This window comes from Apodemus sylvaticus, chromosome 11 (assembly GCF_947179515.1).
Source record: "Apodemus sylvaticus chromosome 11, mApoSyl1.1, whole genome shotgun sequence".
In the NCBI taxonomy this organism is placed as follows: domain Eukaryota; kingdom Metazoa; phylum Chordata; class Mammalia; order Rodentia; family Muridae; genus Apodemus; species Apodemus sylvaticus.
The window spans coordinates 79,499-151,587 of record NC_067482.1 but is presented as its reverse complement, the minus strand read 5'-3'; positions in this window follow the sequence as shown (position 1 = coordinate 151,587).

Genomic DNA, 72,089 nt, shown 5'->3' with positions numbered 1-72,089 from the left:
AAGATAATTTTGTATGATGCATTATTTCTTCTCGTAAAGTTTAAGTATTTCTAATATGTACACATTTGTCTTTACTCTGCAACACTGTATTATGTTATAACGTGGAATTCTTACATATTTTTTCGAGAGAAAACTCTCCTGTGTGTTCTCTTTTGAGGCTACACGCTTCGTCATACACTCAACACCAAATCTTTTCTAGTTACAACGTGTTGTTTTGGAAAAACAAGATAATTTTGCATGATGCGTTATTTCTTCTCGTAAAGTTTAAGTATTTCTAATACGTACACATTTGTCTTTACTCTGCAACACTGTATTACGTTATAATATGGAATTCTTACATATTCTTTCGATATAAAACTCTTCTGTGCGTTCTCTTTTGAGGCTGCATGCTTAGTCATACACGCAACACCAAATCTTTACGAATATCAACTTGTTGTTTAGGAAATACAAGATAATTTTGTACAGAGCGTTATTTCTTCTCATAAAGTTTAAGTATTTCTAATACGTACGTATTTGTCTTTACTCTGCAACACTGTATTTCCTTGTAACTTGGTTTTCTGACATATTCTTTCGAGAGAAAACTCTCGTGTGCATTCTCTTCTGAGGCTGCACACTTAGGCATACACACAACACCAAAGCTTTTCGAGTTACAACGTCTTTTTTAGGAAAAACAAGATAATTCCGCACGATGCGGGATTTCCTTAAAACGTGGTATTCTGACATATGTTTTCGAGAGAAAACTATCCAGTGCGTTCTCTTTTGAGGGTACATGTTTAGACATACACACAATACCAATTCTTTTCAAGTTACAACGTGTTTAGGAAATACAAGATAATTTTGCAAAATGCGTTATTTCTTCTCGTAAAGTTTAAGTATTTCTAATATGTACGTATTTGTCCTTACTCTCCAACATTGCATTTCCTTATAACGTGGTATTCTTACATATTCTTTCGAGAGAAAACTCTCCTGTGCGTTATCTTTTGAGGCTACACGCTTAGACATACACGCAACACCAAAGCTTTTCGAGTTACAACGTGTTGTTTAGGAAAAATAACATAATTTCGCACGATGAGGGATTTCCTTAAAACGTGGTATTCTGACGTATTTTTTTCTAGAGAGAATTCTCCTGTGGGTTCTCTTTTGAGGATCCACGTTTAGACATACACGCAAAAACAAATCTTTTCAAGTTACAACGTTTTGTTTAGGAAATAAAAGATAACTTTTTATGATGCAATATTTCTTCTCGTAAAGTTTAAGTATTTCTAATATGTACGTATTTGTCTTTACTCTGCAGCACTTTATTTACTCATAATGTGGTATTCTTACATATTCGTTCCAGTGAAAATTCTCCTGTGCGTTCTCTTTTGAGGCTACCTGCTTAGACATACACGGAACACCAAAGCTTTTCGAGTTACAACGTGTTGTTTAGGAAAAATAAGATAATTTCGCACGATGCGGGATTTCCTTAAAAAGTGGTATTCTGAAATATTTTTCGAGAAAAATTCTCCTGTGTATTCTCTTTTGAGACTACATGCTTTACCATACACGCAACATAAAATCTTTTCGAGTTACAACGTGTTGTTTAGGAAATACAAGATAATTTTGCACGATGCATTATTTCTTCTCGTAAATTTTAAGTATTTCTAATACGTACGTATTTGTCTATACTCTGCAACACTGTATTTCCTTGTAACATTGTATTCTTACATATTCTTTCGAGAGAATACTCTCCTTTACGTTCTCTTTTGAGACTAAATGCTTAGACATACAGGCCACACCAAAGCTTTTCAAGTTACAACGTGTTGTTTAGGAAAAACAAGATAATTTCGCACGATGCAGGATTTCCTTAAAACATGGTTTTCTGACATATTTTTTCCAGAGAAAATTCTCCTGTGCGTTCTCTTTTGAGGCTACACGCTTAGACATACACGCAACACCAAATATTTTCGAATTACAATGTGTTGTTTAGGAAAAATAAGATAATTTCACTGTATCCGGGATTTCTTAAAACGTGGTATTCTCACATATTTTTCGAGAGAAAACACTCCTGTGCGTTCTCTTTTTAGGCTACACACTTAGGCATACACGCAACACCAAATCTTTTCGAGTTACAATGTGTTGTTTAGGAAAAACAAGACAATTTTGCACGATGTGTTATTTCTTCTCGAAAAGTTTAAGTACTTCTAATATGTACGTATTTGTCTTTATTCTGCAACACTGTATTTCCTTATAACGTGGTATTTTTACATATTCTTTCTAGCGAAAATTCTCCTGTGCGTTCTCATTTGAGGCTACACGCTTAGACATACACGCAACACCAAAGCTTTTCATGTTACAAAGTGTTGTTTAGGAAACACAACATAATTTCGCACGATGTGCGATTTCCTTATAACGGGGTATTCTGACAGGTTTTTTTGAGAGAAAACTCTCCTGTGCGTTCTCTTTTGAGGCTAGAAGCTTAGACATACACGCAACACCAAATCCTTTCGAGTTTCAATGTGTTATTCAGGAAAAACAAGATAATTTTGCACGATGCGTTATTTCTTTATAGTTGTCTTTACTCTGCAACACTGTATTTCCTTATAATGTGGTATTCTTACATAATCTTTCGAGAGAAAACTCTCCTGTGCGTTCTCTTTTGAGGCTACACACTTAGACATAGACTTAACACCAAAGCTTTTCGAGTTAATACATGTTGTTTAGGAAAAACAAGATAATTTCGCACGTATTTGTCTTTACTCGGCAACACTATATTTCCTTATAACGTGGTATTCTTAAATGTTCTTTGGAGAGAAAACTCTCCTGTGCATTCTCTTCTGAGGCTGCATGCTTAGACATACACGCAACACCAAAGCTTTTCGAGTTACAACATGTTGTTTAGGAAAAACAAGATAATTTCCCACAATGCTGGATTTCCTTAAAACGTGGTATTCTGACATATTTTTTCAAGAGAAAACTCTCCTGTGCGTTCTCTTTTGAGGCTACACGCTTAGTCATACACGCAACACCAAAGCTTTTCGAGTTACAATGTGTTGTGTAGGAAAAACAAGATAAATTCGCACGATGCTGGATTTCTAATACCTACATATTTGTCATTACTCTGCAACACTGTATTACGTTATAACGTGGAATTCTTACATATTCTTTCGATATAAAACTCTCCTGTGCGTTCTCTTTTGAGGCTGCATGCTTAGTCATACACGCAACACAAAATCTTTATGAATATCAACTTGTTGTTTAGGAAATACAAGATAATTTTGTACGGAGCGTTATTTCATCTCATAAAGTTTAAGTATTTCTAATAGGTACGTATTTGTCTTTACTCTGCAAAACTGTATTTCCTTGTAACGTGGTATTATTACACATTCTTACAAGAGAAAACTCTCCTGTGCTTTTTCTTTTGAGGCTACACACTTAGACATACACGCAACACCAAAGCTTTTCGAGTTACAACGTGTTGTTTACGAAAAATAAGATAATTTCGCAAGATGCAGGTTTTCCTTAATACGTGGTATTCTGACATATTTTTTCAAGAGAACACTCTCCTGTGGGTTCTCTTTTGAGGCTACACATTTAGACATACACACAACAGCAAATCTTTTTGAGTTACAACGTGTTGTTTAGGAAATACAAGATAATTTTTTACGATGCATTATTTCTTCTCGTAAAGTTTAAGTATTTCTAATACGTACGTATTTGTCTTTACTCTGCAACACTGCATTTCCTTATAACGTGGTATTCTTACATACTCTTTAGCGAGAAAACTCTCCTGTGCGTTCTCTTTTGAGGCTATACGCTTAGACATACACGCAACACCAAAGTTTTCGAGTTACAACGTGTTGTTTATGAAAAACAAGGTAATTTCGCAAGATGCGGGATTTCCTTAAAACGTGGTATTCTGACACATTTTTCCAAGAGAAAACTCTCCTGGGCATTCTCTTTTGAGGCTACAAGCTTAGACATACGTGCATCACCAAAGCTTTTCGAGTTACAACCTGTTGTTTAGGAAAAAAAAATAATTTTCCACGATGCGGGATTTCCTTAATACGTGGTATTCTGACATATTTTTTGGAGAGAAAACTCTCCTTGGCATTCTCTTTTGAGGCTACAAGCTTAGACATACACGCAAAACAAAATCTTTTCTAGTTACAACGTGTTGTTTAGGAAAAACAAGATAATTTTGCACGATGTGTTGTTTCTTCTTGTAAAGTTTAAGAGTTTCCAATATGTACGTAATTGTCTTTACTCTGCAACACTGTGTTTCCTTATAACATGGTATTCTTTCATATTCTTTCGAGAGAAAACTGTCCTCTTCGTTCTCTTTTGAGGCTACCGCATAGACATACACGCAACACCAAATCTTTTCGAGTTATAACGTGTTGCTTAGGAAAAACAAGATAATTTCGCACTATGCAGGAGTTCCTTAAAACGTGGTATTCTGACATATTTTTTTCGAGAGAAAGCTCTCCTGTGTGTTCTCTTTTGAGGCTACACGCTTAGACATACACGCCGCACCAAATCTTGTCGAGTTACAACGTGTGGTTTAGGAAAAACAAGAAAATTTTGTACGATGCGCTATTTCTTCTCGTAAAGTTTAAGTATTTCTAATGTGTAGGTATTTGTCTATACTCTGCAAAACTGTATTTCCTTGTAAGGTGGTATTCTTACATATTCTTGCAAGAGGAAACTCTCCTGTGCTTTTTCTTTTGAGGCTACACACTTAGACATACACGCAACACCAAGGCTTTTCGAGTTAAAACATGTTGTTTATGAAAAACAAGATAATTTCACACGATGCAGGATTTCCATAAAACGTGGTATTCTGACATATTTTTTCGAGAGAAAATTCTCCTGTGGGTTCTCTTTTGAGGCTATACGTTTAGACATACATGCAACACCAAATCCTTTCGAGTTACAACGTGTTGTTTAGGAAATATAAGTTAATTTTGTATGATGCGTTATTTCTTCTCGTAAAGTTTAAGTATTTCTAATACATAAGTATTTGTCTTTACTCTGCAACACTGTATTTCCTCATAACGTGTTATTCTTACATATTCTTTCGTGAGAAAACTCTCCTGTGCGTTCTCTGTGGAGGCTACACTCTTAGACATACATGCAACACCAAAGCTTTTTGAGTTAAAACATGTTGTTTAGGAAAAAAAAAAGATAATTTCGCACGATGCAGGATTTCCTTAAAACGTGGTATTCTGACATGTTTTTTCGAGAGAAAACTCTCCTGTGTGTTTTCTTTTGAGGCTACACGCTGAGACATACAAGCTACACCAAAGTTTTACGAGTTACAAAGTGCTGTTTAGAAAAAACAGGATAATTTCGCACGATGCAGGATTTCCTTAAAACGTGGCATTCTGACTTATGTTTTCGAGGGAAAACTCTCCTGTGCGTTCTCTGTTGAGGCTACAAGCTTAGACATACACACAACACCAAATCTTTTCGAATTACAACGTGTTGTTTAGGAAAAACAAGATAATTTTTTTATGATGCTTTATTTTTTCTCTTAATGTTTAAGTATTTCTAATATGTACGTATTTGTCTTTACTCTGCTACACTGTATTTCCTTGTAACGTGGTATTCTTACATATTCTTTCGAGAGAAAACTCTCCTGTGTGTTCTCTTTTGAGGCTACACACTTATACATACACGCAACACCACATCCTTTTCGAGTTCTAACTTGTTTAAGAAAAACAAGATGCGGGATTTCATTAAAACGTGGTATTGTGACATATTTTTTTGAGAGAAAACTCTCCTGTGCGTTCTCTTTTGAGACTACAAGCTTAGACATACACACAACACAAAATCTTTCCGAGTTATAACGTGTTGTTTAGGAAATACAAGATAATTTTGTACAATGTGTTATTTCTTCTCATAAAGTTTAAGTACTTCTAGTAGGTACATATATGTCTTTACTCTGCAAAACTGTATTTCCTTGTAACGTGGTATTCTTACATATTCTTGCGAGAGAAAACTCTCCTGTGCATTCTCTTTTGAGGCTACACACTTAAACATACACGCAACACCAAAGCTTTTCGAGTTAAAACATGTTGTTTAGGAAAAACAACATAATTTCGGATGATGCAGGATTTCCTTAAAACGTGGTATTCTGATATATTTTTTCGAGAGAAAACTCTACTCTACTGTGCTGTCTCTTTTGAGGCTAATTGCTGAGACATCACGCCACAACAAATCTTTTCGAGTTGCAACGTGTTGTTTAGGAAATACAAGATAATTTTGCACGATGCTTTATTTCTTCTCATAAAGTTTAAGTATTTCCAATACGTACATATTTGTCTTTATTCTGCAACACTGTATTTCCTTATAACGTAGTATTTTTACATATTCGTTCCAGAGAAAACTCTCCTATGTGTTCTCTTTTGAGGCGACACACTTAGATATACACGCAACACCAAAGCTTTTCGAGTTATAACTTGTTGTTTAAGAAAAACAAGATAATTTTGCAAGATGCGGGATTTCATTAAAACGTGGTATTGTGACATATTTTTTTGAGAGAAAACTCTCCTGTGCGTTCTCTTTTGAGACTACAAGCTTAGACATACACACAACACAAAATCTTTCCGAGTTATAACGTGTTGTTTAGGAAATACAAGATAATTTTGTACAATGCGTTATTTCTTCTCATAAAGTTTAAGTACTTCTAGTAGGTACATATATGTCTTTACTCTGCAAAGCTGTATTTCCTTGTAACGTGGTATTCTTACATATTCTTGCGAGAGAAAACTCTCCTGTGCATTCTCTTTTGAGGCTACACACTTAAACATACACGCAACACCAAAGCTTTTCGAGTTAAAACATGTTGTTCAGGAAAAACAACATAATTTCGGACGATGCAGGATTTCCTTAAAACGTGGTATTCTGATATATTTTTCGAGAGAAAACTCTACTGTGCTGTCTCTTTTGAGGCTAATCGCTTAGACATTCACGCCACAACAAATCTTTGCGAGTTACAACGTGTTGTTTAGGAAATACAAGATAATTTTGCACCATGCTTTATTTCTTCTCATAAAGTTTAAGTATTTCCAATACGTACGTAGTTGTCTTTATTCTGCAACACTGTATTTCCTTATAACGTGGTATTTTTACATATTCGTTCCAGAGAAAACTCTCCTGTGTGTTCTCTTTTGAGGCTACACACTTAGATATACATGCAACACCAAAGCTTTTCGAGTTATAACGTGTTTTTTAAGAAAAACAAGATAATTTCGCAAGATGCGGGATTTCATTATAGAGTTGTATTCTGACATATTTTTTTGAGAGAAAACTCTCCTGTGCATTCTCTTTTGAGACTACAAGCTTAGACATACACACAACACAAAATCTTTTTGAGTTACAACGTGTTGTTTAGGAAATACAAGATAATTTTTCACGATGCATTATTTCTTCTCGTAAAGTTTAAGTATTTCCTATACGTACTTATTTGTCTTTACTCTGCAACACTGTATTTCCTTATAACGTCGTATTCTTACATATTCTTTCGAAAGAAAACTCTCCTGTGCATTCTTTTTGAGGCTACATGCTTAGACATACAAGCAACACCAAATATTTTCGAATTACAAAGTGTTGTTTAGGAAAAACAAGATAATATCGCACTATGCGGGATTTCCTTAAAACGTGGTATTCTGAGATATTTTTTCGAGAGAAAACTCTCCTGTGCGTTCTCTTTTGTGGCTACAAGCATAGACATACACGTAACACAAAATCTTTTCGAGTTACAACGTGTTGTTAAGGAATAACCAGATAATTTTGCACGATGCGTTATTTCTTCTCGTAAAGTTTAAGTATTTCCAATACGTACATATTTGTCTTTACTCTGCAACATTGTATTTCCTTATAATGTGGTATTCTTACATATTCTTTTGAGAGAAAACTCTCCTGTGCGTTCCTTTTGACGCTGCACGCTTAGACAAAAAGGCAACACCAAAGCTTTTCGAGTTAAAACATGTTGTTTAGGAAAAACAACATAATTTCGGATGATGCAGGATTTCCTTAAAACGTGGTATTCTGATATATTTTTTCGAGAGAAAACTCTACTGTGCTGTCTCTTTTGAGGCTAATTGCTTAGACATCACGCCACAACAAATCTTTTCGAGTTACAACGTGTTGTTTAGGAAATACAAGATAATTTTGCACGATGCTTTATTTCTTCTCATAAAGTTTAAGTATTTCCAATACGTACGTAGTTGTCTTTATTCTGCAACACTGTATTTCCTTATAACGTAGTATTTTTACATATTCGTTCCAGAGAAAACTCTCCTGTGTGTTCTCTTTTGAGGCAACACACTTAGATATACACGCAACACCAAAGCTTTTCGAGTTATAACTTGTTGTTTAAGAAAAACAAGATAATTTCGCAAGATACGGGATTTCATTAAAACGTGGTATTGTGACATATTTTTTTGAGAGAAAACTCTCCTGTGCGTTCTCTTTTGAGACTACAAGCTTAGACATACACACAACACAAAATCTTTCCGAGTTATAACGTGTTGTTTAGGAAATACAAGATAATTTTGTACAATGCGTTATTTCTTCTCATAAAGTTTAAGTACTTCTAATAGGTACATATTTGTCTTTACTCTGCAAAACTGTATTTCGTTGTAACGTGGTATTCTTACATATTCTTGTGAGAGAAAACTCTTCTGTGCATTCTCTTTTGAGGCTACACACTTAAACATACACGCAACACCAAAGCTTTTCGAGTTAAAACATGTTGTTCAGGAAAAACAACATAATTTCGGACGATGCAGGATTTCCTTAAAACGTGGTATTCTGATATATTTTTTCGAGAGAAAACTCTACTGTGCTGTCTCTTTTGAGGCTAATCGCTTAGACATTCACGCCACAACAAATCTTTGCGAGTTACAACGTGTTGTTTAGGAAATACAAGATAATTTTGCACCATGCTTTATTTCTTCTCATAAAGTTTAAGTATTTCCAATACGTATGTATTTGTCTTTATTCTGCAACACTGTATTTCCTCATAACGTGGTATTTTTACATATTCGTTCCAGAGAAAACTCTCCTGTGTGTTCTCTTTTGAGGCTACACACTTAGATAAACACGCAACACCAAAGCTTTTCGAGTTACAACGTGTTGTTTAAAAAAAAACAAGATAATTTCGCACAATGCGGGATTTCCTTAAAATGTGGTATTTTGACATATTTTTTCGAGACAAAACTCTCCTGTGCATGCTTTTTTGATGCTACACGGTTAGACATACACACAACACCAAAGCTTTTCGAGTTACAACATGTTGTTTAGGAAAAACAAGATAATTTCACACGATGCAGGATTTCCTTAAAACGTGGTATTCTGACATTTTTTCTAGGGAAAATTTTCCTGTGGGCTCTCTTTTGGGGCTACACTTTTAGACATACACACAACACCAAATCTTTTCGAGTTACAACGTGTTCTTTAGGAAATACAAGATAATTTTTTACGATGCATTATTTCTTCTCATAAAGTTTAAGTATTTCTAATACGTACGTATTTGTCTTTACTCTGCAACACTGTATTTCCTTATAACGTGGTATTCTTACATATTCTTTCAAGAGAAAACTCTCATGTGCATTCTCTTTTGAGACTACACGCTTAGACATACACGGAAGACCAAAGCTTTTCTAGTTACAACGTGTTGTTTAAGAAAAAAAGATAATTTCGCAAAATGCAGGATTTCCTTAAAACGTGGTATTCTGACATATTTTTTCGACAGAAAACTCTCCTGTACGTTCTCTTTTGAGGATAATCGCTTTGACATTCACGCCCCACCAAATCTTTTCGAGTTGCTACATGTTGTTTAGGAAATACAAGATAATTTTGCACGATGCGTTATTTCTTCTCCTAAAGTTTAAGTATTTCCAATATGTACGTATTTGTCTTTATTCTGCAACACTGTATTTCCATATAACATGGTATTTTTACATATTCGTTCGAGAGGAAACTCTCCTATGTGTTCTCTTTTGAGGCTACACACTTAGATATACACGCAACACCAAAGCTTTTCGAGTTATACCGTGTTTTTTAAGAAAAACAAGATAATTTCGCAAGATGCGGGATTTCATTATAGAGTGGTATTCTGACATATTTTTTTGAGAGAAAATTCTCCTGTGCATTCTCTTTTGAGACTACAAGCTTAGACATACACACAACACAAAATCTTTTCGAGTTACAACGTGTTGTTTAGGAAATACAAGATAATTTTGCACGATGCATTATTTCTTCTCGTAAAGTTTAAGTATTTCCTATACGTACTTATTTGTCTTTACTCTGCAACACTGTATTTCCATATAACGTTGTATTCTTACATATTCTTTCGAAAGAAAACTCTCCTGTACATTCTTTTTGAGGCTACACGCTTAGACATACAAGCAACACCAAATATTTTCGAATTACAAAGTGTTGTTTAGGAAAAACAAGATAATATCGCACTATGCGGGATTTCCTTAAAACGTGGTATTCTGAGATATTTTTTCGAGAGAAAACTCTCCTGTGCGTTCTCTTTTGTGGCTACAAGCTTAGACATACACGTAACACAAAATCTTTTCAAGTTACAACGTGTTGTTAAGGAATAACCAGATAATTTTGCACGATGCGTTATTTCTTCTCGTAAAGTTTAAGTATTTCCAATACGTACATATTTGTCTTTACTCTGCAACACTGTATTTCCTTATAATGTGGTATTCTTACATATTCTTTTGAGAGAAAACTCTCCTGTGCGTTCTCTTTTGACGCTGCACGCTTAGACAAAAAGGCAACACCAAAGCTTTTCAAGTTACAAAAAGTTGTTTAGGAAAAAAAAGATAATTTCGCTCAATGCAGGATTTCCTTAAAACGTTGTATCCTGACATATTTATTCGAGAGAAAACTCTCCTGTTCGTTCTCTTTTGAGGCTGCACGCTGAGACATACAAGCAACACCAAATCTTTTCGAGTTACAACGTGTTGTTTAGGAATAACAAGATAATTTCACACGATGCAGGATTTCCTTAAAACGTGGTATTCTGACATATTTTTTCGAGAGAAAATTCTCCTGTGGGTACTCTTTTGAGGCTACACGTTTAGACATACACGCAACACCAAATCTTTTCGAGTTACAACTTGTTGTTTAGGAAATACAAGATAATTTTGTATGATGCGTTATTTCTTCTCATAAAGTTTAAGTATTTCTAATATGAACGTATTTGTCTTTTCTCTGCAACACTGTATTTCCTTATAACATGGTTTCTTACATATTCTTTTGAATGAAAACTTTCCTGGGCGTTCTCTTTTGAGGCTACACGCTTAGACATACACGCAACACCAAAGCTTTTCGAGTTACAACATGTTGTTTAGGAAAAACAACATAATTTCGCACGATGCGGGATTTCCTGAAAACGAGGTATTCTGACATATTTTTCAAGAGAAAACTCTCCTGTGCATTCTCTTTTGAGGCTACACGCTTAGACATACACGCAACACCAAAGTTTTTCGACTTATAACATGTTGTATTTGTCTTTACTCTGCAAAACTGTATTTCCTAGTAACGTGGTATTGTTACATATTCTTCCGAGAGAAAACACTCCTGTGCGTTCTCCTTTGAGGCTACACACTTAGACATACACGCAACACCAAAGCTTTTCGAGTTACAACGTGTTGTTTAGGAAAAGCAAGATAATTTTGCACGACGCGTTATTTCTTCTCGTAAAGTTTAAGTATTTCCAATATGTAAGTATTTGTCTTTACTCTGCAACACTGTATTATCTTATAACGTGGTATTCTTACGTATTCTTTAGGAGATAAAACTCTCCTCTGCATTCTCTTTTGACGCTACACGCTTAGACATACATGCAACACCAAAGCTTTTCGAGTTACAACGTGTTGTTTAAGAAAAACAAGATAATTTCCACGATGCGGGATTTCCTTAAAACGTTGTATTCTGACATATTTTTTCGAGAGAAAATTCTCCTGTGGGTTCTCTTTTGAGGCTACATGTTTAGACATGCACGCAACACCAAATCTTTTCGAGTTACAACGAGTTGTTTATGAAATACAAGATAATTTTGTACGATGTGTTATTTCTTCTCACAAAGTTTAAGTATTTCTAATACGTATATATTTGTCTTTACTCTGCGACACTGTATTTCCTTATAACGTGGTATTCTTACATTTTCTTTCAAGAGAATACTCTCCTGTGCGTTCTCTTTTGAGGCTACACGCTTAGACATACACTCAACACCAAAGTTTTTCGAGTTACAGCGTGTTGTTTAGGAAAAACAAGGTAATTTGCACGATGCAGGATTTCCTTAAAACGTGATATTCTGACATATTTTTCGACAGGAAACTCTCCTGTGCGTTCAGTTTTGAAGCTAATCACTTAGACATTCATGCCACAACAAATCCTTTCGAGTTAAAACGTGTTGTTTAGGAAATACAAGACAATTTTGCATGATGTGTTATTTCTTCTCGTAAAGTTTAAGTATTTCCAATATGTACGTATTTGTCTTTACTCTGCAACACTGTATTTCCTTATAACGTGGTATTTTTACATATTCGTTCGAGAGAAAACTCTCCTGTGTGTTCTCTTTTGAGGCTACAAAATTAGACATACACGCAACACCAAAGCTTTTCGAGTTATAACATGTTGTTTAAGAAAAACATGATAATTATGCAAGATGCGGGATTTCATTAAAATGTGGTATTCTGACATATTTTTTTGAGAGAAAACTCTCCTGTGCATTCTCTTTTGAGGCTACAAGCGTAGAAATACATACAACACAAACTCTTTTCGAGTTACAACGTGTTGTTTAGGAAAAACAAGATAATTTTGCACGATGCGTTATTTCTTCTCTTAAAGTTTAAGCATTTCCAATAAGTACGTATTTGTCTTTACTCTGCAACACTGTATTTCCTTATAACGTCGTATTCTTACATATTCTTTCGAGAGAAAACTCTCCTATGCGTTCCCTTTTGAGGCTCCACGCTTAGACATACACGCAACACCATAGGTATTCAAGTTACAACATGTTGTTTAAGAAAAACAAGATAATTTCGCACGATGCGGGATTTCCTTAAAACATGGTATTCTGACATATTTTTTCGAGAGAAAACTCTCCTGTGCGTTCTCTTTTGAGGCTACATGCTTAGACATACACGCAACACCAAGACTTTTCGAGTTACCACGTGTTGTTTAGGAAAAACAAGATAATTTCAAAGAAGGAAGGATTTCCTTAAAACGTGGTATACTGACATTTTTTTTGAGAGAAAATTCTTCTGTGGGTTCTCTTTTGAGGCTACAACGTGTTGTTTAGGAAATACAAGATAATTTTTTGCGATGAGTTATTTCTTCTCGTAAAGTTTAAGTATTTCTAATACCTACGCATTTGTCTTTACTCTGCAACAGTGTATTTCCTTATAACGTGGTATTCTTACATATTCTTAAGAGAGAAAACTCTCCTGTGAATTCTCTTTTGAGGCTACACGCTTAGACATACACGCAACACCAAAGCTTTTCGAGTTACAATGTGTTGTTTAGGAAAAACAAGATAACTTCGCACGATGCTGGATTTCCTTAAAACGTGGTATTCTGACAAATTTTGACGAAAGAAAATTCTCCTGTGGGTTCTCTATTGATGCTACATGTTTAGACATACATGCCACAACAAATCTTTTTGAGTTACAACGTGTGTTTAGGAAATACAAGATAATATTGTACGATGCTTTATTTCTTCTCATAAAGTTTAAGTATTTCTAATATGTACGTATTTGTCTTTACTCTGCAAAAATGTATTTCCTTGTAACGTGGTATTGTTACATATTCTTGCAGGAGAAAACTCTCCTGTGCATTCTCTTTCGAGGCTACACACTTAGACATACACGCAACACCAAAGCTTTTCGAGTTAAAACATGTTGTTTAGGAAAAACAAGATAATTTCAGACGATGCAGGATTTCCTTAAAACGTGGTATTCTGACATATTTTTATGACACGAAACTCTCCTGTGCGTTCTCTTTTGAGGCTACACGCTTATGTATACACGCAACACCAAAGCTTTTCAAGTTAGAACGTGTTCTTTAAGAAAAATAAGATAATTTCGCACGATGCGGAATTTCAGTAAAATGTGGTATTCTGACTTATTTTTTCGAGAGAAAACTCTCCTGTGCGTCCTCTTTTGAGGCTACAAGCTTAGTAATACAGGTAACACAAAATCATTTCGAGTTACAACGTGTTGTTTAGGAAAAACAAGATAATTTTGCACGATGCATTATTTCTTCTCGTAAAGTTTAAGTATTTCCAATATGTACGTAATTGTCTTTACTCTGCAACACTGTATTTCCTTATAACGTAGTATTCTTACATATTCTTAAGAGAGAAAACTCTCCTGTACATTCTCTTTTGAGGCTACACGCTTAGACATACACGCAACACCAAAGCTTTTCGAGTTACAACGTGTTGTTTAGGAAAAACAAGATAATTTCGCACGATGCGGGATTTGCTTAAAACGTGGTATTCTGACAAATTTTGACGAAAGAAAATTCTCCTGTGGGTTCTCTATTGAGGCTACACGTTTATACGTACATGCCACAACAAATCTTTTCGAGTTACAACGTGTGTTTAGGAAATACAAGATAATATTGAACGATACGTTATTTCTTATAGTAAAGTTTAAGTGTTTCCAATAAGTACGTATTTGTCTTTACTCTGCAAAATTGTATTTCCTTGTAACGTGGTATTCTTGCATATTCTTGCAGGAGAAAACTCTCCTGTGCATTCTCTTTTGAGGCTACACACTTAGACATACACGCAACACCAAAGCTTTTCGAGTTATAACATGTTGTTTAGGAAAAACAAGATAATTTCGCACGATGCAGGATTTCCTTAAAACGTGGTATTCTGACATATTTTTACGACATTAAACTCTCCTGTGCGTTCTCTTTTGAGGCTACACCCTTATGTATACACGCAACACCAAAGCTTTTCAAGTTAGAACGCGTTCTTTAAGAAAAATAAGATAATTTCGCACGATGCGGGATTTCAGTAAAACGGGTTATTCTGGCTTATTTTTTCGAGAGAAAACTCTCCTGTGCGTTCTCTTTTGAGGCTACAAGCTTAGTCATACAGGTAACACAAAATCATTTCGAGTTACAACGTGTTGTTTAGGAAAAACAAGATAATTTTGCATGATGCGTTATTTCTTCTCGTAAAATTTAAGTATTTCCAATATGTACGTAATTGTCTTTACTCTGCAACACTGTATTTCCTTATAACGTAGTATTCTTACATATTCTTAAGAGAGAAAACTCTCCTGTGCATTCTCTTTTGAGGCTACACGCTTAGACATACACGCAACACCAAAGCTTTTCGAGTTACAACGTGTTGTTTAGGAAAAACAAGATAACTTCGCACGATGCGGGATTTGCTTAAAACGTGGTATTCTGACAAATTTTGACGAAAGAAAATTCTCCTGTGGGTTCTCTATTGAGGCACACGTTTATACGTACACGCCACAACAAATCTTTTAAAGTTACAACGTGTGTTTAGGAAATACAAGATAATATTGTACGATGCGTTATTTCTTCTCGTAAATTTTAAGTATTTCTAATATGTACGTATTTGTCTTTACTCTGCAAAACTGTATTTCCTTGTAATGTGGTATTCTTACATATTCTTGCAGGAGAAAACTCTCCTGTGCATTCTCTTTTGAGGCTACACACTTAGACATACACACAACACGAAAGCTTTTCGAGTTAAAACATGTTGTTTAGGAAAAACAAGATAATTTCGCACGATGCAGGATTTCCTTAAAACGTGGTATTCTGACATAATTTTTTCGACACGAAACTCTCTTGTTTGTTCTCTTTTGAGGCTACACGCTTATGTATACAGGCAACACCAAAGCTTTTCGAGTTAGAACGTGTTCTTTAAGAAAAATTGTATAATTTCGCAAGATGTGGGATTTCAGTAAAACGTGGTATTCTGACTTATTTTTTCGAGAGAAAACTCTCCTGTGCGTTCTCTTTTGAGGCTACAAGCTTAGTCATACAGGTAACACAAAATCGTTTTGAGTTACAACGTGTTGTTTAGGAAAAACAAGATAATTTTGCACGATGCGTTATTTCTTCTCCAAAAGTTTAAGTATTTCTAATACGTAAATATTTGTCTTTACTCTGCAACACTGTATTTCCTTATAACGTGGTATTCTTACATATTCTTTCGAAAGAAAACTCTCCTGTTCATTCTCTTTTGAGGCTACATACTTAGACATACACGGAAGATGAAAGCTTTTCGAGTTACAATGTGTTGTTTAAGAAAAACAAGATAATTTCGCACAATGCAGGATTTCCTTAAAACGTGGTATTCTGACATATTTTTCGACAGAAAACTCTCCTGTGCGTTCTTTTTTGAGGCTAATAGCTTAGACATTCACGCCACAACAAATCTTTCGAGTTACAACGGGTTGTTTAGGAAATACAAGATAATTTTCCACGATGCGTTATTTCTTCTCGTAAAGTTTAAGTATTTTCAATACGTATTTGTCCTTATTCTGCAACACTGTATTTCCTTATAACGTGGTATTTTTACATATTCGTTCCAGAGAAAACTCTCCTGTGTGTTCTCTTTTGAGGCTACACACTTAGATATACACGCAACACCAAAGCTTTTCGAGTTATAACTTGTTCTTTAAGAAAAACAAGATAATTTCGCAAGATGCTGGATTTCATTAAAACGTGGTATTGTGACATATTTTTTTGAGAGAAAACTCTCCTGTGCGTTCTCTTTTGAGACTACAAGCTTAGACATACACACAACACAAAATCTTTCCGAGTTATAACGTGTTGTTTAGGAAATACAAGATAATTTTGTACAATGCATTATTTCTTCTCATAAAGTTTAAGTACTTCTAATAGGTACATATTTGTCTTTACTCGGCAAAACTGTATTTCGTTGTAACGTGGTATTCTTACATATTCTTGCGAGAGAAAACTCTGCTGTGCATTCTCTTTTGAGGCTACACACTTAAACATACACGCAACACCAAAGCTTTTTGAGTTAAAACATGTTGTTTAGGAAAAACAACATAATTTCGGACGATGCAGGATTTCCTTAAAACGTGGTATTCTGATATATTTTTCGAGAGAAAACTCTACTGTGCTGTCTCTTTTGAGGCTAATCGCTTAGACATTCATGCCACAACAAATCTTTTCGAGTTACAATGTGTTGTTTAGGAAATGCAAGATAATTTTGCACGATGCTTTATTTCTTCTCATAAAGTTTAAGTATTTCCAATACGTAAGTATTTGTCTTTATTCTGCAACACTGTATTTCCTTATAACGTGGTACTTTTACATATTCGTTCCAGAGAAAACTCTCCTGTGCATTCTCTTTTGAAGCTGCACACTTAGAGAAAAACGCAACACCAAAGCTTTTCGAGTTACAACGTGGTGTTTAGGAAAAACAAGATAACTTCGCAAGATGCGGGATTTCCTTAAAACGTGGTATTCTTACATATTTTTTCGTGAGAAAACTCTCCTGTGCGTTCTCTTATGAGGCTACACGCTGAGACATACAAGCAACACCAAAGCTTGTTGAGTTACAACGTGTTGTATAGGAATAACAAGATAATTTCGCACGATGCATGATTTCCTCAAAACGTGGTATTCAGGCATATTTTTTCGAGAGAAAATTCTCTTGTGGTTCTCTTTTGAGGCTACACGTTTAGACATACATGCAACACCAATTCTTTTCGAGTTACAACGTGTTGTTTAGGAAATACAAGATAATTTTGTAAGATGTGTTATTTCTTCTCATAAAGTTTAAGTATTTCTAATAAGTACATATTTGTCTTTACTCTGCAACACAGTATTTCCTTATAACGTGGTATTCTTACATTTTCTTTTGAGAGAATACTCTCTGGGGCATTCTCCTTTGAGGCTACACGCTTAGACATTCATGCAACACCAAAGCTTTTCGAGTTAAATAAAGTTGTTTAGAAAAAACGAGATAATTTTGCACGATGCGTTATTTCTTCTTGTAAGTTTAAGTATTTCTAATATGTACGTATTTGTCTTTACTCTGCAAAACTGCTTTTCCTGGTAACGTGGTATTCTTACATATTCTTGGGAGAGAAAGCACTCCTGTGCATTCTCTTTTGAGTCTACACACTTAGACATACACGCAACACCAAAGCTTTTCGAGTTAAAACATGTTGTTTAGGAAAAACAAGATAATTTCGCACGATGCAGGATTTCCTTAAAACGTGGTATTCTGACATATTGTTTTGAGAGGAAACTCTCCTGTGCATTCTCTTTTGAGGCTATACGCTTAGACATACACGAAACACCAAATCCTTTCGTGTTACAACGTGTTGTTTAGGAAAAACATAATAATTTTGCATGATGCGTTATTTCTTCTCGTATTTAAGTATTTCTATTACATATGTATTTGTCTTTACTCTGCAACACTGTGTTTCCTTATAATGTGGTATTCTTACATATTCTTTTGATAGAAAACTGTCCTGTGCGTTCGCTTTTGAGGCTACACGTTTAGGCATACACGCAACACCAAAGATTTTCAAGTTACAACGTGTTCTTTAAGAAAAACAAGATAATTTCGCACGATGCGGGATTTCCTTAAAACGTGGTATTCTGACATATTTTTTCGAGAGAAAACTCTCCTGTGCATTCTCTTTTGAGTCTACAAGCTAAGACATACACGTAACACAAAATCTTTTCGAGTTACAACGTGTTGTTTAGCAAAAACTAGATAATTTTGCACGATGCGTTATTTCTTCGCGTAAAGTTTAAATATTTCCAATACGTAAGTGTTCGTCTTTACTCTGCAACACTGTATTTCCTTATAACGTGGTATTCTTGCATATTCTTGGGAGAGAAAATTCTCCTGTGCATTCTCTTTTGAGGCTACATGCTTAGACATACACGGAAGACCAAAGCATTTCGAGTTACAACATGTTGTTTAAGAAAAACAAGATAATTTTGCACGATGCAGGATTTCTTTCAAACGTGGTATTCTGACAAATGTATTCGACAGAAAACTCTCCGGTGCGTTCGCTTTTGAGCCTAAACGCTTAGACATACACGCCAAAACAAATCTTTTCGAGTTACAACGTGTTGTTTAGGAAATACAAGATAATTTTGTAAGATGCGTTATTTCTTCTCGTAATTTTTAAGTATTTCTAATATGTACGTATTTGTCTTTACTCTGCAAAACTGTATTTACTTATAACGTGGTATTCTTACATATTCTTGCGAGAGAACACTCTTCTGTGCGTTCTCTTTAGAGGCTACACGCTTAGAAATACACGCAACACCAAAGCTTGTCGTGTTACAACGTGTTGTTTAGGAAAAACAAGATAACTTCTCACGATGCGGGATTTCCTTAAAACGTGGTATTCTGACAAATTTTGACGAAAGAAAATTCTCCTGTGGGTTCTCTATTGAGGCTACACGTTTAGACGTACACGCCACAACAAATCTTTTCGAGTTACAACGTGTGGTTTAGGAAGTACAAGATAATATTGTACGATGCGTTATTTCTTTTCATAAATTTTAAGTATTTCTAATACGTACGTATTTGTCTTTACTCTGCAAAACTGTATTTCCTTGTAACGTGGTATTCTTACATATTCTTGCAGGAGAAAACTCTCCTGTGCATTCTCTTTTGGGGCTACACACTTAGACATACACGCAACACCAAAGCTTTTCGAGCTAAAACATATTGTTTAGGAAAAACAAGATAATTTCGCGCGATGCAGGATTTCCTAAAAACGTGGTATTCTGACATATTTTTTCGACAGGAAACTCTCCTGTGCATTCTCTTTTGAGGCTACACGCTTAGGTATACACGCAACACCAAAGCTAGAGAAGCTAGTCATACAGGTAACACAAAATCGTTTCGAGTTACAACATGTTGTTTAGGAAAAACAAGATAATTTTGCACGATGCCTTATTTCTTCTCCTAAAGTTTAAGTATTTCCAATATGTACGTAATTGTCTTTACTCTGTAACACTGTATTTCCTTATAACGTGGTATTCTTACATATTCTTTCGAGAGAAAACTCTCCTGTGCGTTCTCTTTTGAGGCTGCACGCTTAGAGAAAAACGCAACACCAAAGCTTTTCGAGTTACAACAAGTTGTTTAGGAAAAAATAGATAATTTCGCACGATGCAGGATTTCCTTAAAACGTTGTATTCTTACATATTTTTTCATGAGAAAATTCTCCTGTGCGTCCTCTTATTAGGCTACATGCTGAGACATACAAGCAACACCAAAGCTTTTTGAGTTACAACGTGTTGTTTAGGAATAACAAGATAATTGCGCACGATGCAAGATTTCCTTAAAACGTGGTATTCAGACATATTTTTTCGAGAGAAAATTCTCCTGTCGGTTCTCTTTTGAGGCTACATGTTTTGACATACACGCAACTCCAAATCTTTTCGAGTTACAACGTGTTGTTTAGGAAATACAAGATAATTTTGTAAGATGTGTTATTTCTTTAATAAAGTTTAAGTATTTCTATTAAGTACATATTTGTCTGTACTCTGCAACACTGTGTTTCCGTATAACGTGGTATTCTTATATTTTGTTTTGAGAGAATACTCTCTGGTGCATTCTCTTTTGAGGCTACACGCTTAGACATACAAGCAACACCAAAGCTTTTCGAGTTAAAACATGTTGTTTAGAATAAACAAGATAATTTTGCATGATGCGTAATTTCTTCTCGTAAAGTTTAAGTATTTCTAATATGTACGTATTTATCTTTACTCTGCAAAACTGTTTTTCCTTGTAACGTGGTATTCTTACATATTCTTGGGAGAGAAAACTCTCCTGTGCATTCTCTTTTGAGTCTACACACTTAGACATACACGCAACACCAAAGCTTTTCGAGTTAAAACATGTTGTTTAGGAAAAACAAGATAATTTTGCACGATGCAGGATTTCCTTAAAACGTGGTATTCTGACATATTTTTTCGAGAGTAAACTCTCCTGTGCGTTCTCTTTTGAGGCTACACGCTTAGACATACACGAAACACCAAATCCTTTCGAGTTACAACGTGTTGTTTAGGAAAAACAAGATAATTTTGCACGATGCGTTATTTCTTTTCATAAAGTTTAAGTATTTCCAATATGTACGTAATTGTGTTTACTCTGCAACACTGTATTTCCTTATAACGTGGTAATCTTACATATTCTTTTGATAGAAAACTGTCCTGTGCGTTCGCTTTTGAGGCTCCACGCTTAAGCATACACGCAACACCAAAGATTTTCAAGTTACAACGTGTTCTTTAAGAAAAACAAGATAATTTCGCACGATGCGAGATTTCCTTAAAACGTGGTATTCTGACATATTTTTTCGAGAGAAAACTCTCCTGTGTGTTCTCTTTTGAGTCTACAATCTAAGACATACACGTAAAACAAAATCTTTTGGAGTTACAACGTGTTGTTTAGGAAAAACAAGATAATTTTGCACGATGCCTTATTTCTTCTCCTAAAGTTTAAGTATTTCCAATATGTACGTAATTGTGTTTACTCTGCAACACTGTATTTCCTTATAACCTGGTATTCTTACATATTCTTTCGAGAGAAAAATCTCCTGTGCGTTCTCTTTTGAGGCTGCACGCTTAGAGAAAAACGCAACACCAAAGCTTTTCGTGTTACAACAAGTTGTTTAGGGAAAAATAGATAATTTCTCACGATGCAGGATTTCCTTAAAACGTTGTATTCTGACATATTTTTTCGTGAGAAAACTCTCCTGTGCGTTCTCTTATGAGGCTACACTCTGAGACATACAACCAACACCAAAGCTTTTTGAGTTACAACGTGTTGTTTAGGAATAACAAGATAATTTCGCACGATGCAGGATTTCCTTAAAACGTGGTATTCAGACATATTTTCTCGAGAGAAAATTCTCCAGTGGGTTCTCTATTGAGGCTACACGTTTAGACATACACGCAACACCAAATCCTTTCGAGTTACAACGTGTTGTTTAGGAAATACAAGATAATTTTGTACGATGCGTTATTTCTTCTCATGAAGTTTAAGTATTTCTAATAAGTATATATTTGTCTTTACTCTGCAACACTATATTTCATTATAACGTGGTATTCTTACATTTTCTTTTGAGAGAATACTCTCTGGTGCATTCTCTTTTGAGGCTACACGCTTAGATATACAAGCAACACCAAAGCTTTTCGAGTTAAAACATGTTGTTTAGAAAAAACAAGATAATTTTGCACGATGCGTTATTTCTTCTCCTAAATTTAAGTATTTCTAATATGTACATATTTGTCTTTACTCTGCAAAACTGCTTTTCCTTGTAACGTGGTATTCTTACATATTCTTGGGAGAGAAAACTCTCCTGTGCATTCTCTTTTGAGTCTACACACTTAGACATACACGCAACACCAAAGCTTTTCGAGTTAAAACATGTTATTTAGGAAAAAAAGATAATTTCGCACGATGCGGGATTTCCTTAAAACGTGGTATTCTGACATACTGTTTCGAGAGGAAACTCTCCTGTGCGTTCTCTTTTGAGGCTACACGCTTAGACATACACGAAACACCAAATCCTTTCGAGTTACAACGTGTTGTTTAGGAAAAACATGATAATTTTGCACGATGTTTTATTTCTTCTCGTAAAGTTTAAGTATTTCTATTACATATGTATTTGTCTTTACTCTGCAACACAGTATTTCCTTATAATGTGGTATTCTTACATATTCTTTTGATAGAAAACTGTCCTGTGCGTTCGCTTTTGAGGCTACACGCTTAGGCATACTCGCAACACCAAAGATTTTCAAGTTACAACGTGTTCTTTAAGGAAAACAAGATAATTTTGCACGATGCGAGATTTCCTTAAAACGTGGTATTCTGACATATTTTTTCGAGAGAAAACTGTCCTGTGCATTCTCTTTTGAGTCTACAAGCTAAGACATACACGAAACACCGAATCCTTTCGAGTTAAGTGTTGTTTAGGAAAAACAAGATAATTTTGCACAATGCGTTATTTCTTCTCACAAGTTTCAGTATTTCTAATAAGTACGCATTTGTCTTTACTCTGCAACACTGTATTTCCTTATAATGTGGTACTCTTACATATTCTTTCGAGAGAAAACTGTCCTGTGCATTCTCTTTTGAGGTTACACGCTTAGGCATACACGCAACACCACAGCTTTTCGCGTTACAACGTGTTCTTTAAGAAAAACAAGATAATTTCGCACGATGAGGGATTTCCTTAAAACGTGGTATTCTGACAAATTTATTCGACAGAAAACTTTCCTGTGGGTTCTCTTTTGAGGCTAAACGCTTAGACATACACGCCAAAACAAATCTTTTCTAGTTACAACGTGTTGTTTAGGAAATACAAGATAATTTTGTACGATGCGTTATTTCTTCTCGTAATGTTTAAGTATTTCTAATATGTACGTATTTGTCTTTACTCTGCAAAACATCTATTTCCTTATAACGTGGTATTCTTACGAATTCTTGCAAGAGAACACTCTCCTGTGCATTCTCTTTTGAGGCTACACACTTAGACATACAGGCAACACCAAAGCTTATCGAGTTAAAAGATGTTGTTTATGAAAAACTAGATAATATCGCACGATGCAGGATTTCCTTAAAACGTGGTATTCTGACATATTTTTTCGAGAGGACACTCTCCTGTGCGTTCTCTTTTGAGGCTACAAGCTTAGACATACACGTAACACAAAATCTTATCGAGTTAAAACGTGTTGTTTAGGAAAAACAACGTAATTTTGCAGGATGCGTTATTTCTTCTCGTAAAGTTTAAGTATTTCCAATATGTACATATTTGTTTTTACTTTGCAACACTGTATTTACTTATAACGTGGTACTCTTACATATTCTTTCGAGAGAAAACTCTCCTGTGCATTCTCTTTTGAGGCTGCACGCTTAGACAAAAATGCAACACCAAAGCTTTTCGAGTTACAACAAGTTGTTTAGGAAAAAAAAGATAAATTCGCACGATGCATGATTTTCCTAAAAAAATATGTTGTATTCTGACATATTTTTTGGTGAGAAAACTCTCCTGTGCATTCTCTTTTGAGGCTACACGCTGAGACATACAAGCAACACCAAAGCTTTTTTGTGATACAAGGTGTTGTTTAGGAATAACAAGATTATTTCACACGATGGAGGATTTCCTTAAAATGTGGAATGCTGACATATTTTGTAAAGAGAAAATTCTCCTGTGGATTTTCTTTTGAGTCTACACATTTAGACATACACACAACACCAAATCTTTTCGAGTTACAACATGTTGTTTAGGAAATACAAGATAATTTTGTACGATGCGTTATTTCTTCTCATAAAGTTTAAGTATTTCCAATACGAACGTATTTTTCTTTACTCTGCAACACTGTGTTTCTGTATAACGTGTTATTTTTACATATTCTTTCGAGAGAAAACCCTCCTGTGCATTCTCTTTTGAGGCAATACATTTATACATACACGCAACACCAAAGCTTTTCGAGTTGCAACATGTTGTTTAAGAAAAACAACATAATCGCACGATGTGGGATTTCCTTAAAACGTGGTATTCTAAAATATTTTTTTTAAGAGAAAACTCTCCTGTGCGTTCTCTTTTGACGCTACAAGCTGATACATACACACAACACAAAATCTTTTCGAGTTACAACGTTTTGTTTAGGAAAAACAGGATAATATTGCACGATGCATTATTTCTTTTCGTAAAGTTTAAGTATTTCCAATACGTAGGTATTTGTCTTTACTCTGCAACGCTGTATTTCCTTATAACGTTGTATTCTTACATATTCTTTCGAGAGAAAACTCTCCTGTGAATTCTTTTTGAGGCTACACGCTTAGAGACACACGCAAGACCAAAGCTTTTCGAGTTACAACGTGTTGTTTAAGAAAAAAAAGATAATTTCGCACGATGCGGGATTTCCATAAAACGTGGTATTCTGATATATTTTTTCGACAGAAAACTCTCCTGTGCGTTCTCTTTTGAGGCTAAACGCTTAGACATACACACAACACCAAATCTTTTAGAGTTACAACGTGTTGTTTATGAAATACAATATAATTTTGTACGATGCATTATTTCTTCTCGTAATGTTTAAGTATTTCTAATATGTACGTATATGTCTTTATCTGCAAGACTGTATTTCCTTATAACGTGGTATTTTTACATATTCATTCGAAAGAAAACTCTCCTGTGCGTTCTCTTTTGAGGCTACACACTTAGACATACACGCAACACTTTTCGAGTTACAACGTGTTGTTTAGGAAAAATAACACAATTTCGCACGATGCGGGATTTCCATAAAATGTGGTATTCTGACATATTTTTTCAAGAGAAAACTCTCCTGTGCGTTCTCTTTTGAGGCTACACGCTTAGCCATACATGCCACACCAAATCTTTTTGAGTTACAACGTGTTATTTAGGAAATACAAGATAATTTTGTACCATGTGTTATTTCTTCTCATAAATTTTAAGTATTCCTAATATATATGTATTTGTCTTTACTCTGCAAAACTGTATTTCCTTGTAACGTGGTATTCTTACATAATCTTGCGAGAGAAAACTCTCCTGTGCATTCTCTTTTGAGGCTACATGCTTAGACATAAAAGCAACACCAAAGCTTTTCGAGTTACAACGTGTTGTTTAGGAAAAACAAGATAATTTCGCACGACGCAGGATTTCCTTAAAACGTGGTATTCTGACATATTTTTTGAGAGAAAATTCTCCTGTGGGTTCACTTTGGACGCAACACTTTTAGACATACACACAACACCAAATCTTTTCGAGTTACAATGTGTTGTTTAGGAAAAACAAGATAATTTTGCACGATGTCTTATTTCTTCTCGTAAAGTTTAAATATTCCCAATATGTACGTATTTGTCTTTACTCTGCAACACTATATTTCCTCATAACGTGATATTCTTTTGAGAGAAAACTGCCCTGTGCGTTCTCTTTTGAGGCTGCACGCTTAGAAAAAAACGCAACACCATAGCTTTTCGAGTTACAACAAGTTGTTTAGGAAAAACAAGATAATTTCGCACGATACGGTATTTTCTTAAAACGTGGTATTCTGACATATTTTTTCGATTGAAAACTGTCCTGTGCATTCTCTTTTGAGGCTACACACTGAGACATACACGTAACCCCAAAGCTTTTCGAGTTACAACGTGTTGTTTAGGAAAAACAAGATAATTTTGCACGATGTGTTATTTCTTCTCGTATAGTTTAAATATTCCCAATATGTACGTATTTGCCTTTACTCTGCAACACTATATTTCCTCATAACGTGGTATTCTTTAGAGAGAAAACTGTCCTGTGCATTCTCTTTTGAGGCTGCATGCTTAGACAAAATCGCAACACCATAGCTTTTCGAGTTACAACAAGTTGTTAAGGAAAAACAAGATAATTTCGCACGATACGGGATTTTCTTAAAACGTGGTATTCTGACATATTTTTTCGATTGAAAAGTGTCCTGTGCATTCTCTTTTGAGGCTACACACTGACACATACACGCAACCCCAAAGCTTTTCGAGTTACAACGTGTTCTTTAGGAAAAACAAGATATTTTCGCATGATGCAGGATTTCCTTAAAACGTGGTATTCTGACATATTTTTTCGAGAGAAAATTCTCCTGTGGGTTCCCTTTTGAGGCTACACATTTAGACATACACACAACACCAAATCTTTTCGAGTTACATGTTCTTTAGGAAATACAAGATAATTTTTTACGATGCGTTATTTCTTCTCATAAAGTTTAATTATTTCTAATACGTAAGTATTTGTCTATACTCTGCAACACTGTATTTCCTTATAACGTGGTATTCTTACATATTCTGTCGAGAGAATACTCTCCTGTGCGTTCTCTTTTGAGGCTACACACTTAGACATATACACAACTCCAAATATTTTCGAATTACAACGTGTTGTTTAGGAAAAACAAGATAAATTCGCACTATGCGGGATTTCCTTAAAACGTGGTATTCTGATATATTTTTTCGAGAGAAAACTCTCCTGTGCATTCTCTTTTGATTCTACATGCTTAGACATACACGCCACACCAAATCTTACAGAGTAACAATGTGTTGTTTAGGAAATACAAGATAATTTTTCAGGATGCTTTATTTCTTCTCGTAAAGTTTAAGTATTTCTAATATGTACGTATTTGTCTTTACTCTGCAAAACTGTATTTCCTTATAACATGGTATTCTTACATATTCTTGTGAGAGAAAACTCTCCTGTGCATTCTCTTTTTAGGCTACACACTTAAACGTACATGCAACAGCAAAGCTTTTCGAGTTAAAACATGTGGTTTAGGAAACACAACATAATTTCGCACGATACAGGATTTCCTTAAAACGTGGTATTCTGAGATATTATTTCGAGAGAAAACTCTCCTGTCCATTCTCTTTTGAGGCTACACGCTGAGACATACAAGCAACACCAAAGCTTTTCGAATTACAACGTGTTGTTTAGAAAAAACAAGATAATTTCGCACGATGCAGGATTTCCTAGAAACGTGGTATTCTGACATATTTTTTCGAGAGAAAATTCTCCTGTGGGTTCTCTTTTGAGGCTACACATTTAGACATACATGCAACACCAAATCTTTTCGAGTTACAACGTGTTGTTTAGGAAATACAAGATAATTTTGTACGATGCATTATTTCTTCTCGTAAAGTTTAAGTATTTCTAATATATATGTATTTGTCTTTACTCTGCAACACTGTATTTTTTTGTAACGTGATATTCTTACACATTCTTTCGAGAGAAGACTCTCCTGTGCATTCTCTTTTGAGGCTACACGCTTAGACATATACACACGACCAAAGCTTTTCGAGTTAGAATATGTTGTTAAGGAAAAGCAAGATAATTTCGCACGATGCGGGATGTCCTTAAAACGTGGTATTCTGACATATTTTTTAGAGAGAAAATTCTCCTGTGCGTACTCTTTTGAGGCTACATGCTTAGACATACATGCAACAACAAATCTTTTTGAGTTAGAACGTGTTGTTTAGGAAAAACAAGATAATTTTACAAGATGCTTTATTTCTTCTCTTAAAGTTTAAGTATTTCTAATAAGTAAGTATTTGTCTTTACTCTTGCAACACTGTATTTCCTTATAACGTGGTATTCTTACATATTCTTTCGAGAGAAATCTCTCCTGTGCTTTCTCTTTTGAGGCTGCACGCTTAGACAAAATCGCAACACCAAAGCTTTTCGAGTTACAAGTTGTTTAGGAAAAAAAAAAGATAATTTTGCACGATGCAGGATATCCTTAAAACGTGGAATTCTGACATATTTTTTCGAGAGAAAACTCTCCTGTGCGATCTCTTTTGAGGCTACAGGCTGAGACATACAAGCAACACCAAAGCTTATCGAGTTACAACGTGTTATTTAGGAAAAACAAGATAATTTTGCACGATGCAGGATTTCTTAAAACGTGGTATTCTGACATATTTTTCGAGAGAAAATTCTCTGGTTGGTTCTATTTTGAGGCTACACGTTTAGACATAAACGCAACACCAAATCTTTTCGAGTTACAACGTGTTGTTTAGGAAATACAAGATAATTTTGTACGATGCAGTATTTCTTCTCATAAAGTTTAAGTATTTCTCATATGTACATATTTGTCTTTATTCTGCAACACTGTATTTCCTTGTAATGAGGTATTCTTACATATTCTTTCGAATGAAAACTCTCCTGTGCATTCTCTTTTGAGGCTACACGCTTAGACATACACGCAACACCAAAGCTTATTGAGTTACAACGTGTTGTTTAGCAAAAACAAGATAAATTGGCACGATGCAGGAATTCCTAAAAACATGGTATTCTGACATATTTTTTCGAGAGAAAATTCTCCTGTGGGTTCTCTTTTGACGCTACACGTTTAGACATACACGCGACACCAAATCTTTTCGAGTTGCAACGTGTTGTTTAGGAAATACAAGATAATTTTGTACGATGCCTTATTTCTTCTCGTAAAGTTTAAGTATTTCTAATATGTATGTATTTGTCTTTACTCTGTAACACTGTATTTCCTTGTAACGTGGTATTCTTACATATTCTTTCGAGAGAAAACTCTCCTGTGCATTCTCTTTTGAGGCTACATGCTTAGACATACACGCACCACCAAAGCTTTTCGAGTTAAAATATGTTGTTAAGGAAAAACAAGATAATTTCGCACGGTGCGGGATGTCCTTAAAACGTGGTATTCTGACATATTTTTTTGAGAGAAAACTCTCCTGTGCATTCCCTTTTGAGGCTACATGCTTAGACATACACGCAACACCAAATATTTCGAGTTACAACGTGTTGTTTAGGAAAAACAAGATAATTTTGCACGATGCTTTATTTCTTCTCATAAAGTTTAAGTATTTCTAATATGTAAGTATTTGTCTTTACTCTTGCAACACTGTATTTCCTTATAACGTGGTATTCTTACATATTCTTTGGAGAGAAAGCTCTCCTGGGCATTCTCTTTTGAGGCTACACGCTTAGACATACACTCAAGACCAAAGCTTTTCGAGTTACAACGTGTTGTTAGGAAAAACAAGATAATTTCGCACGATGCGGGTTTTCCTTAATATGTGGTATTCTGACATATTTTTTCGAGAGAAAACTCTCCTGTGCGTTCTCTTTGAGGCTACACGCTTAGACATACACGCAACACCAAAGCTTTTCGAGTTACAACATGTTGTTAAGGAAAAACAAGATAATTTCGCACGATGCAGGATTTCCTTAAAACATGGTATCCTGACATATTTTTTTCGAGAGAAAATTCTCCTGTGTGTTCTCTTTTGGGGCTACACGTTTAGACATACATACAAAACCAATCTTTTTGAGTTACAACGTGTTGTTTAGGAAATACTAGATAATTTTGTATGATGCATTATTTTTTCTCTTAAAGTTTAAGTATTTCTAATATGTACGTATTTGTCTTTAATCTGCAACATTGTATTTCCTTATAACGTGGTATTCTTACATATTCTTTCGAGAGAAAACTCTCCTGTGCATTCTCTTTTGAGGCTACACGCTGAGACATACACGCAACACCAAAGCTTTTCGAGTTTCAACATGTTGTTTAGGAAAAACAAGATAATTTCCACGATGCGGGATTTTCTTAAAACGTGGTCTTCTGACATATTTTTTCGAGAGAAAACTGTCCTGTGCGTTCTCTTTTGAGGCTACACCTTTCGACATACACGCAACACCAAAGCTTTACGAGTTACCATGTGTTGTTTAGGAAAAACAAGATATTTTCGCACGATGCAGGATTGCCTTAAAACGTGGTATTCTGACATATTTTTTCAAGAGAAAAGTCTCCTGTGGGTTCTCTTTTGAGGCTACACATTTATACATACACACAACACTAAATCTTTTCAAGTTACAACGTGTTCTTTAGGAAATACAAGATAATTTTTTAAGATGCGTTATTTCTTCTCGTAAAGCTTAAGTATTTCTAATATGTACGTATTTGTCTTTACTCTACAACACTGTATTTCCTTATAACGTGGTATTCTTACATATTCTTTAGAGAGAAAACTCTCCTCTGCATTCTCTTTTGAGGCTACACGCTTAGACATACACGCAACTCCAAATATTTTCGAATTACAACGTGTTGTTTAGGAAAAACAAGATAATTTCGCACTATGCGGGATTTCCTTAAAACGTGGTATTCTGACATATTTTTCAAGAGAAAATTATCCTGTGGGTTCTCTTTTGGGGCTACATGTTTAGACATACAGGCAACATCAAATCTTTTCAAGTTACAACGTGCTGTTTAGGAAATACAAGATAATTTAGTACGATGCATTATTTCTTCTCATAAAGTTTAAGTATTTCTAATACGAACGTATTTGTCTTTACTCTGCAACTCTGTATTTCCTTATAACCTGCTATTCTTACATATTCTTTCGAGAGAAAACTCTCCTGTGCGTTCTCTTTTGAGGCTACACGCTTAGACATACACACAACACCAAAGCTTTTCGAGTTAAAACATGTTGTTTAGGAAAAACAACATAATTTCGCACGATACAGGATTTCCTTAAAACGTGATATTCTGATATATTTTTTCGAGAGAAAACTCTCCTGTGCATTCTCTTTTGATGCTACACGCTGAGCCATACAAGCAACACCAAAGCTTTTCGAGTTACAACGTGTTGTTTAGGAAAAACAAGATAATATCGCACGATGCTGGATTTTCTAATAACGTGGTATTCTGACATATTTTTTCGAGAGAAAATTCTCCTGTGGGTTCTCTTTTGAGGCTACACATTTAGACATACACGCAACACCAAAATTTTCAAGTTACAACGTGTTGTTTAGGAAATGCAAGATAATTTTGTATGATGCGTTATTTCTTCACATAAAGTTTAAGTATTTCTAATAAGTACGAATTTGTCTTTACTCTGCAACACTGAATTTCCTTGTAACGTGGTATTCTTACATATTCTTTTGAGAGAAAACTCTCCTCTGTGTTCTCCTCTGAGGCTACACGCTTAGACATACACGCATCACCAAAGCTTTTCGAGTTACAACGTGCTGTTTAAGAAAAACAAGATAATCGCACGATGTGGGATTTCCTTAAAACGTGGTATTCTAAAATATTTTTTTAAGAGAACACTCTCTTGTGCGTTCTCTTTTGACGCTACAAGCTGAGACATACACACAACACAAAATCTTTTCGAGTTACAACGTTTTGTTTAGGAAAAAACAGGATAATATTGCACGATGCATTATTTCTTTTCGTAAAGTTTAAGTATTTCCAATACGTACGTATTTGTCTTTACTCTGCAACACTGTATTTCCTTATAACGTTGTATTCTTACATATTCTTTCGAGAGAAAACTCTCCTGTGAATTCTTTTTGAGGCTACATGCTTAGACATACAAGCAAGACCAAAGTTTTCGAGTTACAACGTGTTGTTTAAGAAAAAAAAGATAATTTCGCACGATGCGGGATTTCCATAAAACGTGGTATTCTGATATATTTGTTGGACAGAAAACTCTCCTGTGCGTTCTCTTTTGAGGCTAAACGCTTAGACATGCACGCAACACCAAATCTTTTAGAGTTAAAACGTGTTGTTTATGAAATACAATATAATTTTGTACGATGCATTATTTCTTCTCGTAAAGTTTAAGTATTTCTAATATGTACGTATTTGTCTTTATCTGCAAGACTGTATTTCCTTATAACGTGGTATTTTTACATATTCATTTGAAAGAAAACTTTCCTGTGCATTCTCTTTTGAGGCTACACACTTAGACATACACGCAACACTTTTCGAGTTACAACGTGTTGTTTAGGAAAAAAAAACACAATTTCGCACGATGCGGGATTTCCATAAAATGTGGTATTCTGACATATTTTTTCAAGAGAAAACTCTCCTGTGCGTTCTCTTTTGAGGCTACATGCTTAGCCATAGAGGCCACACCAAATCTTTTCGAGTTACAACGTGTTATTTAGGAAATAAATGATAATTTTGTACCATGCGTTATTTCTTCTCGTAAATTTTAAGTATTCCTAATATATATGTATTTGTCTTTACTCTGCAAAACTGTATTTCCTTGTAACGTGGTATTCTTACATAATCTTGCGAGAGAAAACTCTCCTGTGCATTCTCTTTTGAGGCTACATGCTTAGACATAAAAGCAACACCAAAGCTTTTCGAGTTACAACGTGTTGTTTAGGAAAAACAAGATAATTTTGCACGACGCAGGATTTCCTTAAAACGTGGTATTCTGACATATTTTTTTGAGAGAAAATTCTCCTGTGGGTTCACTTTGGACGCAACACTTTTAGACATACACACAACACCAAATCTTTTCGAGTTACAATGTGTTGTTTAGGAAAAACAAGATAATTTTGCACGATGTCTTATTTCTTCTCGTAAAGTTTAAATATTCCCAATATGTACGTATTTGTCTTTACTCTGCAACACTATATTTCCTCATAACGTGGTATTCTTTCGAGAGAAAACTGTCCTGTGCGTTCTCTTTTGAGGCTGCACGCTTAGAAAAAAACGCAACACCATAGCTTTTCGAGTTACAAGTTGTTTAGGAAAAACAAGATAATTTTGCACGATACGGTATTTTCTTAAAACGTGGTATTCTGACATATTTTTTCAATTGAAAACTGTCCTGTGCATTCTCTTTTGAGGCTACACACTGAGACATACACGCAACCCCAAAGCTTTTCGAGTTACAACGTGTTGTTTAGGAAAAACAAGATAATTTTGCACGATGTGTTATTTCTTCTCGTATAGTTTAAATATTCCCAATATGTACGTATTTGCCTTTACTCTGCAACACTATATTTCCTCATAACGTGGTATTCTTTAGAGAGAAAACTGTCCTGTGCATTCTCTTTTGAGGCTGCATGCTTAGACAAAATCGCAACACCATAGCTTTTCGAGTTACAACAAGTTGTTAAGGAAAAACAAGATAATTTCGCACGATACGGGATTTTCTTAAAACGTGGTATTCTGACATATTTTTTCGATTGAAAAGTGTCCTGTGCATTCTCTTTTGAGGCTACACACTGACACATACACGCAACCCCAAAGCTTTTCGAGTTACAACGTGTTCTTTAGGAAAAACAAGATATTTTCGCATGATGCAGGATTTCCTTAAAACGTGGTATTCTGACATATTTTTTCGAGAGAAAATTCTCCTGTGGGTTCCCTTTTGAGGCTACACATTTAGACATACACACAACACCAAATCTTTTCGAGTTACATGTTCTTTAGGAAATACAAGATAATTTTTTACGATGCGTTATTTCTTCTCATAAAGTTTAATTATTTCTAATACGTAAGTATTTGTCTATACTCTGCAACACTGTATTTCCTTATAACGTGGTATTCTTACATATTCTGTCGAGAGAATACTCTCCTGTGCGTTCTCTTTTGAGGCTACACGCTTAGACATATACACAACTCCAAATATTTTCGAATTACAACGTGTTGTTTAGGAAAAACAAGATAAATTCGCACTATGCGGGATTTCCTTAAAACGTGGTATTCTGATATATTTTTTCGAGAGAAAACTCTCCTGTGCATTCTCTTTTGATTCTACACGCTTAGACATACACGCCACACCAAATCTTTCAGAGTAACAATGTGTTGTTTAGGAAATACAAGATAATTTTTCAGGATGCTTTATTTCTTCTCGTAAAGTTTAAGTATTTCTAATATGTACGTATTTGTCTTTACTCTGCAAAACTGTATTTCCTTATAACATGGTATTCTTACATATTCTTGTGAGAAAAACTCTCCTGTGCATTCTCTTTTTAGGCTACACACTTAAACGTACATGCAACAGCAAAGCTTTTCGAGTTAATACATGTGGTTTAGGAAACACAACATAATTTCGCACGATACAGGATTTCCTTAAAACGTGATATTCTGAGATATTATTTCGAGAGAAAACTCTCCTGTCCATTCTCTTTTGAGGCTACACGCTGAGACATACAAGCAACACCAAAGCTTTTCGAATTACAACGTGTTGTTTAGAAAAAACAAGATAATTTCGCACGATGCAGGATTTCCTAGAAACGTGGTATTCTGACATATTTTTTCGAGAGAAAATTCTCCTGTGGGTTCTCTTTTGAGGCTACACATTTAGACATACATGCAACACCAAATCTTTTCGAGTTACAACGTGTTGTTTAGGAAATACAAGATAATTTTGTACGATGCATTATTTCTTCTCGTAAAGTTTAAGTATTTCTAATATGTATGTATTTGTCTTTACTCTGCAACACTGTATTTTTTTGTAACGTGGTATTCTTACATATTCTTTCGAGAGAAAACTCTCCTGTGCATTCTCTTTTGAGGCTACACGCTTATACATATACACACCACCAAAGCTTTTCGAGTTAGAATATGTTGTTAAGGAAAAGCAAGATAATTTCGCACGATGCGGGATGTCCTTAAAACGTGGTATTCTGACATATTTTTTAGAGAGAAAATTCTCCTGTGCGTACTCTTTTGAGGCTACATGCTTAGACATACATGCAACAACAAATCTTTTTGAGTTAGAACGTGTTGTTTAGGAAAAACAAGATAATTTTACAAGATGCTTTATTTCTTCTCTTAAAGTTTAAGTATTTCTAATAAGTAAGTATTTGTCTTTACTCTTGCAACACTGTATTTCCTTATAACGTGGTATTCTTACATATTCTTTCGAGAGAAATCTCTCCTGTGCTTTCTCTTTTGAGGCTGCACGCTTAGACAAAATCGCAACACCAAAGCTTTTCGAGTTACAAGTTGTTTAGGAAAAAAAAAAGATAATTTTGCACGATGCAGGATATCCTTAAAACGTGGAATTCTGACATATTTTTTCGAGAGAAAACTCTCCTGTGCGATCTCTTTTGAGGCTACAGGCTGAGACATACAAGCAACACCAAAGCTTATCGAGTTACAACGTGTTATTTAGGAAAAACAAGATAATTTTGCACGATGCAGGATTTCTTAAAACGTGGTATTCTGACATATTTTTCGAGAGAAAATTCTCTGGTGGGTTCTATTTTGAGGCTACACGTTTAGACATAAACGCAACACCAAATCTTTTCGAGTTACAACGTGTTGTTTAGGAAATACAAGATAATTTTGTACGATGCAGTATTTCTTCTCATAAAGTTTAAGTATTTCTCATATGTACATATTTGTCTTTATTCTGCAACACTGTATTTCCTTGTAATGAGGTATTCTTACATATTCTTTCGAATGAAAACTCTCCTGTGCATTCTCTTTTGAGGCTACACGCTTAGACATACACGCAACACCAAAGCTTATTGAGTTACAACGTGTTGTTTAGCAAAAACAAGATAAATTGGCACGATGCAGGAATTCCTAAAAACATGGTATTCTGACATATTTTTTCGAGAGAAAATTCTCCTGTGGGTTCTCTTTTGACGCTACACGTTTAGACATACACGCGACACCAAATCTTTTCGAGTTGCAACGTGTTGTTTAGGAAATACAAGATAATTTTGTACGATGCCTTATTTCTTCTCGTAAAGTTTAAGTATTTCTAATATGTATGTATTTGTCTTTACTCTGCAACACTGTATTTCCTTGTAACGTGGTATTCTTACATATTCTTTCGAGAGAAAACTCTCCTGTGCATTCTCTTTTGAGGCTACATGCTTAGACATACACGCACCACCAAAGCTTTTCGAGTTAAAATATGTTGTTAAGGAAAAACAAGATAATTTCGCACGGTGCGGGATGTCCTTAAAACGTGGTATTCTGACATATTTTTTTGAGAGAAAACTCTCCTGTGCATTCCCTTTTGAGGCTACATGCTTAGACATACACGCAACACCAAATATTTCGAGTTACAACGTGTTGTTTAGGAAAAACAAGATAATTTTGCACGATGCTTTATTTCTTCTCGTAAAGTTTAAGTATTTCTAATATGTAAGTATTTGTCTTTACTCTTGCAACACTGTATTTCCTTATAACGTGGTATTCTTACATATTCTTTGGAGAGAAAGCTCTCCTGGGCATTCTCTTTTGAGGCTACACGCTTAGACATACACTCAAGACCAAAGCTTTTCGAGTTACAACGTGTTGTTTAGGAAAAACAAGATAATTTCGCACGATGCGGGTTTTCCTTAATATGTGGTATTCTGACATATTTTTTCGAGAGAAAACTCTCCTGTGCGTTCTCTTTGAGGCTACACGCTTAGACATACACGCAACACCAAAGCTTTTCGAGTTACAACATGTTGTTTAGGAAAAACAAGATAATTTCGCACGATGCAGGATTTCCTTAAAACATGGTATCCTGACATATTTTTTTCGAGAGAAAATTCTCCTGTGTGTTCTCTTTTGGGGCTACACGTTTAGACATACATACAACACCAATCTTTTTGAGTTACAACGTGTTGTTTAGGAAATACTAGATAATTTTGTATGATGCATTATTTTTTCTCATAAAGTTTAAGTATTTCTAATATGTGCGTATTTGTCTTTAATCTGCAACATTGTATTTCCTTATAACGTGGTATTCTTACATATTCTTTCGAGAGAAAACTCTCCTGTGCATTCTCTTTTGAGGCTACACGCTGAGACATACACGCAACACCAAAGCTTTTCGAGTTTCAACATGTTGTTTAGGAAAAACAAGATAATTTCCACGATGCGGGATTTTCTTAAAACGTGGTCTTCTGACATATTTTTTCGAGAGAAAACTGTCCTGTGCGTTCTCTTTTGAGACTACACCTTTAGACATACACGCAACACCAAAGCTTTTCGAGTTACCATGTGTTGTTTAGGAAAAACAAGATATTTTTGCACGATGCAGGGTTGCCTTAAAACGTGGTATTCTGACATATTTTTTCAAGAGAAAATTCTCCTGTGGGTTCTCTTTTGAGGCTACACATTTACACATACACACAACACTAAATCTTTTCAAGTTACAACGTGTTCTTTAGGAAATACAAGATAATTTTTTAAGATGCGTTATTTCTTCTCGTAAAGCTTAAGTATTTCTAATATGTACGTATTTGTCTTTACTCTACAACACTGTATTTCCTTATAACGTGGTATTCTTACATATTCTTTAGAGAGAAAACTCTCCTCTGCATTCTCTTTTGAGGCTACACGCTTAGACATACACGCAACTCCAAATATTTTCGAATTACAACGTGTTGTTTAGGAAAAACAAGATAATTTCGCACTATGCGGGATTTCCTTAAAACGTGGTATTCTGACATATTTTTCAAGAGAAAATTATCCTGTGGGTTCTCTTTTGGGGCTACATGTTTAGACATACAGGCAACATCAAATCTTTTCAAGTTACAACGTGCTGTTTAGGAAATACAAGATAATTTAGTACGATGCATTATTTCTTCTCATAAAGTTTAAGTATTTCTAATACGAACGTATTTGTCTTTACTCTGCAACTCTGTATTTCCTTATAACCTGCTATTCTTACATATTCTTTCGAGAGAAAACTCTCCTGTGCGTTCTCTTTTGAGGCTACACGCTTAGACATACACACAACACCAAAGCTTTTCGAGTTAAAACATGTTGTTTAGGAAAAACAACATAATTTCGCACGATAGAGGATTTCCTTAAAACGTGATATTCTGAGATATTTTTTCGAGAGAAAACTCTCCTGTGCGTTCTCTTTTGATGCTACACGCTGAGACATACAAGCAACACCAAAGCTTTTCGAGTTACAACGTGTTGTTTAGGAAAAACAAGATAATATCGCATGATGCTGGATTTTCTAATAACGTGGTATTCTGACATATTTTTTCGAGAGAAAATGCTCCTCTGGGTTCTCTTTTGAGGCTACACGTTTAGACATACACGCAACACCAAAATTGTCAAATTACAACGTGTTGTTTAGGAAATGCAAGATAATTTTGTATGATGCGTTATTTCTTCACATAAAGTTTAAGTATTTCTAATAAGTACGTATTTGTCTTTACTCTGCAACACTGAATTTCCTTGTAACGTGGTATTCTTACATATTCTTTCAAGAGAAAACTCTCCTCTGTGTTCTCCTCTGAGGCTACACGCTTAGACATACACGCATCACCAAAGCTTTTCGAGTTACAACGTGTTGTTTAAGAAAAACAAGATAATCGCACGATGTGGGATTTCCTTAAAACGTGGTATTCTAAAATATTTTTTAAGAGAAAACTCTCTTGTGCGTTCTCTTTTGATGCTACAAGCTGAGACATACACACAACACAAAATCTTTTCGAGTTACAACGTTTTGTTTAGGAAAAACAGGATAAAATTGCACGATGCATTATTTCTTTTCGTAAAGTTTAAGTATTTCCAATACGTACGTATTTGTCTTTACTCTGCAACACTGTATTTCCTTATAACGTTGTATTCTTACATATTCTTTTGAGAGAAAACTCTCCTGTGAATTCTTTTTGAGGCTACATGCTTAGACATACAAGCAAGACCAAAGCTTTTCGAGTTACAACGTGTTGTTTAAGAAAAAAAAGATAATTTCGCACGATGCGGGATTTCCATAAAACGTGGTATTCTGATATATTTTTTCGACAGAAAACTCTCCTGTGCGTTCTCTTTTGAGGCTAAACGCTTAGACATACACGCAACACCAAATCTTTTAGAGTTACAACGTGTTGTTTATGAAATACAATATAATTTTGTACGATGCATTATTTCTTCTCGTAAAGTTTAAGTATTTCTAATATGTACGTATTTGTCTTTATCTGCAAGACTGTATTTCCTTATAACGTGGTATTTTTACATATTCATTTGAAAGAAAACTTTCCTTTGCATTCTCTTTTGAGGCTACACACTTAGACATACACGCAACACTTTTCGAGTTACAACGTGTTGTTTAGGCAAAAAAAACACAATTTCGCACGATGCGGGATTTCCATAAAATGTGGTATTCTGACATATTTTTTCAAGAGAAAACTCTCCTGTGCGTTCTCTTTTGAGGCTACATGCTTAGCCATAGAGGCCACACCAAATCTTTTCGAGTTACAACGTGTTATTTAGGAAATAAATGATAATTTTGTACCATGCGTTATTTCTTCTCGTAAATTTTAAGTATTCCTAATATATATGTATTTGTCTTTACTCTGCAAAACTGTATTTCCTTGTAACGTGGTATTCTTACATAATCTTGCGAGAGAAAACTCTCCTGTGCATTCTCTTTTGAGGCTACATGCTTAGACATAAAAGCAACACCAAAGCTTTTCGAGTTACAACGTGTTGTTTAGGAAAAACAAGATAATTTTGCACGACGCAGGATTTCCTTAAAACGTGGTATTCTGACATATTTTTTTGAGAGAAAATTCTCCTGTGGGTTCACTTTGGACGCAACACTTTTAGACATACACACAACACCAAATCTTTTCGAGTTACAATGTGTTGTTTAGGAAAAACAAGATAATTTTGCACGATGTCTTATTTCTTCTCGTAAAGTTTAAATATTCCCAATATGTACGTATTTGTCTTTACTCTGCAACACTATATTTCCTCATAACGTGGTATTCTTTCGAGAGAAAACTGTCCTGTGCGTTCTCTTTTGAGGCTGCACGCTTAGAAAAAAACGCAACACCATAGCTTTTCGAGTTACAAGTTGTTTAGGGAAAACAAGATAATTTTGCACGATACGGTATTTTCTTAAAACGTGGTATTCTGACATATTTTTTCGATTGAAAACTGTCCTGTGCATTCTCTTTTGAGGCTACACACTGAGACATACACGCAACCCCAAAGCTTTTCGAGTTACAACGTGTTGTTTAGGAAAAACAAGATAATTTTGCACGATGTGTTATTTCTTCTCGTATAGTTTAAATATTCCCAATATGTACGCATTTGCCTTTACTCTGCAACACTATATTTCCTCATAACGTGGTATTCTTTAGAGAGAAAACTGTCCTGTGCATTCTCTTTTGAGGCTGCACGCTTAGACAAAATCGCAACACCATAGCTTTTCGAGTTACAACAAGTTGTTAAGGAAAAACAAGATAATTTCGCACGATACGGGATTTTCTTAAAACGTGGTATTCTGACATATTTTTTCGATTGAAAAGTGTCCTGTGCATTCTCTTTTGAGGCTACACACTGACACATACACGCAACCCCAAAGCTTTTCGAGTTACAACGTGTTGTTTAGGAAAAACAAGATATTTTCGCATGATGCAGGATTTCCTTAAAACGTGGTATTCTGACATATTTTTTTCGAGAGAAAATTCTCCTGTGGGTTCCCTTTTGAGGCTACACATTTAGACATACACACAACACCAAATCTTTTCGAGTTACATGTTCTTTAGGAAATACAAGATAATTTTTTACGATGCGTTATTTCTTCTCATAAAGTTTAATTATTTCTAATACGTAAGTATTTGTCTATACTCTGCAACACTGTATTTCCTTATAACGTGGTATTCTTACATATTCTGTCGAGAGAATACTCTCCTGTGCGTTCTCTTTTGAGGCTACACGCTTAGACATACACACAACTCCAAATATTTTCGAATTATAACTTGTAGTTTAGGAAAAACAAGATAATTTCGCACTATGCGGGATTTCCTTAAAACGTGGTATTCTAATATATTTTTTCGAGAGAAAACTCTCCTGTGCATTCTCTTTTGAGGCTACATGCTTAGACATACGCGCCACACCAAATTTTTTAGAATTACAAAGTGTTGTTTAGGAAATACAAGATAATTTTTCAGGATGCTTTATTTCTTCTCGTAAAGTTTAAGTATTTCTAATATGTACGTATTTGTCTTTACTCTGCAAAACTGTATTTCCTTATAACATGGTATTCTTACATTTTCTTGTGAGAGAAAACTCTCCTGTGCATTCTCTTTTTAGGCTACACACTTAAACGTAGATGCAACAGCAAAGCTTTTCGAGTTAAAACATGTGGTTTAGGAAACACAACATAATTTCGCACGATACAGGATTTCCTTAAAACGTGGTATTCTGAGATATTATTTCGAGAGAAAACTCTCCTGTGCATTCTCTTTTGAGGCTACACGCTGAGACATACATGCAACACCAAAGCTTTTCGAAATACAACGTGTTGTTTAGAAAAAACAAGATAATTTCGCACGATGCAGGATTTCCTAGAAACGTGGCATTCTGACATATTTTTTCGAGAGAAAATTCTCCTGTGGGTTCTCTTTTGAGGCTACACATTTATACATACGTGCAACACCAAATCTTTTCGAGTTACAATGTGTTGTTTAGGAAATACAAGATAATTTTGTACGATGCATTATTTCTTCTCGTAAAGTTTAAGTATTTCTAATATGTATGTATTTGTCTTTACTCTGCAACACTGTATTTTTTTGTAACGTGGTATTCTTACATATTCTTTCGAGAGAAAATTCTCCTGTGCATTCTCTTTTGAGGCTACACGCTTAGACATACACGCACCACCAAAGCTTTTCGAGTTAAAATATGTTGTTAAGGAAAAACAAGATAATTTCGCACGATGTGGGATGTCCTTAAAACGTGGTATTCTGACATATTTTTTAGAGAGAAAATTCTCCTGTGCGTACTCTTTTGAGGCTACATGCTTAGACATACATGCAACACCAAATCTTTTCGAGTTACAACGTGTTGTTTAGGAAAAACAAGATCATATTACACGATGCTTTATTTCTTCTCTTAAAGTTTAAGTATTTCTAATAAGTAAGTATTTGTCTTTACTCTTGCAACACTGTATTTCCTTATAACGTGGTATTCTTACTTATTCTTTCGAGAGAAATCTCTCCTTTGCTTTCTCTTTTGAGGCTGCACGCTTAGACAAAAACGCAACACCAAAGCTTTTCGAGTTACAAGTTGTTTAGGAAAAAAAAAGATAATTTTGCCCGATGCAGGATATCCTTAAAACGTGGAATTCTGACATATTTTTTCGAGAAAAAAACATTCCTGTGCGTTCACTTTTGAGGCTACAGGCTGAGACATACAAGCAACACCAAAGCTTATCGAGTTACAACGTGTTGTTTAGGAAATACAAGATAATTGTGTATGATGCGTTATTTCTTCTCATAAAGTTTAAGTATTTCTCATATGTACGTATTTGTCTTTATTCTGCATCACTGTATTTCCTTGTAATGAGGTATTCTTACATATTCTTTCGAATGAAAACTCTCCTGTGCATTCTCTTTTGAGGCTACACGCTTAGACATACATGCAACACCAAAGCTTATTGAGTTACAACATGTTGTTTAAGAAAAACAAGATAATTTGGCACGATGCAGGAGTTCCTAAAAACTTGGTATTCTGACATATTTTTTCGAGAGAAAATTCTCCTGTGGGTTCTCTTTTGAGGCTACACGTTTAGACATGCACGCAACACCAAATCTTTTCGAGTTGCTACGTGTTGTTTAGGAAATACAAGATAATTTTGTACGATGCCTTATTTCTTCTCGTAAAGTTTAAGTATTTCTAATATGTATGTATTTGTCTTTACTCTGCAACACTGTTTTTCCTTGTAACGTGGTATTCTTACACATTCTTTCGAGAGAAGACTCTCCTGTGCATTCTCTTTTGAGGCTACACGCTTAGACATACACGCACCACCAAAGCTTTTCGAGTTAAAATATGTTGTTAAGGAAAAACAAGATAATTTCGCACGATGCGGGATGTCCTTAAAACGTCATATTCTGATATATTTTTTGAGAGAAAACTCTCCTGTGCGTTCCCTTTTGAGGCTACATACTTAGACATACACGCAACACCAAATATTTCGAGTTACAACGTGTTGTTTAGGAAAAACAAGATAATTTTGCACGATGCTTTATTTCTTCTCGTAAAGTTTAAGTATTTCTAATATGTAAGTAATTGTCTTTACTCTTGCAACACTGTATTTCCTTATAACGTGGTATTCTTACATATTCTTTGGAGAGAAAGCTCTCCTGTGCATTCTCTTTTGAGGCTACACGCTTAGACATACACTCAAGACCAAAGCTTTTCGATTTACAACGTATTGTTTAGGAAAAACAAGATAATTTTGTACGATGCGGGTTTTCCTTAATATGTGGTATTCTGACATAGTTTTTCGAGAGAAAACTCTCCTGTGCCTTCTCTTTGAGGCTACACGCTTAGACATACACCCAACACCAAAGCTTTTCGAGTTACAACATGTTGTTTAGGAAAAACAAGATAATTTCGCACGATGCAGGATTTCCTTAAAACATGGTATCCTGACATATTTTTTCGAGAGAAAATTCTCCTGTGTGTTCTCTTTTGGGGCTACACGTTTAGACATACATACAACACCAATCTTTTTGAGTTACAACGTGTTGTCTAGGAAATACTAGATAATTTTGTATGATGCGTTATTTCTTCTCGTAAAGTTTAAGTATTTCTAATATGTACGTATTTGTCTTTAATCTGAAACTCTGTATTTCCTTATAACGTGGTATTCCTACATATTCTTTCGAGAGAAAACTCTCATGTGCGTTCTCTTTTGAGAATACACGCTTAGACATACACATAACACCAAAGCTTTTCGAGTTAAAACATGCTGTTTAGGAAAAACAAGATAATTTCCACGATGCAGGATTTCCTTAAAACGTTTAATTCTGAAATATTTTTTCAAGAGAAAACTCTCCTGTGCATTCTCTTTTAAGGCTACACACTTAAACATACACGCAACACCAAAGATTTTTGAGTTAAAATATGTTGTTTAGGAAAAACAACATAATTTCGCACGATACAGGATTTCCTTAAAACGTGTTATTCTGAGATATTTTTTCGAGAGAAAACTCTCCTGTGCGTTCTCTTTTGAGGCTACACGCTGAAACATACAAGCAACACCAAAGCTTTTGGAGTTACAACGTGTTGTTTAGGAAAAACCAGATAATATCGCACGATGCAGGATTTTCTAATAACGTGGTATTCTGACATATTTTTTCGAGAGAAAATTCTCCTGTGGGTTCTCTTTTGAGGCTACACGTTTAGACATACACACAACACCAAATCTTTTCGAGTTACAACGTGTTGTTTAGGAAATGCAAGATAATTTTGTATGATGCGTTATTTCTTCACATAAAGTTTAAGTATTTCTAATACGTACGTATTTGTTTTTACTCTGCAACACTGTATTTCCTTATAATGTGGTATTCTTACATATTCTTTCGAGAGAAAACTCTCCTGTGCGTTCTCTTTTGAGGCTGCACGCTTAGACAAAAACGCAACACCAAAGCTTTTCGAGTTACAGCATGTTGTTTAGAAAAACAAGATAATTTCGCACAATTCGGGATTTTCTTAAAACGTGGTATTCTGACATATTTTTTTGAGAGAAAACTCTCCTGTGCGTTCTCTTTTGAGGCTACATGCTTAGACATACACGCAACACCAAAGGTTTGCGAGTTACACCGTGTTGTTTACGAAAAACAAGATAATTTCGCACGATGCAGGATTTCCTTTAAACATGGTATTCTGACATATTTTTTCGAGAGAAAAATCTCCTGTGGGTTCTCTTTTGAGGCTGCACATTTAGACATACACAAAACACCAAATCTTTTCGAGTTACAGCGTGTTGTTTAGGAAATACAAGATAATTTTTTAGGACGCGTTATTTCTTCTCTTTAAGTAATTCTAATACGTACGTATTTGTCTTTACTCTGCAACACTGTATTCCTTGTAACGTGGTATTATTACATATTCTTTCGAGAGAAAACTCCCCTGTGCATTCTCTTTTGAGGCTACACGCTGAGACATACACGCAACACCAAAGCTTTTCGAGTTACATCGTGTCCTTTAGGAAAAACAAGATAAATATGCACGATGCGGGATTTCCTTAAAACGTGGTATTCTGAAATATTTTTTTGAGAGAAAACTCTCCTGTGCGTTCTCTTTTGAGGCTACAAGCTTAGACATACACATAACACAAAATCTTTTCGAGTTACAACGTGTTGTTTAGGAAAAACAAGATAATTTTGCACGATGCGTTATTTCTTCTCGTAAAGTTTAAGTATTTCCAATTTGTACATATTTGTCTTTAATCTGCAACACTGTATTTCCTTATAACGTGGTATTCTTACATATTCTTTTTAGAGAAACTGTCCTGTGCATTCTCTTTTGAGGCTGCACAGTTAGACAAAAATGCAACACCAAAGCTTTTCGAGTAACAACAAGTTTTTAGGAAAAAAAAAGTTAATTTCGCATGATGCAGGATTTCCTTAAAACGTGGTATTCAGACATATTTTTTCGAGAGAAAACTCTCCTGTGTGTTCTCTTTTGAGGCTACACGCTGAGACATAAACACACCACCAAAGCTTTTCGAGTTACATCGAGTTGTTTAGGAAAAACAAGATAAATTCGCACGATGAGGGATTTCCTTAAAACGTGGTATTCTGAAATATTTTTTCGAGAGAAAACTCTCCTGTGCATTCTCTTATGAGGCTACATGCTGAGACATACAAGGAACACCAAAGCTTTTCGAGTTACAACGTGTTGTTTAGGAATAACAAAATAATTTTGCATGATGCTGGATTTCCTTTAAACGTGGTATTCAGACATATTTTTTCGAGAGAAAATTCTCCTGTGGGTTCTCTTTTGAGGCTAATCATTTAGACATACACGCAACACCAAATCTTTTCAATTTACAACGTGTTGTTTAGGAAATAAAAGATAATTTTGAACGATGCGTTATTTCTTCTCATAAAGTTTAAGTATTTCTAATAAGTACATATTTGTCTTTAATCTGCAACACTGTATTTCCTTATAACGTGGTATTCTTACATTTTCTTTTGAGAGAATACTCTCTGTTGCATTCACTTTTGAGGCTACACGCTTAGACATACACGCAACACCAAAGTTTTTCGAGTTACAACTTCTTGTTTAAGAAAAACAAGATAATTTCTCACGATGCGGGATTTCCTTAAATCATGGTATTCTGACATATTTTTTCGAGAGAAAACTCTTCTGTGCATTCTCTTTTGAGGCTACATGCTTAGACATAAACGCAACACAAAATCTTTTCTAGTTACATGGTGTTGTTTCAGAAATACAAGATAATTTTGTATGATGCTTTATTTCTTCTCTTAATGTTTAAGTGTTTCTAATATATACTTACTTGTCTTTACTCTACAACACTGTATTTCCTTGTAACGTGCTATTCTGACATATTCTTTAGAGAGAAAACTCTCCTGTGCATTCTCTTTTGAGGCTACACGCTTAGACACACACGCAACACCAAAGCTTTTCAAGTTGAAACATGTTGTTTAGAAAAAACAAGATAATTTTGCACGATGCGTTATTTTTTCTCGTAAAGTTTAAGTATTTCCAATATGTACGTATTTGTCTTTACTCTGCAACACTGTATTTCCTTAAAATGTTGTATTCTGACATATTTTTTCGTGAGAAAACTCTCCTGTGCATTCTCTTTTGAGGCTACACGCTGAGACATACAAGTAACACCAAAGCTTTTCGAGTTAAAAAATGTTGTTTAGGAACAACAAGATAATTTTGCATGATGTAGGATTTCCTTAAAACGTGGTATTCAGATACATTTTTTCAATAGAAAATTCTCCTGTGGGTTTTCTTTTGAGGCTACATGTTTAGACATACACGCAACACCAAATCTTTTCGAGTTACATCGTGTTGTTTGGGAAATACAAGATAATTTTCTACGATGCGTTATTTCTTCTCATAAAGTTTAAGTATTTCTATGAAGTACATATTTGTCTTTACTCTGCAACACTGTATTTCCTTATAACGTGGTATTCTTACATTTTGTTTCGAGAGAATACTCTCCGGTGCGTTCTCTTTAGAGGCTACATGCTTAGACATACACGCAACACCAAAGCTTTTCGAGTTAAAACATGTGGTTTAGAAAAAACAAGATAATTTTGCACGATGCGTTATTTCTTCTCATATAGTTTAAGTATTTCCAATATGTACGTATTTTTCTTTACTCTGCAACACTGTATTTCCTTAAAACGTTGTATTCTGACATATTTTTTCGTGAGAAAACTCTCCTGTGTGTTCTCTTTTGAGGCTACACGCTGAGACATACAAGCAACACCAAAGCTTTTCGAGGTACAACGTGTTGTTTAGGAATAACAAGATAATTTTCCACGATGCAGGATTTCCATAAAACGTGGTATTCTGACATATTTTTTCGACAGAAAAATCTCCTGTGCATTCTCTTTTGAGGCTAAACGCTTAGACATACACGCCACAAAAAATCTTTTCGAGTTACAACATGTGGTTTAGGGAATACAAGATAATATTGTACGATGCTTAATTTCTTCTCGTAAAGTTTAAGCATTTCTAATATGTACGTATTTGTCTTTACTCTGCCAAACTGTATTTCCTTGTAACATGGTATTCTTACATATTCTTTCGAGAGCAAACTCTCCTGTGCATTCTCTTTTGAGGCTACATGCTTAGACATAAACAGAAGACCAAAGCATTTCGAGTTACAATGTGTTGTTTAAGAAAAACAAGATAATTTCGCACGATGCGGGATTTCCTTAAAACGTGGTATCCCGACAAATTTTTTCGACAGAAAACTCTCCTGTGGGTTCTCTTTTGAGGCTAAACGCTTAGACATACACGACAAAACAAATGTTTTCGAGTTACAACGTGTTGTTTAGGAAATACAAGATAATTTTGTACGATGCGTTATTTCTTCTCGTAAAGTTTAAGTATTTCTAATATGTACGTAATTGTCTTTACTCTGCAAAACTGTATTTCCTTATAACGTGGTATTCTTACATATTCTTGCGAGAGAAAACTCTCCTGTGCATTCTCTTTTGAGGCTACACACTTAGACATACACGCAACACCAAAGCTTTTCGAGTTAAAACATAGATAATTTCGCAGGATGCAGGATTTCCATAAAACGTGGTATTCTGACATATTTTTTCGAGAGGAAAGTCTCCTGTGCATTCTCTTTTGAGGCTACATGCTTAGATATACACGAAAAACCAAATCCTTTCGAGTTACGTGTTGTTTAGGAAAAACAAGATAATTTTGCACGATGCGTTTTTTTCTTCTTGTAAGTTTCAGTATTTCTAATAAGTACGCATTTGTCTTTACTCTGCAACACTGTATTTCCTTATAATGTAGTATTCTTACATATTCTTTCGAGATAAAACTCTCCTGTGCGTTCTCTTTTGAGGCTACATGCTTAGACATACACGTAACACAAAATCATTTCGAGTTACAACGTGTTCTTTAAGAAAAACAAGGTAATTTCGCACGATGCGGGATTTCCTTAAAACGTGGTATTCTGACATATTTTTTCGAGAGAAAACTCTCCTGTGCGTTCTCTTTTGAGGCTACATGCTTAGACATACACGTAACACAAAATCATTTCGAGTTAAAACGTGTTGTTTAGGAAAAACAAGATAATTTTGCAGGATGCGTTATTTCTTCTCCTAAAGTTTAAGTATTTCCAATATGTACGTATTTGTCTTTACTCTGCAACACTGTATTTCCTTATAACGTGGTACTCTTACATATTCTTTCGAGAGAAAACTCTCCTGTGCGTTCTCTTTTGAGGCTGCACGCTTAGAGAAAAACGCAACACCAAAGCTTTTTGAGTTACAACAATTTGTTTAGGAAAAAAAAAAAGATAAATACGCACGATGCATGATTTCCTTAAAACGTTGTATTCTGACATATTTTTTCATGAGAAAACTCTCCTGTGCATTCTCTTTTGAGGCTACACCCTGAGACATACACGCAACACCAAAGCTTTTCGAATTACAACGTGTTGTTTAGGAAAAACAAGATAATTTCGCACGATGCAGGATTTCCTTAAAACGTGGGATTCTGACATGTTTTTTCGAGGGAAAATTATCCTGTGGGTTCTCTTTTGAGGCTACATGCTTAGACATACACGCAACACCAAATATTTTAGAGTTACAACGTGTTGTTTAGGAAATACAAGATAATTTTTTACGATGTTTTATTTCTTCTCTTAATGTTTAAGTGTTTCTAATACGTACTTATTTATCTTTACTCAACAACACTGTATTTCCTTGTAACATGGTATTCTTACATATTCTTTCGAGAGAAAACTCTCCTGTGCTGTCTCTTTTGAGGCTACATGCTTAGACATACACGCCACACCAAATCTTTTCGAGTTACAATGTGTTGTTCAGGAAATACTAGATAATTTTGTACAATGCGTTATTTCTTCTCGTAAAGTTTAAGTATTTCTAATTTGTATGTATTTGTCTTTAACCTGCAAAACTGTATTTCCTTGTAACGTGGTATTCTTACATATTCTTGCGATAGAAAACTCTCCTGTGCATTCTCTTTCGAGGCTACACACTTAGACATACAGGCAACACCAAAGCTTTTCGAGTTAAAATATGTTGTTTAGGAAAAACAAGATAATCTCCCATGATGCAGGATTTCCTTAAAACGTGGTATTCTGACATATTTTTCCGAGAGAAAACTCTCCTGTGCATTCTCTTTTGAGGCTACACGGTTAGACATACACGCAACACCATAGCTTTTCGAATTACAACGTGTTGTTTAGGAAAAACTAGATAATTTCGCACGATGCAGGATTTCCTTAAGACGTGGTATTCTGACATATTTTTTCGAGAGAAAATTCTCCTGTGGGTTCTTTTTTGAGGCTACACGCTTAGACATCCATGCCACACCAAATCATTTCGAGTTACAACGTGTTGTTTAGGAAATACTAGATAATTTTTTACAATGCATTATTTCTTCTTTTTACGTTTAAGTGTTTCAAATACGTACTTATTTGTCTTTACAACATTGTATTTCCTTGTAACGTGGTATTCTTAGATATTCTTTCGAGAGAAAACTCTCCTGCGCATCCTGTTTTGAGGCTACACGTTTAGACATACACAGCACACCAAATATTTTCGAGTTACAACGTGTTGTTTAGGAAATACTAGATAATTTTGTACGATGCCATATTTCTTCTCGTAAAGTTTAAGTATTTCTAATACGTACGTATTTGTCTTTACTTTGCAAAACTGTATTTCCTTGTAACGTGGTATTCTTACATATTCTTGCGAGAGAAAACTCTCCTGGGCATTCTCTTTTGAGGCTACACACTTAGACATACACGCAACACCAAAGCTTTTCGAGTTAAAATTTGTTGTTTAGGAAAAACAAGATAATTTCCCACGATGCAGGATTTCCTTAAAACGTGGTATTCTGACATATTTTTTCGAGCGAAAACTCTCCAGTGCGTTCTCTTTTGAGGCTACACGCTGAGACATACAAGCAACACCAAAGCTTTTCGAGTTACAACATGTTGTTTAGGAAAACAAGATAATTTCACAAGATACTGGATTTTCTTAAAACGTGGCATTTTGCCATATTTTTTTGAGAGAAAAGTCTCCTGTGCGTTCTCTTATGAGGCAAAACGCTGAGACATACAAGCAACACCAAAGCTTTTCGAGTTAAAACGTGTTGTTTAGGAATAACAAAATAATTTCGCACGATGCATGATTTCCTAAAAACGTTGTATTCTGACATATTTTCTCGTGAGAAAACTCTCCTCTGCGTTCTCTTTTGAGGCTACACACTTAGACATACACGCAACACCAAAGCTTTTCGAGTTACAATGTGTTGTTTAAGAAAAACAAGATAATTTCCCACGATGCGGGATTTCCTTACAACGTGGTATTCTGACATATATTTTGGAGAGATAACTTTCCTGGGCATTCTCTTTTGAGGCTACAACCTTAGACACACACGCAACACAAAATCTTTTCGAGTTACAACGTGTTGTTTAGGAAAAACAAGATAATTTTGCACGATGCGTTATTTCTTCTCATAAAGTTTAAGTATTTCTAATAAGTACATAATTGTCTTTACTCTGCAACACTGTATTTCCTTATAACGTGGTATTCTTACATTTTCTTTCGAGAGAATACTCTCCGGTGCATTCTCTTTAGAGGCTACACGCTTAGACATACACGCAACACCAAAGCTTTTCTAGTTAAAACATATTGTTTAGAAAAAACAAGATAATTTTGCATGATGCGTTATTTCTTCTCGTAAAGTTTAAGTATTTGCAATATGTACGTATTTGTCTTTACTATGCAACACTGTATTTCCTTAAAACGTTGTATTCTGACATATTTTTTCGTGAGAAAACTCTCCTGTGCATTCTCTTTTGAGGCTACACGCTGAGACATACAAGCAACACTAAAGTTTTCGAGTTACAACATGTTGTTTAGGAATAACAAGATAATTTCGCACGATGCAGGATTTCCACAAAACGTGGTATTCTGACATATTTTTTCGACAGAAAACACTACTGTGCGTTCTCTTTTGAGGCAAAATGCTTAGACATACATGCCACAAAAAATCTTTTCGAGTTACAACGTGTGGTTTAGGAAATACAAGATAATATTGTACGATGCGTTATTTCTTCTCATAAAGTTTAAGTATTTCTAAAATGTACGTATTTGTCTTTACTCTGCAAAACTGTATTTCCTTGTAACGTGGTATTCTTACATATTCTTGCGAGAGAAAACTCTCCTGTGCATTCTCTTTTGAGGCTACACACTTAGACATACACGCAACACCAAAGCTTTTCGAGTTACGTTTTGTTTAGGAAATACAAGATAATTTTGCACGATGTGTTATTTCTTCTCGTAAAGTTTAAGTATTTCCAATACTTACGTATTTGTCTTTACTCTGCAACACTGTATTTCCTTATAACATGGTATTTTTACACATTCTTTCGAGAGAAAACTCTCCTGTGCATTCCCTTTTGAGGCTACACACTTAGACATACACGCAACACGAAACCTTTACGAGTTACAACATGTTGTTTAGAAATAATAAGAGAATTTCGCACGATGCAGGATTTCCTTAAAACGTGGTATTCTGACTTATTTTTTCGAGAGAAAACTCTCCTGTGCGTTCTCTTTTTAGGCTGCATGCTTAGACATACACGCAACACCAAAGCTTTTTGAGTTACAATGTGTTGTTAAGGAAAAACAAGATAATTTAGCACGATGCAGGATTTCCTTAAAACGTGGTATTCAGACATATTTTTTCGAGAAAAAATTTTCCTGTGGATTCTCTTTTGCGGCTACATGTTTAGACATACACGCAACACCAAATCTTTTCGAGTTACAACGTGTTGTTTAGGAAATACAAGATAATATTTACGATGCGTTATTTCTTCTTGTAAAGTTTAAGTATTTCTAATACGTACGTATTTGTCTTTACTCTGCAACACTGTATTTCCTTATAACGTGGTATTCTTACATATTCTTTCCAGAGCAAACTCTCCTGTGCATTCTCTTTTGAGGCTACATGCTTAGACATACACGGAAGACCAAAGCATTTCGAGTTACAACATGTTGTTTAAGAAAAATAAGATAATTTCGCACGATGCGGGATTTCCTAAAAACGTGGTATTCTGACAATTTTTTTCAACGGAAAACTCTCCTGTGGGTTCTCTTTTGAGGCTAATCGCTTAGTCATACACGCCAAAACAAATGTTTTCGAGTTACAACGTGTTGTTTAGGAAATACAATATAATTTTGTACGATGCATTATTTCTTCTCGTAAAGTTTAAGTATTTCTAATATGTACGTATTTGTCTTTACTCTGCAAAACTGTATTTCCTTATAACGTGGTATTCTTACATATTCTTGCAAGAGAAAACTCTCCTGTGCATTAGCTTTTGAGGCTACACACTTAGACATACACGCAAAACCAAAGCTTTTCGAGTTAAAACATGTTGTTTAGGAAAAACAAGATAATTTCACACGATGCAGGATTTCCTTAAAACGTGGTATTCTGACATATTTTTTCGAGAGGAAACTCTCCTGTGCATTCTCTTTTGAGGCTACACGCTTAGACATAAACGAAACACCAAATCCTTTCGAGTTACGTGTTGTTTAGGAAAAACAAGATAATTTTGCACGATGCGTTATTTCTTCTCGTTATATTTTTTCGAGAGAAAACTCTCCTGTGCCTTCTCTTTTGAGGCTACAAGCTTAGACATACATGTAACACAAAATCATTTCGAGTTAAAACATGTTGTTTAGGAAAAACAAGATAAATTTTCAGGATGCGTTATTTTTTCTACTGAAGTTTAAGTATTTCCAATATGTAAGTATTTGTCTTTACTCTGCAACACTGTATTTCCTTATAACGTGGTACTCTTACATATTCTTTCGAGAGAAAACTCTCCTGTGTGTTCTCTTTTGAGGCTGCACGCTTAGACAAAAACGCAACACCAAAGCTTTTCGAGTTACAACAAGTTGTTTAGGAAAAAAAAAGATAAATTCGCACGAAGCATGATTTCCTTAAAACGTTGTATTCTGACATATTTTTTCGTGAGAAAACTCTCCTGTGCATTCTCTTTTGAGGCTGCATGTTTAGACATACACGCAACACCAAAGCTTTTCGAATTACAATGTGTTGTTTAGGAAAAACAAGATAATCTCGCACGATGCAGGATTTCCTTATAACGTGGTATTCTGACATTTTTTCTAGAGAAAATTCTTCTGTGGGTGCACTTTTGAGGCTACACGCTTAGACATACACGCCACAACAAATCTTTTTGAGTTACAACGTGTTGTTTAGGAAATACCAGATAATTTTGTACGATGCGTTATTTCTTCTTGTAAAGTTTAAGTATTTCTAATATGTACGTATTTGTTTTACTCTGCAAAACTGTATTTCCTTGTAACGTGGTATTCCTACATATTCTTGCGAGAGAAAACTCTCCTGTGCATTCTCTTTTGAGGCTACATACTTAGACATACACGCAACACCAAAGCTTTTTGAGTTAAAACATGTTGTTTAGGAAAAACAAGATAATTTCGCACGATGCAGGATTTCCTTAAAACGTGGTATTCTGACATAAGTTTTCGAGGGAAAACACTCCTGTGTGTTCTCTTTTGAGGCTACAAGCTTAGACATACACGCCACACCAAATCTTTTCGAATTACAACGTATTGTTTAGGAAAAACAAGATAATTTTTTACGATGCTTTATTTCTTCTCTTAATGTTTAAGTATTTCTAATATGTACGTATTTGTCTTTACTCTGCAACACTGTATTTCCTTATAACGTGGTATTCTTACATAATCTTTAGAGAGAAAACTCTCCTGTGAGTTCTCTTTTGAGGCTAGACGCTTAGACATAAACACAACACCAAAGCTTTTCGAGTTACAACGTGTTGTTTAGGAAAAACAAGATAATTTCGCAAGATGCAGGATTTCCTTAAAACGTGGTATTCTGACATATTTTTTCGAGAGACAAGTCTCCTGTGCATTCTGTTTTGAGGCTAGATGCTTAGACATACACGCAACACCAAAGCTTTTCGAGTTACAACATGTTGTTTAGGAAATAAGAGTTAATTTTGTATGGTGCATTATTAATTCTCGAAACATTTATGTATTTCCTTTAAGTACGTATTTGTCTTTACTCTGCAACACTGTATTTCCTTATCACATGGTATTATTATACATTCTTTCGAGCGAAAACTCTCCTGTGCGTTCTCTTTTGAGGCTACATGCTTAGACATACACGCAATACCAAAGCTTTTCGAGTTACAACGTGTTGTTTAAGAAAAACAAGATAATTTCGTACGATGCGGGATTTCCTTAAATCGTGGTATTCTGACATATTTTTTCGAGAGAAAACTCTTCTGTGCATTCTCTTTTGAGGCTACATGCTTAGACATACACGCAACACCAAATCTTTTCGAGTTACAACGTGTTGTTTAGGAAATACAAAATAATTTTGTACGATGCTTTATTTCTTCTCTTAATGTTTAAGTGTTTCTAATAAGTACTTATTTGTCTTTACTCTACAACACTGTATTTCCTTGTAACGTGGTATTCTTACATATTCTTTCGAGAGAAAACTCTCCTGTGCATTCTCTTTTGAGGCTACATGCTTAGACATCCATGCCACAACAAATCTTTTCGAGTTACAACGTGGTGTTTAGGAAATACTAGATAATTTTGTACGATGCGTTATTTCTTCTCGTAAGTTTAAGTATTTCTAATATGTATGTATTTGTTTTTACTCTGCAAAGCTGTATTTCCTTGTCACATGGTATTCTTACATATTCTTGCGAGAGAAAACTCTCCTGTGCATTCTCTTTTGAGGCTACACACTTAGACATACACGCAACACCAAAGCTTTTTGAGTTAAAACATGTTGTTTAGGAAAAAAAAGATAATTTCGCACGATGCAGGATTTCCTTAAAACGTGGTAATCAGACATATTTTTTCGAGAGAAAACTCTCCTGTGTGTTCTGTTTTGAGGCTACACGCTGAGACATACAAGCTACACAAAATCTTTTCTCGTTACAAAGTGTTGTTTAGGAAAAAAAGATAATTTCGCACGATGCAGGATTTCCTTAAAACGTTGTATTCTGACATATTTTTTCGAGAGAAAATTCTTCTGTGGGTTCTCTTTTGAGGCTACAAGCTTAGACATACACACAACACCAAATCCTTTCGAGTTACAACGTGTTGTTTAGGAAATACAAGATAATTTTTTTTACTATGCGTTATTTCTTCTCGTAAAGTTTAAGTATTTCTAATATGTACGTATTTGTCTTTACTCTGCAACACTGTATTTCCTTATAATGTGGTATTCTTACATATTCTTAAGAGAGAAAACTCACCTGTGCATTCTCTTTTGAGGCTAGACGCTTAGACATACACACAACACCAAAGCTTTTCGAGTTAAAACCTGTTGTTTAGGAAAAACAAGATAATTACCCACGATGCAGGATTTCCTTAAAACGTGGTATTCTGACATATTTTTTCGAGAGAAAACTCTCCTGTGCATTCTCTTTTGAGGCTACACACTGAGACATACAAGTAACACCAAAGCTTTTCGAGTTACAACATTTTGTTTAGGAAAAACAACATAACTTCGCAAGATACTGGATTTTCTTAAAACGTGGTATTCTGACATATTTTTTCGAGAGAAAATTCCCCTGTGGGTTCTCTTTTGAGGTTACACGTTTAGACATTCACGCAACACCAAATCCTTTCGAGTTACAACGTGTTGTTTAGGAAATACAAGTTAATTTTGTATGATGCGTTATTTCTTCTCGTAAAGTTGAAGTATTACGTAATTGTCTTTACTCTGCAACACTGTATTTCCTTATAACGTGGTATTCTTACATATTCTTTCGAGAGAAAACTCTCCTGTGCGTTCTCCTTTGGGGCTCCATGCTTAGATATACATGCAACACCAAAGCTTTTCGAGTTACATCGTGTTGTTTAGGAAAAACATCATAATTTCGCACGATGCGGGATTTCCTTAAAATGTGATATTCTGACATATTTTTTTCGAGAGAAAACTCTCCTGTGTGTTCTCTTTTGAGGCTACACGCTGAGACATACAAGCTACACCAAAGGTTTTTCGAGTTACAACGTGTTGTTTAGAGACATACACGCAACACCAAATGTTTTCGAGTTAAAACGTTTTGTTTAGTAAAAACAAGATAATTTTGCACGATGCCTTATTTCTTCTTGTAAGTTTAAGTATTTCCAATACGTACGTATTTGTCTTTACTCTGCAACACTGTATTTCCTTATAACGTGGTATTCTTACATATTCTTTCGAGAGAAAACTCTCCAGTGTGTTCTCTTTTGAGTTTACACGCATAGACATACACCCAACACCAAAGCCTTTCGAGTTACAACATGTTGTTTAGGAAAAACAAGATAATTTCGCACGATGCATGATTTCCTTAAAACTTGGTATTCTGACATATTTTTCGAGAGAAAACACTTCTATGCGTTCTCTTTTGAGGCTACAAGCTCAGACATACACGCAACACCAAATCTTTTCGAGTTACAACGTGTTGTTTAGGAAAAACAAGATAATTTTCCACGATGCGCTATTTCTTCTCCTAAAGTTTAAGTATTTCCAATATGTACGTAGTTGTCTTTACTCTGCAACAGTGTATTTCCTTATAACGTGGTATTCTTACATATTCTTTCACGAGAAAACTCTCCTGTGCATTATCTTTTGAGGCTGCATGCTTAGACATACACGCAACACCAAAGCTTTTCGAGGTACAATGTGTTGTTTAGGAAAAACAAGATAATTTCGCACGATGCGGGTTTCCTAAAAACATGGTATTCTGACATAATTTTTGGATAGAAAACTCTCCTATGCGTTCTCTTTTGAGGCTACAGACTTAGACATACACGCAACACCAAATATTTTCGAGTTTCAACGTGTTGTTTAGGAAAAACAAGATAATTTCCCACGATGCGGGATTTCCTTAAAACGTGGTATTCTGACATATTCATTCGGAATAAAATTCTCGTGGGCATTCTCTTTTGAGGCTACAGGCTTAGTCATACACGCAAAACCAAATCTTTTCGAGTTACAACGTGTTGTTTAGGAAAAACAAGATAATTTTGCACGATGCATTATTTCTTCTCGTAAAGTTTAAGTCATTCTAATACGTACGTATTTGTCTTTAATCTGCAACACTGTATTTCCTTATAATGTGGTATTCGTTCATATTCTTTCGAGAGAAACCTCTCCTGTGCATTCTGTTTTGAGTCTACATGCTTAGACATACAAGTACCACCAAAGCTTTTCGAGTTACAATGTGTTGTTTAGGAAAAACAAGATAATTTCACACGATGCGGTTTTTCCTTAAAACGTGGTATTCTGACATATTTTTTCGTGAGAAAAATCTCCTGTGCGTTCTCTCTTGAGGCTACATGCTTAGACATACATGCAACACCAAATCTTTTCGAGTTACAACATGTTGTTCAGGAAATAAAAGATAATTTTGTATGATGCATTATTTTTTCTTGTAAAGTTTAAGTATTTCCTTTACGTACGTATTTGTCTTTACTCTGCAACACTGTATTTCCTTATAACATGGTATTCTTATATATTCTTTTGAGAGAAAACTCTCCTGTGTGTTCTCTTTTGAGGCTACACTCTTAGACATACACGCAACACCAAAGCTTTTCGTGTTACAACGTGTTGTTTAAGAAAAACAAGATAATTTCGCACGATGCATGATTTCCTTAAAACGTGGTATTCTGACATATTTTTCGAGAGAAAACTCTCCTGTGCGTTCTCTTTTGAGGCTACAAGCTTAGACATACACGCAACACCAAATCTCTCGATTTACAACGTGTTGTTTAGGAAAAACAAAATAATTTTGCACGATGCATTATTTCTTCTCCTAAAGATAACGTATTTCCAATAAGTACGTAGTTGTTTTTATTCTGCAACAGTGTATTTCCTTATAACGTGGTATTCTTACATATTCATTCATAAGAAAACTCTCCTGTGCATTATCTTTTGAGGCTGCATGCTTAGACATACACGCAACACCAAAGCTTTTTGAGGTACAACGTGTTGTTTAGGAAAAACAAGATAATTTCGCACGATGCGTGATTTCCTAAAAACGTGGTATTCTGATATAATTTTGGATAGAAAACTCTCCTGTGCGTTCTCCTTTGAGGCTACACGCTTAGACATACACGCAACACCAAATCTTTTTGAGTTTCAACGTGTTGTTTAGGAAAAACAAGATAATTTCTCAAGATGCGGGATTTCCTTAAAACGTGGTATTCTGACATATTAATTCGAGAGAAAATTCTCGTGGGCGTTCTCTTTTGAGGCTACACGCTTAGTCATACACGCAAAACCAAATCCTTTCGAGTTACAACGTGTTGTTTAGGAAAAACAAGATAATTTTGCATGATGAATTATTTCTTCACGTAAAGTTTAAGTATTTCTAATACGTACGTATTTGTCTTTACTCTGCAACACTGTATTTCCTTATAATGTGGTATTCTTTCATATTCTTTCGAGAGAAAACACTCCTGTGCATTCTCTTTTGAGTCTACATGCTTAGACATACAAGCACCACCAAAGCTTTTCGAGTTACAATATGTTGTTTAGGAAAAAAAAGATAATTTCGCACGATGCGGGATTTCCTTAAAACGTGGTGTTCTGACATATTTTTTCAAGAGAAAACTCTCCTGTGCATTCTTTTTTGAGGCTACAAGCTTAGACATACATGCAACACCAAATCCTTTCGAGTTAAAACATGTTGTTTAGGAAATAAAAGATAATTTTGTATCATGCATTATTTCTTCTCGTAAAGTTTAAGTATTTCCTTTACGAACGTATTTGTCTTTACTCTGCAACATTGTATTTCCTTATAACATGGTATTCTTATATATTCTTTAGAGAGAAAACTCTCCTGTGCGTTCTCTTTTGAGGCTACACGTTTAGACATATGCGCAACACCAAAGCTTTTCGAGTTACAACATGTTGTTTAAGAAAAACAAGATAATTTCGCACGAAGCGGGATTTCCTTAAATCGTCGTATTGTGACATATTTTTTCAAGAGAAAACTCTCCTGTGCATTCTCTTTTGAGGCTAGACGCTTAGACATACACGCAACACCAAAACTTTTCGAATTACAACGTGTTGTTTAGGAAAAAGAAGATAATTTCGCAAGATGCAGGATTTCCTTAAAACGTGGTATTCTGACATATTTTTTAGAGAGAAAACTCTCCTGTGCATTCTCTTTTGAGGCTACATGCTTAGACATACATGCAACACCAAATCTTTTCGAGTTACAATATGTTGTTTAGGAAATAAAAGATAATTTTGTATGATGCATTATTTCTTCTCATAATGTTTAAGGATTTCCTTTACATACGTATTTGTCTTTACTCTGCAACACTGTATTTCCTTATAACATGGTATTCTTTTATATTCTTTCGAGAGAAAACTCTCCTGTGCATTCTCTTTTGATGCTACACAATTAGACATACAAGCAACACCAAAGCTTTTCGAGTTACAACGTGTTGTTTAAGAAAAACAAGGTAATTTTGCACGATACGGGATTTCCTTAAATCGTCGTATTGTGACATATTTTTTCGAGAGAAAACTCTCCTGTGCCTTCTCTTTTGAGGCTACATGCTTAGAAATACACGCAACACCAAATCTTTTCGAGTTACAACGTGTTGTTTAGGAAATACAAGATAATATTTTTCGATGCTTTATTTCTTCTCTTAATGTTTAAGTATTTCTAACACGTACTTATTTGTCTTTACTCTACAACACTGTATTTCCTTTTAACGTGATATTTTTCATATTCTTTTGAGAGAAAACTCTCCTGTGTGTTCTCTTTTGAGGCTACACGCTTAGACATCAATGCCACACCAAATCTTGTCGAGTTACAACGTGTTGTTTAGGAAATACTAGATAATTTTGTACGATGCGTTATTTCTTCTCTTAAGGTTAAGTATTTCTAATATGTATGTATTTTCTTTACTCTGCAAAACTGTATTTCCTTGTAACGTGGTATTCTTACATATTCTTGCGAGAGAAAAATTTACAACAATTTGTTTAGGAAAAAAAAAGATAATTTCGCACGATGCAGGATTTCCTAAAAACGTGGTGTTCTGACATATTTTTTCGAGAGAAAACTCTCCTGTGCGTTCTCTTTTGAGGCTACAGGCTTAGACATACACGCACCACCAAAGCTTTTCGAGTTAAAACGTGTTGTTTAGGAAAAACAAGACAATATTGCACGATGAGCGATTTCCTTAAAACGGGGTATTCTGACATGTTTTTTCGAGAGAAATCTCTCCTGTGCGTTCTCTTTTGAAGCTAGAACCTTAGACATACACACAACACCAAATCCTTTCCAGTTACAACCTGTTATTTAGGAAAAACAAGATAATTTGCACCATGCATTATTTCTTCTCATAAAGTTTAAGTATTTCTAATATGTACGTATATGTCTTTATTATGCAACACTGTATTTCCTTGTAACGGGGTATTCTTACATAATCTTTCGAGAGAAAACGCTCCTGTGCATTCTCGTCTGAGGCTACACACGTAGACATACACGCAACACCAAAGCTTTTCAAGTTACACCGTGTTGTTTAGGAAAAACAAGATAATTTCGCATGATGACCGATTTCCTTAAAACAGGGTATTCTGACATGTTTTTTCGAGAGAAAACTCTCCTCTGCATTCTATTTTGAGGCTAGAAGCTTAGATACACGCGCGACACCAAATCTTTTCGAGTTACAACCTGTTCTTTAGGAAATACAAGATAATATTTTATGATGCATTATTTCTTCTGGTAAAGTTTAAGCATTTCATATATGTACGTATTTGTCTTTACCTGCAACACTGTATTTCCTTGTAACGTGGTATTCTTACATATTCTTTGGAGAGAAAACTCTCCTGTGCGTTCTCTTTTGAGGCTACTAACTTAGACATACACGCAACACCAAAACGTTTCTAGTTACAACATGTTGTTTAGGAAAAACAAGATAATTTCGCACGATGCAGGATTTCCTTATAAGTTGGTATTCTGACATATTTTTTAGAGAGAAAACACTCCTGTGCGTTCTCTTTTGAGGCTACCAGCTTAGACTTACACGTAACACCAAATCTTTTCGAGTTACAATGTGTTGTTTAGGAAAAACAAGATAATTTTGCACGATGTGTTATTTCTTCTCTAAAGTTTAAGTATTTCCAATACATACGTATTTGTCTTTACTCTGCAACACTGTATTTCCTCATAACGTGGTATTCTTACATATTCTTTCGAGAGAAAATTCTCCTGTGCATTTTCGTTTGAGGGTGCACGCTCAGATATACACGCAACACCAAAGCTTTTCGAGTTACAACGTGTTGTTAAGGAAAAACAAGATAATTTCGCAAGATGCGGGATTTCCTTAAAACGTGGTATTCTGACATATTTTTTCGAGAGAAAACTCTCCTGTGCGTTCTCTTTTGCGGCTACAAGCTTAGACATACAGGCAACTCCAAATCTTTTCGATTTTCATCTTGTTGTTTAGGAAATACAAGATAATTTTGTATGGAGCGTTATTTCTTCTCGTAAAGTCTAACTATTTCTAATACGTACGTATTTGTCTTTACTCTGCAACACTGTATTTCCTTGTAACATGGTGTTCTGACATATTGTTTCGAGAGAAAACTCTCCTGTGCATTCTCTTTTGAGGCTACACACTTAGACATACACGCAACACCAAAGCTTTTCGAGTTAAAACATGTTGTTTATGAAAAACAAGATAATTTCACACGATGCGGGATTTCCTTAAAACGTGGTATTGTGAAATATTTTTTCGAGAGAAAATTCTCCTGTGCGTTCTCTTTTGAGGCTGCACGCTTCGTCATACCTGCAACACCGTATCTTTTCGAGTTACAACGTGATGTTTAGGAAAAACAAGATAATTTTGCATGACGCCTTCTTTCTTCTAGTAAAGTTTAAGTATTTCTAATACGTACGTATTTGTCTTTACTCTGCAACGTGTTGTTTAGGAAAAAGAAGATAATTTCGCAAGATGCGGGATTTCCTTAAAACGTGGTATTCTGACATGTTTTTTCGAGAGAAAACTCTCCTGTGCATTCTCTTTTGAGGCTACATGCTTAGACATACATGCAACACCAAATCTTCTCGAGTTAAAACATGTTATTTAGGAAATAAAAGATAATTTTGTATGATGCATTATTTCTTCTCGTAAAGTTTAAGTATTTCCTTTACATATGTATTTGTCTTTACTCTGCAACACTGTATTTCCTTATAACATGGTATTCTTATATATTCTTTCGAGATAAAAGTCTCTTGTGCATTCTCTTTTGAGGCTACATGCTTAGACATACACGCAACACCAAAGCTTTTCGAGTTACAACGTGTTGTTTAAGAAAAACAAGATAATTTCGCACGATACGGGATTTCCTTAAAACGTCGTATTGTGACATATTTTTTCGAGAGAAAACTCTCCTGTGCGTTCTCCTTTGAGGCTACATGTTTAGACATACACGCAACACCAAATCTTTTCGAATTACAACGTGTTGTTTAGGAAATACAAGAAAATTTTGTTATACATGCAACACGAAATCCCTGCTTTATTTCTCCTCTTAATGTTTAAGTATTTCTAACACGTACTTATTTTTCTTTACTCTACAACACTTTATTTCCTTGTAACGTGGTATTTTTCATATTCTTTCGAGAGAAAACTCTCCTCTGTGTTCTCTTTTGAGGCTTCACGCTTAGACATCCACGCCACACCAAATCTTTTCGAGTTACAACGTGTTGTTTAGGAAATACTAGATAATTTTGTACAATGCGTTATTTCTTCTCGTATGTTTAAGTATTTCTAATATGTACATATTTGTCTTTACTCTGCAAAACTGTATTTCCTTGTAACATGGTATTCGTACATATTCTTGCGAGAGAAAACTCTCCTGTGCATTCTCTTTTGAGGCTACACACTTAGACATACACGCAACAACAAAGCTTTTCGACATAAAACATGTTGTTTAGGAAAAACAAGATAATTTCCCACGATGCAGGATTTCCTTAAAACGTGGAATTCTGACATATTTTTTCGAGAGAAAACTCTCCTGTGCGTTCTCTTTTGAGGCTAAACGCTGAGACATACAAGCAACACCAAAGCTTTTCGAATTACAACATGTTGTTTAGGAAAAACAAGATAATTTTGCAAGATGCAGGATTTCTTTAAAACGTGGTATTCTGACATATTTTTTCGAGAGAAAATTCTCCTGTGGGTTCTCTTTTGAGGCTACATGTTTAGACATGCACGCAACAGCAAATCTTTTCGAGTTGCAACGTGTTGTTTAGGAAATACAAGTTAATTTTGAACGATGTGTTATTTCTTCTCGTAAAGTTTAAGTATTTCTAATAAGTAGGTATATGTCTTTACTCTGCAACACTGTATTTCCTTATAACGTGGTATTCTTACATATTCTTTCGAGGGAAAACTCTCCTGGGCATTCTCCTTTGAGGATACACACTTAGATATACACGCAACACCAAAGCTTTTCGAGTTACATCGTGTTGTTTTGGAAAAACAAGATAATTTCGCACGCTGCCGAATTTCCTAAAAACGTGGTATTCTGACATATTTTTTCGAGAGAAAACTCTCCTGTGCGTTCTCTTTTGAGGCTACCAGCTTAGACATACATGTAACACAAAATCTTTTCGAGTTACAACGTGTAGTTTAGGAAAAACGAGATAATTTTGCACGATGCGTTATTTCTTCTCATAAATTTTAAGTATTTCCAATATGTACGTATTTGTCTTTAATCTGCAACACTGTATTTCCTTATAACGTGGTATTCTTACATATTCCTTTGAGAGAAAACTGTCCTGTGCGTTCTCATTTGAGGCTGCATGCTTAGACAAAAACGCAACTCCAAAGCTTTTCGAGATACAACAATTTGTTTAGGGAAAAAAAAGATAATTTCGCACGATGCAGGATTTCCTAAAAACGTGGGGTTCTGACATATTTTTTCGAGAGAAAACTCTCCTGTGTGTTCTCTTTTGGGCTACACGCTTAGACATACTCGAAACACCAAATCTTTTCGAGTTACAACGTGTTGTTTAGGAAAAACAAGATAATTTTGTACGATGCATTATTTCTTCTCATAAAGTTTAAGTATTTTTAATACGTACGTATTTGTCTATACTCTGCAACGTGGTATTCTTACATATTCTTTCGAGAGAAAACTCTCCTGTGCGTTCTCTTCTGAGGCTACACACACATACACGCAACACAAAGCTTTTCGAGTTAAAACGTGCTGTTTAGGAAAAACAAGATAATTTCGCACGATGAGCGATTTCCTTAAAACGGGGTATTCTGACATGTTTTTTTGAGAGAAAACTCTCCTCTGCGTTCTCTTTTGAGGCTAGAACCTTAGACATACACGCAACATCAAATCTTTTCGAGTTACAACGTGTTATTTAGGAAAAACAAGATAATTTTGCATGATGCGTTATTTCTTCTCGTAAGTTTAAGTATTTCCAATATGTAGGTATTTGTCCTTACTCTTCAACACTGTATTTCCTTATAACGTGGTATTCTTACATATTCCTTTGAGAGAAAACTGTCCTGTGCGTTCTCATTTGAGGCTGCACGCTTAGACAAAAACGCAACTCCAAAGCTTTTCGAGTTACAACAATTTGTTTAGGAAAAAAAAAGATAATTTCGCACGATGCAGGATTTCCTAAAAACGTGGTATTCTTACATATTCTTTCGAGAGAAAACTCTCCTGTGCGTTCTCTTTTGAGGCAGCACGCCTAGTCATACACGCAACACCAAATCTTTACGAATATCAACTTGTTGTTTAGGAAATACAAGATAATTTTGTACGGAGCATTATTTCTTATCATAAAGTTTAAGTATTACTAATACGTACGTATTTGTCTTTACTCTGCAACACTGTATTTCCTTGTAACGTGGTATTCTGACATATTCTTTCGACAGAAAACTCTCCTGTGCATTCTCTTCTGAGGCTACACACTTTGGCATACACACAACACCAAAGCTTTCCAAGTTAAAACGTGTTGTTTAGGGAAAAAAAGATAATATTGCACCATGCTGGATTTCCTTAAAACGTGGTATTCTGACATATTTTTTCGAGAGAAAACTGTCCTGTGCATTCTCTTTTGAGGCTACACGCTTAGTCATACACTCAACACCAAATCTTTTCGAGTTACAATGTGTTGTTTAGGAAAAACAAGATAATTTTGCATGATGTGTTATTTCTTCTCTTAAAGTTTAAATATTTCTAATACGTACATATTTGTCTTTAATCTGCAACACTGTATTACGTTATAACGTGGAATTCTTACATATTCTTTCGAGAGAAAACTTTGCTGTGCGTTCTCGTTTGAGGCTACATGCTTAGACATACACACAACACCAAAGCTTTTCGAGTTACAACTTGTTGTTTAGGAAAAACAAGATAATATCGCATGATGCGGTATTTCCCTAAAACGTGGTATTCTGACATATTTTTTCGAGAGAAAACTCTCCTGTGCGTTCTCTTTTGAGGCTGCATGCTTACTCATACACGCAACACCAAATCTTTTAGAGTTACAAAGTGTTGTTTAGGAAATACAAGATAATTTTGTACGATGCATTATTTCTTCTCGAAAACTTTAAGTATTTCTAATAAGTACGTATTTGTCTTTACACTGCAACACTGTATTTCCTTATAACGTGGTATTCTTACATATTCTTTCGAGAGAAAACTCTCCTGTGCGTTCTCTTTTGAGACTACACGCTTAGAGAAAAATGCAACACCAAAGATTTTCGAATTACAACAAGTTGTTTAGGAAAAAAAAAGATAATTTCACACGATGCAGGATTTCCTTAAAACGTTGTATTCTGACATAATTTTTCGTGAGAAAACTCTCCTGTGCGTTCACTTTTGAGGCTACACGCTTAGACATACACGCAACACCAAAGCTTTTCAAGTTACAACGTGTTGTTTAGGAAAAACAAGATAATTTCGCACAATGTGCGATTTCTTTATAACCGGGTATTCTGACATGTTTTTTCGAGAGAAAACTCTCCTTTGCAGTCTCTTTTGAGGCTACACGTTTAGAAATACACGCAACACCAATTATTTTCGAGTTACAACGTGTTGTTTAGGAAAAACATGATAATTTTGCGTGATGCATTATTTCTTCTCGTAAATTTTAAGTATTTCTAATACGTACGTATTTGTCTTTACTCTGCAACACTATATTTCCTTATAACGTGGTATTTTTACATATTCGTTCGAGAGAAAACTCTCCTGTGCGTTCTCTTTTGAGGATACACGCTTAGACATACACGCAACTCCAAATATTTTCGAGTTTCAACTTGTTGTTTAGGAAATTTCTCAAGATGCAGGATTTCCTTAAAACGTGGTATTCTGACATATTCATTCGAGAGAAAATTCTCATGGGCGTTCTCTTTTCAGGCTACATGCTTAGTCATACACGCAAAACCAAATCTTTTCGAGTTACAACGTGTTGTTTAGGAAAAACAAGATAATTTTGCACGATGCATTATTTCTTCTCGTAATGTTTAAGTATTTCTAATACGTACATATTTGTCTTTACTCTGCAGCATTATATACCTTATAATGTGGTATTCTTTCATATTCTTTCGAGAGAAAACTCTCCTGTGCATTCTCTTTTGAGTCTACATGCTTAGACATACAAGCACCACCAAAGCGTTTCGAGTTGCAATGTGTTGTTTGGGAAAAAAAAGATAATTTCGCACGATGCGGGATTTCCTTAAAACGTGGTATTCTAACATATTTTTTTACGAGAGAAAACTCTCCTGTGCATTCTCTTTTGAGGCTCCATGCTTAGACATACATGCAACACCAAATCCTTTCGAGTTAAAACATGTTGTTTAGGAAATAAAAGATAATTTTGTATCATGCATTATTTCTTCTCGTAAAGTTTAAGTATTTCCTTTACGTACGTATTTGTCTTTACTCTGCAACACTGTATTTCCTTATAATATGGTATTCTTATATATTCTTTGGAGGGAAAACTCTCCTGTGCGTTCTCTTTTGAGGCTACATGCTTAGACATACACGCAACACCAAAGCTTTTCGAATTACAACATGTTGTTTAAGAAAAACAAGATAATTTCGCACGATGCAGGATTTCCTTAAATCGTCGTATTGTGACATATTTTTTCAAGAGAAAACTCTCCTGTGCATTCTCTTTTGAGGCTAGACGCTTAGACATACACGCAACACCAAAGCTTTTCGAGTTACAACGTGTTGTTTAGGAAAAAGAAGATAATTTCGCAAGATGCGGGATTTCCTTAAAACGTGGTATTCTGACATATTTTTTTGAGAGAAAATTCTCCTGTGCATTCTCTTTTGAGGCTACATGCTTAGACATACTTGCAACACCAAATCTTTTCGAGTTACAACATGTTGTTTAGGAAATAAAAGATAATTTTTTATGATGCATTATTTCTCCTCGTAAAGTTTAAGTATTTCCTTTACATACTTATTTTTCTTTACTCTGCAACACAGTATTTCCTTATAACATGGTATTCTTATATATTCTTTTGAGAGAAAACTCTCCTGTGCGTTCTCTTTTGAGGCTACATGCTTAGACATACATGCAACACCAAATCCTTACAAGCAACACCAAATGTTTTCGAATTACAACTTGTTGTTTAGGAACAACAAGATAATTTCGCACGTTGCAGGATTTCCTTAAAAGTTGGTATTCTGACATACTTTTTCGAGAGAAAATTCTCCTGTGGGTGCTCTTTTGAGGCTGCACGTTTCGACATACACACAACACCAAATCTTTTCGAGTTACAACGTGTTGTTTAGGAAATACAAGATAATTTTTTTATTATTTCTTCGAGTTACAATGTGTTGTTTAGGAAAAACAAGATAATTTCTCACGATGCTGGATTTCCTTAAAACGTGGTATTTTGAAATATTTTTCGAGAGAAAATTCTTCTGTGCTTTCTCTTTTGGGATTACATACTTTACCATACATGCAACAAAAAATCTTTTCGACTTACAATGTGTTGTTTAGGAAATACAAGATAATTTTGCACGATGCCTTATTTCTTCTCATAAATTTTAAGTATTTCTAATACGTACATATTAGTCTTTATTCTGCAACACTGTATTTCCTTATAACCTGGTATTCTTACATATTTTTTTCGTGAGAAAACTCTCCTGTGCGTTCTCTTTTGCGGCTACACGATTAGACGTAGGCGCAACACCAAAGCTTTTCGAGTCAATACGTGTTGTTTAGGAAAAACAAGATAATTTTGCACGATGAGGGATTTCCTTTAAAAGTGGTATTATGACATATTTTTTCGAGAGTAAATTCTCCTGTTGGTTCTCTTTTGAGGCTACACGTTTAGACATACACGCAACACCAATTCTTTTTGAGTTACAACATGTTGTTTAGGAAAAACAAGATAATTTTTCATGATGCATTATTTCTTCTTGTAAATTTTAAGTATTTCTATTACGTACGTATTTGTCTTTACTCTGCAACACTATATTTCCTTATAACGTGGTATTCTTACATATTCTTTCCAGAGAAAACTCTCCCGTGCATGCTCTTTTGCGGCCACAAGCTTAGACATACACGCAACACCAAATCTTTTCGAATTTCAACTTGTTGTTTAGGAAATACAAGATAATTTTGTACGGAGCATTATTTCTTCTCATAAAGTTTAAGTATTTCTAATACGTACGTATTTGTCTTTACTCTGCAACACTGTATTTTCTTGTAACGTGGTGTTCTGACATATTCTTTCGAGAGAAAACTCTACTGTGCGTTCTCTTCTGAGGCTACACATTTAGACATACATGCAACACCAAAGCTTTTCGAGTTAAAACGTATTGTTTAAGAAAAACAAAATAATATCACACAATGCTGGATTTCCTTAAAACTTGGTATTCTGACATATTTTTTCTAGAGAAAATTCTCCTGTCCATTATCTTTTGAGCCTACACGCTTAGTCATACACACAACACCAAATCTTTTCGAGTTACAATGTATTGTATAGGAAAAACATGATAATTTTGCATGATGCTTTATTTCTTCTCATAAAGTTTAAGTATTTCTAATACGTTCGTATTTGTCTTTACTCTGCGACACTGTATTCCATTATAACGTGGAATTCTTACATATTCTTTCGAGAGAAAACTCTCCTGTGCATTCTCATTTGAGGCTACACACTTAGACATACACGCAACACCAAAGCTTTTCGAGTTAAAACTTGTTGTTTAGGAAAAACAAGATAATTTCGCACGATGCGCTATTTCCTTAAAACGGGGTATTTGGACATGTTTTTTCGAGAGTAAACTCTCCTGTGCATTCTCTTTTGAGGCTAGAAGCTTAGACATACACGCAACACAAAATCTTTTTGAGTTACAACGTGTTATTTAGGAAAAACAAGATAATTTTGCACGATGCGTTATTTCTTCTCATAAAGTTTAAGTATTTCCAATATGTACGTATATGTCTTTAATATGCAACACTGTATTTCCTTGTAACGTTGTATTCTTACATATTCTTTCGAGAGAAAACTCTTCTGTGCATTCTCTTCTGAGGCTACACACTTAAGACATACACTCAACACCAAAGCTTTTCGAGTTACTACGTGCTGTTTAGGAAAAACAAGATAATTTCGCAAGATGATCGATTTCCTTAAAACGGGGTATACTGACTTGTTTTTCCGAGAGAAAACTCTCCTGTGCGTTCTCTTTTGAGGCTGCACGATTAGACATCCATGCAACAGCAAATCTTTTCGAGTTACAGCGTGTTGTTAAGGAAAACCAAGATAATTTCGCAAGATGCGGGATTTCCTTAAAACATGGTATTCTGACAAAGACTAAAGACCAGCCACTCTCTTGGAATCCCATACTCCAGTACCAGGTTGGAACTGCTGTGACATCTAGTCTCGTAAACTGAATAACTACTAGGATTTCTGGCCATTCCATTAGGAATCCGCCACTGTTGAACTATTTGAATGAATCACCACCTGTAAGCCAGTCTTTCTTTTTTTTCCCCTCCAGGGACTAAACATGAGTATTTGCCTCAGCCACTTGAGGATGAAGCAGGAGTAGGTGGCACTAATACCAGGCCAGCTGTGCTTAAAAGGCATATAGGTATTGGAGAACTCACACAAGTAGTGGCATGTCAGCTCTGTTTAATTTCCATCTGGTTGAAGGTATAAGCCCACCATGCTGCATACCATCTGGTAGGATGATCATGTTCCTCAGGTAGATCTTCACCACCTCAGGCTTCTCCATGGGTAGCACCTCCTACTTGGTGTTTCTCAAATGATTGAATAATATAAGTACTGCTTCCACTGCCTCTAGAAAGCACTGTACAACTGCATCTGCTACTCATAGAACATGCCCAGTAATTGGTCCAGATCCACACCACAGCAGGCGAATTTGCAGAAGATCCACTTCTCCATTTCAGCCATCTTGGTAGCTGCTCAGAAACACTGGCTGCATCTGTACTATTATCTTGAACTTCCTGTAAGCTATTCTTAATAACAAATGCTAACTACATTCTAGTAGATGATATAGATCATGGAAGAGCCTATTTATTCCTAAGAAAGGAAGCATATTGCAAATAGTATCTGCTGTTCAGCTTTACTTAAAACTTATACTCTTCAAAAATAAATAAAGCTGCCAGGCAGGGGTGGCACATGCCTTTAATCCCAGCACTTGGGAAGCAGAGGCAGGCAGATTTCTGAGGTCGAGGCCAGCCTGGTCTACAGAGTGAGTTCCAGGACAGCCAGGGCTATACAGAGAAACCCTGTCTCAAATAAACCAAAAATATAAATAAATGAATGAATGAATAAAGTTAATAAAAATTAAGACAGGACTTGCTGATGCGGTGCACATCTTTAAACCCAGCAATCAAGAAGCAGAGAGACAGGTAGATTTCTTTCCTGATATACATGGTGAGCTGTAGGCCAGCTAAGGCTATATAGTGAGGACCTGTCCCAAAAAATAATAAAGCAACCATATATGTGGGTACAGACAAAAAAGAAATGAAAGAAGAGTCTTAAAATTTTTGCATATATATTAACAGCTGCACTAATCACAAGAAAAGAAGTGGAAAGAAGCCAGGGCATAATAGCACATGTCTTTAATCCCAGCACTCAGGAGACAGAGGCAGGTGAGTCTGTAAGTTCAAGGCCAGCCTGATTACAAAGCAAGTTCCAAAACAGTCAAAGCTACACAGAGAAAGCCTGTTTGAAAAAGGCCAAAAACAAAAACAGAAA